General features: G+C 37.3%; 4 protein-coding genes across 8 annotated transcripts; 2 read left to right on the top strand and 2 right to left on the bottom strand.

The window, feature by feature from the left end:
- Positions 1-3,882: 3,882 nt before the first annotated feature.
- LOC135149751 (uncharacterized) lies at positions 3,883-6,249 on the top strand. The gene is made up of 3 exons (XM_064085589.1): positions 3,883-4,198; positions 4,277-5,264; positions 5,338-6,249. Exons 2-3 carry the CDS (start codon positions 4,853-4,855, stop codon positions 5,697-5,699), a joined length of 774 nt encoding a protein of 257 aa, XP_063941659.1. The 5' UTR covers positions 3,883-4,198; positions 4,277-4,852; the 3' UTR covers positions 5,700-6,249.
- Positions 6,250-7,420: 1,171 nt separating this feature from the next.
- Positions 7,421-7,843, bottom strand: LOC108201361 (uncharacterized). Its single transcript, XM_017369652.1, has 2 exons — positions 7,715-7,843; positions 7,421-7,633 (listed from the first exon to the last, which is right to left on the bottom strand). The coding sequence occupies exons 1-2, from the start codon at positions 7,841-7,843 to the stop codon at positions 7,421-7,423; spliced, it is 342 nt and encodes a 113-aa protein (XP_017225141.1).
- A 7,368-nt stretch (positions 7,844-15,211) lies between these two features.
- Positions 15,212-37,283, bottom strand: LOC108202457 (calpain-type cysteine protease DEK1). 5 transcript variants are annotated; one of them, XM_017370846.2, is made up of 32 exons: positions 37,003-37,281; positions 36,765-36,906; positions 33,524-33,774; positions 31,742-31,924; positions 31,413-31,548; positions 31,006-31,136; positions 30,807-30,921; positions 29,421-30,387; positions 29,205-29,315; positions 28,726-28,784; positions 28,300-28,459; positions 26,986-27,259; positions 26,684-26,834; positions 26,465-26,576; positions 26,197-26,362; positions 25,929-25,999; positions 25,676-25,767; positions 25,126-25,288; positions 24,967-25,038; positions 23,808-24,185; positions 23,580-23,695; positions 23,193-23,490; positions 21,816-22,135; positions 21,187-21,538; positions 20,427-20,747; positions 20,229-20,333; positions 19,973-20,101; positions 18,315-18,695; positions 18,092-18,229; positions 17,492-17,728; positions 16,944-17,387; positions 15,212-15,687 (listed from the first exon to the last, which is right to left on the bottom strand). In XM_017370846.2, exons 2-31 carry the CDS (start codon positions 36,890-36,892, stop codon positions 17,082-17,084), a joined length of 6,423 nt encoding a protein of 2,140 aa, XP_017226335.1. In that variant the 5' UTR covers positions 36,893-36,906; positions 37,003-37,281; the 3' UTR covers positions 15,212-15,687; positions 16,944-17,081. The 5 variants fall into 5 exon arrangements, with proteins under 5 accessions (XP_017226335.1, XP_017226334.1, XP_063940751.1 ...); XM_017370845.2 differs by having other exon boundaries at positions 36,765-36,903; XM_064084681.1 differs by having other exon boundaries at positions 36,765-36,903; positions 37,007-37,281.
- A 20,201-nt stretch (positions 37,284-57,484) lies between these two features.
- LOC108201359 (uncharacterized) lies at positions 57,485-59,120 on the top strand. The gene is made up of 3 exons (XM_017369651.2): positions 57,485-57,781; positions 57,921-58,553; positions 58,872-59,120. The coding sequence occupies exons 1-3, from the start codon at positions 57,485-57,487 to the stop codon at positions 59,118-59,120; spliced, it is 1,179 nt and encodes a 392-aa protein (XP_017225140.2).
- Positions 59,121-59,203: the final 83 nt, after the last annotated feature.

Here is a 59,203-nt window from a genome sequence, read left to right as displayed (position 1 = left end):
TTATGTAATGGTAATGGTGCTCACAGAAGTGTAGCATACTGAATTACAAAGCTTAAAATATGGTAAGAAGGGTGATCTTTTAACCAGGGAGCTTCACCTGAGCTTCTACTCTTTGGCTATGACAGAAATAACATCTGTACACTTCACAAGTCAAACTATTGTGTTTCACAATAACAAAAAATATGTATAAGAAACAAGGAACAAAACTAAAATAAAGCAACTTGATCAGTTCTTTCTTCATCATCTGTCATCTTTAAACAAGGGCTATGAAGACAAACTAATTTTGAGTAGGGTTTGAAGAGCTAGGCGGCCGCTTCCGTAAGCTGGCTTCTGCTGACGTCACAGTTTCCTTAAAACCAGCTCTCACCTTGTTGAGATCATTTACAGGAAATGAAGTTTCTGCAGCAAGTAATCTTCTTGATGGAGATGGGCTTCTTTTCAGCCGCCCAAGATCTTGTTGGAATGATATGGCAGAGCACATCACATACTCATGCAAGATTATTATGGTGAAGAAAACAAAGAGTGTTCTCATGCTGTTTCTCATTTGTGAATATCTGAAGCTGTGTGATGGACCTGGAGAGAAGTTGAGGGTTCTTTTCATGTGAGAATCTCTTATAAAGCAAATGCAAACATGGTTAGGAGTTGTAGCTAGTGCTTGAGCCTGACAAAACATGTGAAGATGTACACTTAATCAAATTCATGGAGTATTATACTAGGCAAAATAGTGGAAAGTTTAGTGTGTGATCCAGTCAACATTACCATATCTGTCTTTTCCTCTCTTTTTTTCCGCACTGAGTCAGAGTCGAACTCGAGTGTAAAAGGACAACAGACGATAAACTCATCACTTGAACTCGTGCTCACCACAACTGTAGGTTGATCACCTATTTTAAGATCTCTTATAAATATAATTTCATAATTTATTTTAATTATTTTTCTTTTAAATAAAAATATAATATTTAATTTTCTATTTAAAAATAAATTATAGAATTGTATTTCATAAAATTCATATAATACGTATCGAGTAATAAAAAAAACTGTATATAAATGAGTGTGACCCGACTAGTATATTTTTGTAAAAAGGTCCATGTGGCAGCCCAATTCAATGATGCAGCATATATATCTGCATATGTAACGCGTTTATTCACAATGAGATTTGTTCTCCTGAAAAATTTTGTTTAAATCTTGTTTGTAGCATGTTGGAACGAGGAAGAAGCTTATTATGTCATGTTAGCCAGATTGATTATAATACTTGTCTAACTTCGAAACAATCCTCAGAGATTAGCGAACGTGTCTCATGTGAGGTTATCACATGAAGCCACATAAGCCAGTCTTCTTTTGCGTCCTTTCCTGTATAATAAAACCTACTCCCTCCGTCCCTAAATACTTTTCCTGTTTCTCCTTTTCACGTTTGCCAACACACACTTTTGATCATTAATATCTTTAATTTTATATTAGTATTAAATATAAAAATTTCACTGTATTAAAGTACTCGTAAATACGAAACCAACAAGATCACTCATGACTATATTTAGTCTTATAGATTAGACGTAAATTAATCATTTATCTCATGTTATGAACAGTCCCGACATATCAAACGAGAAAAGCTTTTTGGGACGGAGGGAGTACCAAGTAGATTTATTATATTATATAGCATGCATGCATCTCTAATAAGTTGAACCAGCACAGCTTAACATAGCTGTGTACTCAGATTTGGTGATAGTGTAACAACTAATTCCTACCTTCTACAACACGGTGACAAAAAAGTAGTCTATGAGCGTGTTTGTATTCGAGAAGCAGGAGCTGATTCTGGCTTCTGTAAATAAATAGTAGAAGCATTTTTCAGAAGCTGAGAATGCTACTTCTCTCTTAGAGTTTCAGAGTTTATGCTTCTTTTTCAATTATTTTATTAATTTATTTACTTCTCACTACTAATCCACTTCTTTACTCTTTAAGCACGAAATCACTTTTTTTAAATTTGCCTAAACGGCCCCTATGTTTTTCCTGTGCAGCTTTTGGTTTTTCTTAATCAACTCCACGGCTGCTTAGTCAGCATCTTCTATATGCGATGTAAATCTTGCCGTGATTTAGATTTTTCAGAGTCCCAAGCAGGGGATCTAATAAGGGGCACAGGAGACCCCCTAATTTTAAAAAAAAATTACCGTCCTGATTTCCGAACAAAAATATAAGTAATTTGAAAATTTAGGGGTGTCAGTCCCGACACATGGTCTCTCAATTTACTAGCATTCATATGTCAGCATTTACAAAAAGCTTAAATACATTTTAACCATCAAGGTTTCGACTCGTGTACACCATAACCAGCCAACTATCAAAATATACGGTTCAGCCACTGCAGTTCAGATAAATGGACGCTTCGACCATTGGCTCGGTGGAGAACAGAGAACCGGGAAGCAGTGTATGTCACTCTCGTTTGTAGAGAGTGAAGGGTTGGTGTGGTGCTGAGCTACAGTCAACTAAAAGTAAACTTGTGTGTGCAAAGTGTACACTGGAAGCTAAAGTAGGAGTTACAAACTAAAGCTCAGTGTGTTTTCTCTCAACTGAGGCGATAGTTCTAGGGTTTGACGATCTGCTGCTTGAGTTCCGAAGATGATAGTGAGGCCTTCCATGACCATAAGACCAGCCGACGGTGAGCTCCTCTGTTCTGGATTACTACATTTGTTATGCTCATCTTGCTAGCTTCTTGTTAGGAGATTATCTAGAGAGGTGATTTGTGCAGGAGTTAGGCCATAAGTAATGTATTTAAGCCTCAAAACTATTATGCTTGTGTTTCCTATTATATTTATGTACATACTATGTTTACAGTGCATGTTTGATTATACAATGTCATTTACATGGAGTTTTAAAATTGGTATGCTTGTTTAGGGGATGATGAGGATATGCTGAGTGTAAGGCTGTATCATGGAGGGAAGCTGAGGTGGTTACCACGAGCAGAGTATGTGGGTGGTGAGTTGAGCATATACGATTTCCATGGAATTCAGAATTTAACATTTGAGGACATTGGAGACAAAGTGCATGCCCTGGGTTACAGTGGACTCAAGGATTTGTTTTTTAGAGTGCCCACAAAAAGTATGGACACTGGCTTGGTTCCCTTGAAAAATGCAGGAGATTTTAATTTGATGATGAGCTACTCTCAAGAAAACAATTACAGAGCTGACATTTATGTTAAACATTTCAATGACCAGGAAGACGATTATCGTGAACTCACCGACAAGGATTATGAGAATATATGCCCCGAGGATTATGAGAGGAGGGGCAGTAATCAGGTCTTTAATTTGGATGAAGAGGATGAGGAGTGGCCTGCTTGGTCAGACAGTGATTATGCCATGAGTGACGATAATGCTCTCTTTGATCAAAATGTGGATGAGGGTGCTAAATGGATTGGGAACATCAGACAAAATCTAGGTCTTAGTGATGGGGATGAAAGTGGAGAGGAAGAGGATGATGAGTGTGGTGACAATGGTGATGCATCTGACTGTGATTCTTTAGACTCATTGTTTGAAGACCTGTATGGGGAGAGTGTGCCTGGGCTGAGCAAAGTGAAATGGCCTATTTACAAAGAGTCTAATCCTTCAAAGCTGGAGGTTGGCATGATCTTTGTAAATCATGTGAACTTCAGGGATGCTATCACAAGACATAGCTATGAAGAGGGCAGGATGGTGAGCTTCTTTTTATCAGACAAGAAGAGTGAAGGCTGTATGCAAAGAGCCATGCAAATGGTTTGTTTATGCCTCTCTCAATTTCAACCAAAGTTTCCAGATTAAATTAATAGGACCAGGTATCCTTTACTGTGGACCCCATCTTATATCTCACTTACCTTTATTTGTTTGTTTAATTAAGTCACAACTGCACAATTCTAACCCTAGATCTAAAACATGCTCTGCAGACCACATATGTGTTAGAGAGCAAAGATGTCTTCCTCTAATCAACTCAGGGTATCTGTCAAGGAGGTATCTAAATGATTTCAGGATGAATCCAAGCTGGCCAATTGATGCTTTCCACAAGAAGGTGATGCAGGAGCTGCAGATTGATTTTAAGTCCCATGTGCTTAGGATAGCCAAAAGGAAGTGTTTGAAAGCCATCAATGGTTCTGATGCAGACCAATATGCTAAGTTATGGGACTACAAACAGGAATTGCTGTCTACGAATCCCAATTCAACTGTGGAGATGGAATTTGAAGAAGGTAAACTACTCTGTAAACTTCTTGATTTACAAGAATTGAATGGGTCAGAATGTATATGTCTTTAACTATTTTCTGTAGGCAAGCCAGGAGTGTTCAAGAGGATGTACATATGTTTTGGTGGCTTGAAACATGGTTTTAAGTTAGGGTGTAGAAAGGTGATAGGTCTTGATGGGACACACATAAAAAACAGCTATAAGGGGCAGATTCTAACAGCTGTTGGGGTCGATCCAAATAATTGCATGTATCCAGTTGCCTATGCTGTGGTTGAGGCAGAAAATCACAATTCTTGGCTCTGGTTTTTGAAGTTATTGGCAGATGATCTCTCTTTGGATTCAGGCATTGGTTGGACCCTTATCAGTGATAGACAAAAAGGTTTTCTTAATTTTGTGGCATCTCTGCTTCCTTGTGCAGAGCACAGATTCTGTGTGAGGCATATGCACAACAATTTCAAGCAAAAGTTCCCAGGAAACTCTTTGAAAGGTAAGCTTTGGGGGGCTGCGTGGTCAACCAATACAGAGTCATTTGGTGAGTACATGGAGTTAATCAAAAAATGAAAGTGTTGGAGCATATGATTGGTTGGCATCTATACCTCCACATCATTGGAGTAGAGCTCACTTTACAACAGAGAACAAGTGTGACATCTTGTTGAATAACATGTGTGAGTCTTTTAACAGGTGTATTATTTTTGCTAGACAACAAGGTATATTGGTAATGCTTGAGATGATTAGAGAGTACCTAATGAGAAGGTTACAGAGTAAGAGGGAGATTAGTAGTTCTTGGGAAGTTGTTATGACACCCAAGGCTGGTTGTTTGGTTGAGAAGTACAAAAAATGGAGTGGAGGTTGCTACTCAAGCTATGCTGGGTACAATCAGTTTGAGGTAAACACAGTCAGTGGCCACAAATTTGCTGTAGATTTGAACAAAATGACATGTGGCTGCAGAAGATGGGATTTGACTGGAATCCCATGTCACCATGCAATTCAAGCCATGAATAGGCTTCAACAAGATCCATACGACTTCGTCGATGCAGCATACTCTGTGAAGTCATATAGAGATGCATATTCTGGTATGAATTTACTTTTTGTTTTTTAGAGACCTAATTACAAAAATTGTTTATAATGCCATAATCTTTTTGTCAGGGATCATTTATCCAATGAATGGTGAGTCTCAATGGGTCAAGACAGGGAATATTGTGAAGCCACCAGCTATTCAAAAGCAGCCTGGAAGGCCAACAAAAAAGCGTAGGAAGGATGCGAATGATGAAAAAGATTGCACTGAAGGGAAGGTTGCAGGCTCAAACACCCTTAAGAAGGGCAAATTACAGACAGTTAGATGTTCTTCATGCAAGCAAAAGGGACACAACAAAAGGACTTGTAGAGATAGGCACTCATCAACAGAGGCACAGGTTGAGGGTCAAGACGTAGAACCTGCTAGTGGGGATCAAGTAAGCAGAATCGGTGAATTCTCAGTGGCCCATTCCACCTGCTGTGACAGTGACTGAGTGGCCTACTTGGCCTAGAGTTGAAAAAGTGGATGGGTTTTGTAGTGAAGTGATTACAAGTACAAGTGGTGGCAAGCCACAATGCAAAGGTGGTAAGGGTAAAGGGAAGAAATCAGCTATGCCACCACCACTTTACTCTGGTCCTAATGTGTATGGCCTTTCAAAGGAGGCCCCTATTAAGCAGTACACAACTGCAGTTGGTGGAGTGACTATAGAAAGTCCAAAGTTTGTGAAGAATGGCCAACTTGTGTTAACTTCGGGAGCACTACACAAAGCTATGGGTGATGCACGAATGAAGTTATGTGAGCAGCAATCAAAGGTGTGTGAGCAGCAATCAAAGGTTAAGCAAGTGTCAAACCCCAAGGACAATGCCAATGCCGCGGAGCAACCTCAAAAGAGTGGCTAGTTATGAAAATTAGGGAGTTATGGAACAAGTACTTTTGTGGTAATTAGGAATCTATGTCAGTATGTTTATTTAGTGACTTAAAACCGTGGCTAATCTACTTATGTAATGATCATAATTTTATTATATGGCATTACTACTACTCAAGCTATGTTCATAGTGAATAAGCATTAAGAACAGGAATATCATATCATAGTTTGGAAAATGAACCACACAGAACATAAACGAACAAAGTTCACAAGCGTCTTAAACCAAAATAACTGAAACACAATAACTGAAATCAATAACAAAGTGGCCAACATTCAACCTTAAACAGCTGCATTCAACAAAGTTTTTTAAGCATGATCGGCTTGGAGAACTGCTTGCATGAATCCAGGGCCAGATGCAAGCTCGTTGATCCCACCTTCGCCATAAAGCTGGGAGCTTGCAAGGGTCTGTGCAGCCCGGTTGGCACCCTCGTCACAGTGCTGAATAACACAGGATTCCCACGCCTCCCCCTTAATGGTCTTGATAATCTCAATCATTTCAGCAAACCAGAAGGAGGGATCTGGATTGTTGACTTCATTGACAGCCTCCACACACTCAGACTCAATCACCACACGCTTTACACCATACTCCCAGGCCAACTTCAGTCCGTAAAAGATCGACCACAGCTCTGCCCCTAAAGGCACAGACAACCCTATCATGCCTGCAACCCCCTTCATCCATCGCGCTCGATGGTTCCTCATCACACAACCAACAGATGCTTTCATCCTAGACTAATCAAACATGCCCTTGCAGTTAACTTTGACCACATTTATTGAGGGACTGCTCCATGTTGCCATTAGTAATCACACAAGTTTTTGTAACAAGTAAATTTGCAATGTGTAGTGTACTGCAAACAAAAGCTCCAGGTGTGTGATTTTATAGTGCAAGCCTATTAGTGCAAGGAAAGAGTCCCTCCTTACCATTGGCTGATTGAGTCAAGGCTTAACATTTCAAGACATTCAAAGTTGTTGTTACCAAAACAGTTACAAGGATTAAGCCAATAACAGATTTGCAGAGCCAACTACACTACTCATATCAATAAATTACAACTAGAAACGCCTGAATTCAATGCTTGACTGCAATTAGTGACAGTTGAGTCTCTACAACCACATTAAAAAGTTAGGCAGCCTTGCAAATTTAAACAACTTAAAGAATGTCAGCTAACTGGAAACAGGGCCAAACATTGATAAATTCAACTCTGGATTAATATGAAATATGTTGTACAATCCCTTTTCAAGGGGGCAAAATTACGACCTAGCACCTTCAAACATTAGCTCCATGGCTTAAATATTTAACGTAACAGGGCTAGTCCCAATATTAAAAGAACAACAGCAATCACAACCCTCAACCACATTGCATCTTTTTGCTCTTTCCTCTTCAGTTCTTTTATCTCTTCCTCAAGCATTTCAATCTTCCTGAGCAAATCCGGTATTATGTTCTTCGATCTCCCTTCAACTGGTGGATCATGCCAACGGTAATACCCACAGCCCTTACGCTTATTTCTCTGCAAGATTAAGAAGACGCACAAATTAGGTTGCAAACTCGGACATGATTCTCATCCATAAACAAGCAAATGACTACTTGCCAAGTACATTCGACAGCTCCAAAACCTCCTGCCGGGGTTATTGTCAGTCCAGGATGTCTTCAAAACTGGAACAAGGCCGCATTGACAGAGATCGGTATTTTGAACAGTAGAGCTGCTATAGGAAGACATTGGAGCGGAGTAGCAACTGCAGCTTCTAATGTTTGAAATTGGAAAAACATAAGGCTTAAATCCACTTTTTAAGCTTCATTTAAATACTGTAATAATTCACTAGCATTGAAAGAGACCAAAGCACAACACTGAGCCGAGAGTGACATACACTGCTCCACCGAGCCAAGGGTCGAAGCGTCCATTTATCTGAACTGCAGTGGCTGAACCGTATATTTTGATAGTTGGCTGGTTATGGTGTACACGAGTCGAAATCTTGATGGTTAAAATGTATTTAAGCCTTTATAAAAAAGTATATCAAACAATTACGCCGATGAGGTCTACATCACTCATGTGATATGCTCCGTGCGTCCCTTTATATTATTAACACTTTAATTTTATGCAAGGAAATTACACGGAGGTTCTCTGATCGCATCAAAAATTGCAAAATGGAGATTAGAAGGCTAAAGAAATGCAGGGATGCGAACTCAGTACAGAAGTACAGGGAGGCTAAGGAAAATATGGCAAAAATTCTGGAGCTAAAGGAAATTTTCTGGAGGCAGAGGTCAAAGCAACTGTGGCTTCATTCAGGGGATAAGAACAGTAGGTATTTGCATGCTTCTGCATCTGCGAGAAGGAGATCAAATCAGTTAGTCAAATTGCAAAATGGGGAGGGGAATTGGATAGATTGGGATGATGGATTGGCCGAGCATATAGTTGAGCATTTTAATCACTTGTTCACAGCAACACAAGTTAACTGGCATGAAGTTATAGACTGTGTTGACAGCAAGATTACAACTGAACAGAATGAGGAATTATTATGCTAGGTTACAGAGGAGGAAGTGAAGGCTGCTCTGTTTCAAATGGACCCTGACAAGTCGCCTGGCCCGGATGGCATGACTCCGGCGTTCTATCAATAACATTGGTCTATAGTTGGGAAAGATGTGGTCGAGTTAGTGGTGAGGTTCTTCCAAACTGGCAGCTTACCTGACGGTTTAAACGACACAAACATCATTCTTATTCCAAAAAAGAAGAGTCCAATCACGGTGGGAGATCTTAGGCCTATATCTTTATGTAATGTGTTGGTGAAAATAATTACCAAAGTTATGGCCAATCGAATGAAAAAGATGTTGGATAACGTTGTGTCGGAATGTCAAAGCGCGTTCATCCCAGGGAGGCTAATTACATATAATATTATAGTTGGATTCGAGATGGTTCATTACTTGAAACGAAAGCGAAGAGGTAGGTCAGGAGATATGGCTCTCAAAATAGACATGAGTAAGGCGTATGATAGAGTTGAGTGGGATTATCTTCGAGAATTATTATGCAAGTTGGGCTTTCATGATTGGTGGGTTCGCCTGATTCTTAGTACTGTGAGCTCAGTTAAATACAACATCACGCATGGGATAAGAGAAATGGGTCAAGTCATTCCTACTCGGGGCATCCGCCAAGGGGACCCCTTGTCGCCGTATCTTTTTATTCTTTGTGCTGAAGGTTTGTCGGCGCTACTTCAGAAATATGAGGCTCAACAGTTTCTGCATGGTATTCGAGTGTGCCGAGGGGCTCCCAGAATTAATCATTTGCTTTTTGCTGACGATAGTTACTTATTTTGCAAAGCGGATGAAGCTGAAGCTTTAAGAATGGTTGAGTTGTTGCAAGTGTTTGAGGAGGCTTCAGGACAGCAAGTTAATCTTTCAAAATCTTCTGTAATTTTTAGCTCGAATGTTGACAGGGGGAGTCGGGAGACTGTTTGCAATGTGCTGCATATGCAAGAAGCAGGTGATGATGTGACTTATCTAGGCTTGCCTAATATGATTGGGAGGAATAAATCAAAGGTTCTTGGGTTTTTGAAAGATCGAATGAATAATAAAATTCAATCTTGGAAAGAGAGTTGGATCTCCCAGGCAGGCAAAGAGATTTTGATTAAAAATGTTGCCCAAGCTGTTCTAACTACGCTATGAGTACGTTCTTGCTTCCGGTGGAAATCACAAGAAATTTTGAAAGGAGTCTGTCAAAATATTGGTGGGGAGCTAAGGATAATTCAAACTCTGGAATTAGTTGGATGAGTTGGGAGCGTCTGAGCAAGCATAAGATGAAGGGAGGAATGAGGTTCGGAAATTTTCGGGACTTCAATCTTGCTCTTCTGGGGAAACAAGGTTGGAGTTTCATAACTCGTCCGAACAGATTAGCTAGTAGATTGTTCAAAGCTTTGTATTTTCCACATTACGAGTTTTTAGATGCAAAGCTGGGCTATCATCCCAGCTATGTTTGGAGGAGTATCTGGGAAGCTAAAATGGTGATCAGTTCAGGGGCGAGATGGAAAGTAGGTCAGGGCAATAAGATCATAATCATAAATCAGCCATGGCTTAATGATGTTTCGAATCCTTTTGTTACTACTGAAATTCAGGGATTGGATAATGCTACTGTTGATCAACTAATGGTGACTGAAGGCGGCCAATGGGACAGTGATATTGTTGAGGATCTTTTTAATGCCAGAGATAAGCAGTGTATTCTGAATACTATGGTGGGGGGTGATCGAGAAGAGGATGTGTTGTATTGGAATGAGGATTTGGATGTGGATTATACGGTGAAGAGTGCGTATCAAATGCTCCAGCGGCAAAAAGGACTATGGAGTACAGCTGATAATAGTACTCTGTGGAAGGTGATTTGGGGTGTAAAAGCGCCACCGAAAATTTTGAATATGGTGTGGAGAGCTTTATCTAATAGCTTACCAACGAGAGAGGTGCTAGCAGCGAAACGAGTGCCAGTTACTTTGATCTGTCCTTTCTGTACTGGTAATGGGGAATCGATTTTTCATGTGTTAGTGCAGTGCCCTTTCGTGGATCAGTGCTGGAGGAAAAGAGGTCGAGGATATCAACCGCTGGCTGAGGTTAGTTTTGACAGGTGGCTTCAGAGAATGTTAGAGGTGCAGGGAAGGATGATCATGGAGATATTCTCACTCTTTGCTGGAGTATATGGCAGACCCGAAACAAGTTGGTGTGGAACCAAACTTCAATATCAGTAAATCAAGTGGTTTTTTCGGCGAGGCAATTTCTTGCAGAATGGAAAGGAGCTCAAGTAATGTCAACAAAAACTCTATACCGTGATGTCAACAGCAGGGATGGAGTGTGTTCTTGGGCAAAACCGAATCAGAATGAAGTCAAGATTTCAGTCGATGCTGCGTTGTTTGCTGAGTGTTCGAAATTTGGTATTGGTTTGTTAGCGAGAGATTCAGGTGGCAGAGTGGTTCAGGGGAGGTCTGAGATTTTTGATGGGCAGATGAGGCCGGAGCTTGCGGAGGCAGTGGCTGTGAAGGAAGCACTCAGTTGGGTGAAAGATAAGCAATGGTCAGAGGTAATAATTGAAACTGATTGTCTGGTGGTGGTTCAAGCCATTCGTAGTAAGGTCCCCATGACTTCTCCGTTTGGTTCCGTTATCATGGATTGTCGTAGTTTAGTTGGTGAGTTAAACACTGAGGTGTTATTTGTTTACCGATCTGCTAATATGGCTGCTCACTTCTTAGCTCGAGAGTCATGTTCTTTCCCAACCAAGTCGAGTTTTCGATAGGAGGTCTGTTCCTATCGGTCTAGAGTCCATTTTGGCTTCTGATTTATTTGAGTAATGAAATCTAGCCTTTTGTCAAAAAAAAATATTATTAACATTTTATAAGATGATTCAATACATATTTTAAGACTTTTAATATTTCATAAATTATTTTAAATATTTTTAAAAAAATTAATATTCAAAATTGTATTCATAATAAGAAAATCATAAAAATAAGTTATTGAATTATATTTTATGGATGTTTTAAATGCATGTCAAGCCATGGAGAAAAAAAATTGGAAGTAGTGAAATTCAATATCTAATACAGGCCTCATCACACATTAATTTTCATTTATGACATTGATTCAATTTAAACTGAGAGTTACGGAGTATTAGATATATAAATAGCTAAAACAGTAACAATTTTTTACTAGTAATCTTGATATGAAATTTTCTTTCATATTAAAGTTTTGGGAATATAGTAAGTCAATTGATTCAAAATCAGGTAAAAAATCTTAATTTATAAAAATAGGGACGCACAGGTTTAATATTCTATTAGCTCAAAGTAACTAAATAAAATTATAAGAGTATCTAAAACGCTAGTAAATTTTTAACAAAGAGTCACATGTCATGAACAAAAATATAAAAATAATATTCTAGGTGACATGTCATGAACAAAAGAATAACAATAATATATAAAAAATAGACAATCTAAAATTTAAAATAATAATGATTAAGATTTTTGAAAAATAACTAACTAATATAACCCATACTTTATAGTACAATGTCTCATAGGTTGGATGGAAATGCTCTTAAACAAGACTAGATATACTCTAAAACTTTTCTCTGCTACAATCTGCAAATGAAATTTTCTTCCGTATTAAGCTTTAATGAATTTAATAAGTAAATCCATTCGAAATCAGGCACAAAATCTTCATTTAAAAATTATTAAAATGAAATTGCGGGGGTCCCACAGACCGTAACGACATTTGTATGTGTATATATAGACGAGAAGCAGCTGACGTAGAATAACATAAGTCATCATAGTCTAATAATAATTCAAGTGCAAAATGGTGTCACAGAAGATGGTGTTCATTTTTGTCCTACTTATCACCACAGCAAATGCACTTGGAGGTAAATTTGTTTTTAATTTCAAGAGTTTTAATTTTTTGAAAATTTAGGATAGCTGTTAATTAGAAATATGAAATTCTTGATGCAGGTGAAAATAAATGTTTTCATCAGATATGTGACGGGTCTTTCAACGACAAGACTTGCTATGTGGCAATATGTTCGATTCAAGGATACAAGTTCGGAGAATGCCTGCCTATAATCCCTGGAAATTCACAGAAATTTTGTTGCTGCCATAATTAGTGGGATATTATTACTATTCTTACAATTTCAATAAGCTTTAAAATATTTATTAAATTTTTACACATCCGGTATCCCGATTTCATGAATATTTATATGATAAACATCTTAATTTTCAAATATATTCTTTTGTACATTTGCAACATATAAAATCCAATGTTCATTTTCGGTGTGTAGAATAATATTTGTTGATATCACTATTTATAATCCTTATAATATAATAATATTCTTGGATCTTATCATTCATTTTTCATTAATCTTGAGAGGAGATGTATACGATCTTCTAATCTCCAGCTCCGACATTAGAGGTAATAAATATTGCAGCAGTACATGTTGAGGAAGAAAGAAGATGAAGCGTTAAGAGATAATAGAATCAAATTAGACGTATTTAGTGGTATATTCAAAAAACATATGTTCAATGATTTCAATGCTATTCATATAAATTGAGCTAAAAGGAGAGGAGAACACTTCCGCTTGAAACGATTATCCCAAGTTGTTATGGCATTAGATCATATCCTTTAAATAAAATTTTTATTTTAGATTGTACTGATATCAACCAAATGAGATTTTAAAAAATCTATCATCAACATGAATAAGCTTAACGAGAGGAGCAATCAAATTGATGAATCCATCCTCCTTCAATTTTAAAACTATATGACTAGACTTAATCGTATAATTACCTTTAGAATTATAATATCACATAATCTCATCAGTAAGGCCGAAAGATATGGATACAATATCTAAAATAGCCTCATCACACATAGTCTCTACATGTACTAGCATTCCATATGTCGAGCATTTATAAAATTAGAGACAAATAAATTAAAATTAAATGAACCTTTTTCCATCTCGAACAAAAAAAAACGAATAGAATTTGAAATTCATTTGTCAGACTAAAAATTTCTATTTTCTTTATTATCAATTTGTCCCACATACCTGTAAAACATCTATATCCTTTAATAAATTATTCTAAAACCAGTTCTTGAACCTTTTTTAGCGTTCATAAAATTTTCTTGAGGAAAGTAGTGACCTAAAAAGTAAGATCTCAACAAATTCATTACTTAAAAGGGGAGGATCTCCTTTCGGTCCTTCCTATTTTGTAAATAATAATTAAATATTCACTTTACACATTTTTTACTATCTCATCCTTTTATAATCATACTAATATATTATAATAATAGAGAACAATAATAAGAATAGTTGTTAAAATTATCATACATCATAAATCTATAATATCCTGATTCACTAGAAACTAAATTATTTATTATATATTTTGAAAATCACTAGAATACTTTATACTCCAACGCCCTAAGATTAGGATGAGAATCACCAACTAACGTCATTTTTACGGCTCCCAATAATTAATGTCTCAGTTCAACTCACTGTCGGACCATTCTCAACTATTTCATACCCGAGCCATAGGCTGCATTGTAAACCTACATCACTAACAGTATGGATCTTAAAGTTGCGATCCAGAAAAAAGGCCCCGAGTGTCACTCCAAAACGCGGCGTTTAGTGCAAGACGCTATTTCGCTTGACGTTTTCGCGTTCCAGTGTGTTTATCATAAGACAAAATGTCACTTCAATTGGTGTTATAAATCCGAACGTGACTTCGTGCACGTTCTGGTGTTAATATTTGCATCTCGTCCTCCTGCCAATGCCATTGACCATACACGTTGTCCACCATCACATCAAATGCGTGTGGCGTTTGATTGAAAAATTATGAAACGCTACCTCAACTTGAGTTTTGAAGTGTCAGTAGGGCCACTTTTCTCTAGACAGTGTCATTTGGGATATTATATATTGAAATTGTTTGATTGAAAAATTATGAAACACTATTTCAACTTGAGTTCTGAAGTGTCGATGAGACTTTTCTCTAGACAGTGTCATTTAAGATATATGTATTGAAATTGTGACTATGAGGGCCTCTTCTCTTGTAACCCAAATAAGACTATATTTTTTCTTCAGATCCCCCTTCACGACACAAATAAGACTAGTCAAAAACACTATTTCCTCTCTCACAACCATTTCTTTACTCTTATTTTTTATGTTTCATCCATTTCTTTATATTTCAAAACTCAGGACATCTCCAATCACTATTTCGAACTTTAAATTTCTTCATTTTCAGTTTTATAAATTAAGTAATCACTCTCCAATCATCCATTACTTTATGTTTATATATATTATTCTGCTTTATATATGAAGTTATATTGTACATATAAAGAAGTTTGTACTGTAATCTATGTTTGAAGTAGTATTTAAAGTAGCATTTCAAATAATGGTTGGTTGGAGATGAAATCAAGACATAAAATCAAAAAGGTGAAAAATGAAGATAAAATTGCTTTATATAAAATTATGATTGGGGGTGTCTTACTTCTCTGCCTTCCAGATTTGGGTTAAATCAGATGAAATCGATCTAACATATGCTCTATAGTGTCGGAAGAACATTATTAAGGCCACTTGCAGGCAGGATAATATAACTAAATACAAAATACAAAATGAGGGGCTTACATTGCAGAAAGGAGTATTTCTACAAGTAATGTTGAAAATGTAGCACTTTCAGAATGCAGTTCAAAATTAAAAGGCTGCACTAACAACAGGGCCTCTATGATCCCCTCCCAAGCTATACCTACTTATTTTCCTATATCTCATTAACTTTTCCTTCTCATCTAATTTACATGACTACAACTTATATCCTTACAACATCTATGCATGTACAATATACCTCCAAAAGCCTCTTAGAAGCTGCCAGAAACAAAACGCCGAGAAGATCTCCCAAACAACCATTTCACATGACGGTTTCCATGGAAGAAAGAATCAACAATCCAGCATAAGCAGGAAACAACTCTGGCATGCCAAACCTCATGAAAGAATTCAATAACAGCATCAATTGAACTCACTAGTCATAACCAGCAAATAAGTTTACTTTCCATGTGAGACCAGAATCACATCATTACCTGTCGCAACAAAAAAAAAACAATTTTAGCATAAGTAGACATGATGCAACTCAAAGTAGACATGATGTATCAGCTTTTATCAGAAAGATTCCAACTATAACACAACAAAAATAGTGTACTACAAATGCAACTCAAAGCTTTGTGATACATGATGCAAAAATGAAGCATCGTTAACTCTTTAAAAGAGTAGATTGTACTAATCAATTTTCAGAGCATCTTCAACGGTCTCTTCAATCAAGCTCTTGACTTCAAATTTAAAGATAGTGAAAAATTAGTGCTCCTAGTGGCTCTTTAAAAAATTTAAGAGCCTCCTCTCTCTCCTCTTTTTCATAGAGTATCTAGGTGCTCTCAACTTATTATCATTGAATTTCACTTCCCTCCAGTTCTATTCACTTCTCTCCAATTCTATCTCCAACCTTTCCCTCAAACAATAATTAAATATAAATTGAGAGCAAGTTTAAAAAGTAGCATTAGAGTTGTCACGATATTCAACGTATCAACTTGCTAGGAGCCACATATTAACTTTTAAAGAATGATTTAGGAGGCCATTGGAGATTCTCTAATATTATATATCTATGTTCAGAAAGAAAAAAAAATGAGCATGCGTTGCAACAAGTTAAAACGCAAAACAGTGCAAATAAACTGTACCGACAGCAGTAAGAAAAACATATCAACAAAAATTGCCATTGCTGTTTCGGCAAAGTATATTTACAATAAAACACTGCAACTTATATGCAGGCCTAAGATTTAAAGACGAAAATATCTTTATAGGTATGATACATATGTCCATTCCGAAACAAAAATGAACATGGAAATTTCATCCAAGTTTTGTACTTTGGAGTCTCAGTTTATGACAGGAAGCTGGATAATTAAAATATAAAAAATAGGGATCTTCTGCAACAATTCAATGATAATTGGTTTGTATTGAGAAATACATGTACCAAACCCACGCAATCCTCACACCCCATTAAAAATAGGGAAAACCATGAAGGTTGTCTTAGGGATCTATAATTACTGACTAGATTCAAATGTCTGTATCTTCACTGGTAGATAAAGGCTAGTGATATATAACGACATATAATTCGGAAAGTAGATAACTTATTGTATCAGACTCTGCTTTTAGTTTATGAAATAAAAAATATATATGTTCAGTTCCATTAACACAGCACTATAAGCAAGGGAAGCATTAGAATACAATTAAAGCTACCGATAGATGTTCTAAACATGGAAACAAAAAGCAACTATCCAAAACTTACCAACTTTTCCAGGAACCGCTTTGACTCATTCAGCCGACTTGCAGAGAATCCATCATGCAAGCCAAGCAGTCCAAACATACACTGATGTGCTTCCAACCCAAAAATTTATGGAAACCAACTGATTGGCCACCATTGACTCTATAAAGCCTCAAGGATAATAGATGCTTTTGTGAATACAGAAAGAACAAAAGGTGCTTCTTCGCCTGGGTGGATGGTTGTTGGAACTATTGTATAACCTTTTGGATCAGGATCCAGAACCATTTCACATGATATTTCTCGTGAATTGACATAGTCTGTTCCACCAACTGACTCATGCAAATAAATGTTGTAGTTCGCTCGACGACCACGAGTCTTCAGAATCCTCATCCCAATGTAAAACATCAAAGAGTCATGACTGGACTGGTAGTTCCTGAAACCAGCTGTTGTTCTCGAGAAGCCAACGCCCTAAGAATTTTAACAACCAAGTGAGTAATAAGATGTGGGAAAAAAATAGTTAACCTCCAATAGTTGGTTTCAAAAATATACTGCTTAAAGATACAATGGAGTACCTGCGTCAAGGTAATGAACACATGAATTGGAAGTGATGCATCTGGGCCAGTGGCTCTCATTCGAAACTGTGGGTTCTGATGCCATGTATCATAATCTTGGCAGCCACCAGCACTGTAACCATGCCACTGGCCATGGACAGAATGACGCATCTCAGGAGGATATACACGGCAAACATATATTGACCGGAAATGTATTTGGAAATCTTGCCAAGACATCCAGAAGATACCATCTCTTGACTGTCCACAAAGGTAAATAAAAACTTTTACATACAAAGAATAAACAAAGCTGAATAAAATTATTCCCCCATCACAACAAAAAAAATAATGGAGTCTTTGAATAAATATTTCCAAAAATTGGCCAACTTTCCTTATTTCCAGTGAATGCCTTTTAATAAGAATATTTTCCTCCATAGAACTCTTTAAGAAATCTAAAGTTAACAAATGATTATAAATATAATTCCCTCCTTTTCTATCTTTGGTCCCCAAATAAACAGACTTTATTTCTCATAATGTGATGGGGAGAAATCCATTCTGACAATTACAATGTTTTAAGTTCTCAGGCGCCCATTTGAGTAACACTGTATATTTTATATCCAGTACCTGAGGAATATGCTTGAGCTTATGCTTCATTCTATCGGTCCATTCAGGTGATGAATCAGACCAAGGCCCATTCCACTCAACCTCATTTGCCCATGGATTTCGAATCTGAACAAGCTTGTGCCCATCTACTTCCCTGACCTAATATATTACTTTGGGTAATTAATTATCTTAAGATAGATGACATTTGTAATGAAAAAATCAAGATCATCACAAGAGAACAGACCTGCAACAATGAATATGCATGCCCTTGCACTATTCCACTAGAGGAGATATGCACATCAGAACCAGATGGGCTTCCAGCACCTAATAGGAATCCTTCTTGTTTGAAGCGTAACAACTGGGACCAGAGTCTTCCACTAGCAAGATCAATCTGGGCCTGGGCACTTCTCATGTCAATCTCTTCACCAGCACCACCAGTGAGGTCCACAAGAGCATCTTGAACAAGCCCACCTTCTAACGCCTCATAGGAACCATGAAGCTTTGCATAAGCCTTTTCCAATAAAGATACCCATAGCTCATTTCCCTTCCTACTTGTAGCGAAGGCAGGTTTACCATGTGATTCACAAGGTATCCAGTCGTCAACAACTACAGGAACCCATTCTCCCTAATCCAGAAAGTACTCGATAAATAAAAACCATATTACCAAATATGACACCAATTAATCATGTTATATTTGATGGGGAAAAAGCTATCACTAATAACAAGGTTGAAATAGTTAAACCTGAAAAAGACTTTGAGGTGTGAACTGTAAATCTCTTACCATCCACAAGGTGTTAACTCAAAGTTGTCACATACTAGAGAAAAGCTAATATCTTTTGAAATTATGGTTCAATCATCAGTGGGTTGATATTGATGAAAAACAGAATTCAAGCAGATTAGTTCTTAAACATCAAGTGCCGGTTATAATGGTTTTATGTGGATTAGTTAGGCAGTCAAAAGGCATCTCAAAGTACTCTAATATAGATGATTTTAAATTGCATATATTATATATTATTTGAGGATAAATAAATTAAAATTAATTTGGTATATGAGTTGTATTACGTAATTTGTTAAGTAGATGATCTTATATTCTAAATTATAGTGAATATAATAATAGAAGGATGATTCCAGATTTAACTTATTCTCTAAGTTTGTTTATTCACCAAGTTTTGGTATATCTACAAAAAGTTTTATAGCCATTATTATTGGAGATTATGAATATCACTTCTATACAGAAATATGTGACTTATACAAATACACCACCACACCACCATTTACCATTGTATACAATAATATCTGCTGTACATGCATAATGTGGAATCTTTCTATAATACAGTATTACATTTTAGAGAAATGGTTGTATGGCAGATGTAATATTATTTGTATATAGTATAAACTCCAAAGCTGCTCCGTAGCATTTTATACACTAATAATTATTTCCTGTTCCAAGCATCAATTCAAACAGCCTTCAGTCTTGTAGTCCAATTTTAATAACAGGATGGGCTATATTTATCAGTAGGAAGCTGCAACACCCAATCAGAATAAAATTGATATACATGTTGTCTAATAACATATAATATACAAACTAATTATATCCTTAAACAATAAATCATCATAATGACATCTGTTTTAAAAAATAATTTAAGTACGATATATGTGTGCATATATTTGAAAATGCTCAGCTGAATAGTAGGTGAACTACTCCGAACTCAAGTTCTTTGAACTTAGGAATTTGGTTCCTTCGTTAAAAAAGTTTTATCTAATGCACTATCATAATGAAAAGCGCAATAAAATGAAGAATAAATGCTTCTTTATCCCACATAAGTTCTGAGCCATATAGACAACATAAATCATTAACAATAACAATGTAACCTAAACCAAGTGTGTTTGAACTGTTATTACCTGAATGCAAAAGCGAACAGTGTAGATTCCTTCCTCATTGTATTCTGGTGTAATTATGACTTCCGATATTTGAGAAACCTCCGTCAGAACAGCGACGGCACTCAGAAACCAACAATCACCCAATCGACCCTGGTCAGAAGAGAAACTAGAAGTTAAAAACAGTTCCACGAGTCAGCTCAGTTTATAAAAAGTATAACAAATTGTGTCAGTATTAGTCAACTAGCGCACAAAGCATGAGAACACTGCTGATGCAAACCTGACAAACATCTGATGGATTAGTGGAACCAGAAAATAAGCAGGGATGAGAATCCTGATGGTTCTTCTTCACTATTTCAGTTGGCCTCATCCACTCAGAAACAACCTAGAATTAAATCCCAATAGTTTAGTTGATTCAAATATGTACTATTGTAAATTGATACACTTTCGCTAGAAAATGTAGACACTCATGTGTTACCTGCAATTTCGAAGGGGGGTTGTATGGATCAACAAACAAGGATTGATCATTCGGAGGGAACTCTTGATCAGTAAAATGTGGTTCCCCTCTTGCACAAAGAGCTTCCTTGACAGCCAATTCAACTGATAGCATCCGCTGATTAATTTCATCACATGTTTCCATCCTAGGCTTCCTCAACCTTCTGGTGAAAGAGTCCACATCCAATATCACACTTTCACGGTCTGACCTTCTTTTTCTACCACTTGAATATTGCCCATCCCAATCTACATCATCCCTATCATAAAGATCTACATCTGCCGGATCACTGTCCCATTCATCAACCTAAGTCACAAGAAAACAAACAAAGAAAAATAAAGATACTTAATATTACACAATTTACAATACAGATAACATATTACTGATCTAAGGGTATCATATAAGAGCAACTACTCCCGCTGTTTTTTTATATTGTCGTTTGACTTTGTGGCACACATATTGAGGAGCTTTGACCACATAGCTACTAATATTATTTTTGAAATTTTCTTTTTGAGAATAAAAGTATTAGTTTATATTTTTATTCACAAAAAAGAATTTCAAAAACAATTTTTTTAATGATGTGGTTAAAGCTCCTTAGTATGTGGGCCAAAAAGTCAAATGTCAAATATAAAAAAGTAGAGGGAGTAAGAAACAAAATGATTTTACTTTGACTTCACTACTGGCAGATGAAAAGATTAATATAACAATTATCAAATCATTAATACATATAAATATAGGCACAGACCCTGGAAGGAGAATCCGCCCATTTCCAGTTATCTGAGGGAAGATCAATCATATTGTAATCAACAGAACCTATCGAAGAAGGAAGAGTAGCTATCTCATCTTCCGTTAAGCACCTTCCCCACATGAAAAGATCCATTACATGCATCTTAGATTCTGCTCCGTCACTATCTGATCTCCCAAATGCATCCACATCAATAGGTGGTTTAACTCCAACCCAAATCTCTGTTCCTTGCTCCCAAATACCATTGTCATATCGTAATGGTAGGCCAGTCTGGTAGCCATCAAAACCACCATCTAAGTAGCAAGTTGCTTCACCTATATCAGCGTCAATGGTTACTGTAACCATATGCCACCTGCAGAAGTAGAAAGCTATATTAGCACAAGGAAATCAAGAAAGAGGAACCGGCAAAGATATAACTGCATGTACAAAAACACAATATAACTTATAAACCATGATGAACTTGCATGAACAAATTAAAAAGATACTAATATACTAAAAGGAAGAAAGTCACATAACAGAACAACTTTGAGGAAATAAAAAATTATACTTCAAAATAAATTTACAGTTAATATTTTTATAAGAATGATCAACCTGGAAAAGATAGTTAAAAAATTTCATGAGCTAGATACCTTCCATCTGCAATACTTGCTGCACCTACACTCCACTCCTTTGCAACTGTGGTTTGTCTGTCACCTTTGGTAATCATCCTAAGCCCGACTTGTCCAGCCTCAATTCCTTGTTCAGAACCGGCCACAAATATTTCCCAGCATACTCTTTTTTGGAATTCGGTACCCAAAAGATAGACTGGTCCAGACTCAGGCTGAATTAACACTGCTATGGAAAAGCTGACTTTTTGACTTTGGCATATGCTGGGATCAATTTGACCCAAATGTCTACCACTTGTTGTTGGTTCATCATCAAGAACACATACAGCACCAGAAATTCCAGTCTATAACAAAGATAAATAGCAATGTTTCAATATACATAACAACTGCATGCCTATTAGACCTGATCAATTAATTTCATAGGCATATTGACTCGCACTGATACAATATGATGACCATTGTTTACTACGGTGAAAAAGTGGCCGTGAAACTGTCCACTAAGCTTTGCAGGGACTGTTAATAGCATTATAATGATTGAAGGTGAAAAGAAGTATAATTGAGATCAGTGATACCAAAAGCTCATAAATAGAGAAGCGAAGATTTGTCTTCTAGACTGGACGAGCCAAGGGGAGTTTAAAGAAACTTTGTCGCTCAATCTGAAATATGCAGCTGTTTACCCTTCATATAGAAATATTTTTATTGTCTAGGACTTGTACAAAAATATAATATAAATCTTCTTTCTTTTCAGGAAAACTATTTTTCCTTATTCATTATTTTTCTATATAAAAGTATTTTTGTTATTATGAAAGAAATAATTTTCCTAAATTATACGTCAAAATTATCCTAATATTTTTTGCACATAGCATTTCCTCCTATATTTCATTTTTGTAGGCTATATTAATATAAATCTATAATAAATATTTTTAATCCAAATTATGTATATAGCTACATATATTATTGTATGGCAACGTCTCTCCTCTTGCCTATTGATTAATTAATAGAAAGCTCCTGTCGTGCTGCCTACCCTTTCATCTTAAATAACACTGGTCAAGATCTAGTTTAAGGCCATTTCTATTTCTACGAAATGATCTATCCAGCCAGCTATGAACTCAATTGAACCTGTGAAACATATACATGCAAAGCTCACTCAGAAGAATCTTCTAAAGTTATTTAACATTAATTAATTGAAATGAAATGTACATATAGCAGCAAACGTCAAGAAAAATGGTACATTTTTAGGGTCTTGAGCATTTTAATTCTGCATTACCCAGATAGAGTTTGTGTGTATTATATCTTGGTACTAGGATAATATACATAAAAATGACTGATGTAGAGCTTATAAATCCCATTAACAGAAAAGGAATAGATAGGTATTATCTGCATCATAAGAGAAGAAGCTACCTGGAGTGCACGCCGAGATAACTGAGATGCGCGAATGTGGCGTGCTATGCTTGAAACCCTTTCACGTGCAAAAGAATCATCAAGAACAGAATCACCACCTACTGCACGCACTGCAGCTGCCAGGGCAGCTGCCTCTCTATTGCCAGCATTTGGTATAGATGACATGAGTGAAGCCTCTATCTCTTTCCATTTGCGTTCTTCCTTCTCCAGAAGGGCCTTTCTTCGTTCTTTTCCTCTACCTTCCTCTTCACGCCTCTGCATAAAAATTTCCTCTTCCATCTCTTTCTCTCTTAAATAGCTATAGAACAGAAAGGGTATGTTACAGAGACTTGAAATACTTTAACTGAACAAACTGAGAGTACAGAAGTTCATCTGTTAACTCTATACCTATCCTGTATGATTTCGAACTGTCTGCGGTCTTCTGGCATCCACTTCTTTATCTTCTTTGCATTCAGATCTGAAAAACCTATGCTGTCGAGAAAGAGTCTCAAGCGAACCTCGTCCTAGCACAGCATGACATAGAAAAATATAATCACAACAAATACATACGCATAATAATTACATAAACAAAATTGACTTATCCATTAAAAACAGATTTGTTTTATTAAACATTACTTGCACACGCTCTGCCTTGGCGGTCAAACCCAGCAAAAGAAGTAAATAACCACCAAATTTATCCCACATATACACCCATTCAGTATCGATAGCCTCCTCCAAGGCCAAAATCCGTGCATGAGCACACATTTCTCTTCTGTAACCTACATCGCTAGTTGAATCATGCCGCAACATGGTTCCATTTCTTATTTTGAGGAAAATTGATCCAGCTGCCAGCTCTTCATTTCTTAACCTATCTCTTAATTTCATGACATCTGCTCTGGGGAGCACAAAATTTCCAGCCCTATCACGTGTAACAGTGGGGTCTCCAACCAAAAGGGCAGCAGAACTTGCAGATCTCTGAGGAGCGGAATATGTTCCAGATAATGCATTCCGTGTCTGGATGGTATATACAAGGAAGTGAATTAGAATAGCAATAAATTTAAAAAATAGAGGGACACTATGAGACCTGGTCCAATGGTTTATAATGCTCAAAAATCAGATATATTACCAAAAAAAGCACCAACAAAACAAAAAAAATTATAATATACAATTTGACTACATTAATCTCCAAAATTAATCTCCAGTTGTCAGGCAGTTAGCCTGCTTAAGAGCAACTAGCCATAAGAAATTGTGCTCCGCACTCTGCCAATCTATAGCCTATCGAGACACTGATTATAATCTGGTGGGGAAAACTAACAATCAGCAGTAGTTTGTCAACTTGTCATGTGATGGCTGGGTATGGACTTTTCATGTTGCCCTAAAGTCTCTTTATTTGACTTCCACCAGTCAGAAAAGGGTAAGAATTCCATAAAAAAAAATGGGGGTGATGAGTACTGGTGTCAACCCATGTGTACATCCAAATAGACATTTTCAAGTCAATGTAAACCTATTAAAGGTAACTTTATCTTCTTATTTATTCTCATGATCTGCGTGATTTTCCATAATGTACCCCAAGCTCAACTGTGACACAAAGACTTTGTGCACTTGCTTTAGACCACAACTTGCTTAATACAATTGGTAATATTAAAAATATGCACCAAAATTTGTGTTCCCTATATTACTTAAAAGATTAACATCACGAGCTCCTAATTCCTATCATATATGTTAGTTCTAAGATGCAGAAAAAATTAAGAAACTAAGGGATAAAACAATTATGGTCTATAACAAAGAATCATACCTTTGTGGCAGATCGAGCGATTGCCTGGACCACAGTTTCCTTACTTAGAAAGTGAACAGAGTCTTCCATCATCTGCTCATTTACATAGATCACGTTAAGGCTGTGAATACTGATCTAAGTGTCTTAGTTACTGTCTAGATCATTCAACTTTTGGCAAACCTTTAATGTCAAACAAGGTCGGGAGACAGCAAAGCCAAAAGCTACAACAAGTGTAACTGCTGATACAGCAGATCCAGCGAATGGTGGATATATTTTCAAGCTTGCAACAACACCCCAGCCTTCAATTGCCAGTGCAATACCATAAAGCATAATGAATGCAGCACTGAGACATTATGTGTGTATTTGTAAGGAATTACTATACTACAAACTTGGGTTCAAAATGCTAAAAAAGATACTCCCTCCGTTTCAAATTACATGTCCACTTTTAAAAAATCACATAGTTTAAGAAAAGTGGATTTTTAGGAAAAAGAGGTGTATTAAGTCATTAATTGAACCTAACATGTGGTGTATGGTTGATCTTGGAAATATAAATTTGAAATATGTGAAGGAGAGTTGATTTTAAAAATATATATTTACATTGAAAGTTGAAGTGGACAAGTATTTTAAATCAAATTTTTTTTTCTAAAATGGATATTTTGAAACGGAGGGAGTACTAAGTTGTGACAGATACTCGACAACAAACATGATTAAGCAGATATGTAATGCATACCTGACATTTTGTCCACAATCTGCATGGGAATCATAAACATATACAGGGAGCACACGAGGAGAATAAACAACAATAGGAGGTGAAAGAAGCACCTGTAGAAGAAAAAAGCTAGCCCATAACTTACATACTAAGACAGTAATTTGATGCAAAAACATTTTAAACCAAATATGATAATCTTACGTGGTAAAGTAAGTATATAACTACAAAACTTTAAAAAAAAATATCACTTCAAAATGATGGACACTTCACCCACCGTCAATGCTCTTCCAGCTAAGAGAAATAAAAATGAGAAGTAACCAACTGAGGCTCCCAAAAATGGTTTATCTGAAACATGAAAATAAGTCATTTGTACATTGCAGAAGATAAGAGAGACAAATAATTACAGAAATATGGTCCTCTTTTTCTCTCAGATACGGAGGGACAGAAAGTGCATGCATAGCTCTCAAAAGACTGTAGATTTGTCCGTCCAACTTTTCTAGAATGAGGTCATGTGTGAAAAAAATATAAATAAAATCACTTACCTTGAAACCAACCAACAAAAAACGCTGCCAAAGCCAGCAAAAATGCAAGAAAACAAACAAAGAACATCTGTTTCCTGGTCAAGTAGAAGTTATTTGAAGCCCAGTAGTGAATGACACCAATAGCCAGAACAATAAGAAGAAGAACTAGAAGAAACGCTGCCCCAATCTGTTAAAAAATCATATGAAGGTTAGGCTAAAAAAATCTGCTACATGCCTATACTGAAAAGTTTACATGACACCGGCAATATAAAGTACAAAGTACACTCACTGTCCAAGGCGTAATTATTACTGTAACAGCTGATATTCCACCGAGTAGTAGAAGAAGACCAATGACCACAAATACAAAAACCCCTCGAGATAGTTTCCAATCGTCATCTTTCCTGAATAGTGAAATGGTTGATTAGCATACAATCAAGAAAAGAGCGCCCTCTTCCATTAATGCTAGAATGGCATTTACTGTTTTGGGACCAAGGGGAAGGTCACTTACCATTTGACTAAACCAGAACAAAGTGAAAGCAATGCTGGGATGCACATTAAAGGAAGTAATGCTGCAAGGAAATCTGCCTTCCTCGGAACCTGTTCATCTCTATTATTAACGACTTCCAGATAGGATGCACCACAAAATGCCACCAGAACAACTGGATATAGTAGGACAATGTAGGAGATGGTTACCAACTTAGAGCAAAGGATAGAAAATTGATAAATTTGTGACGGGTGGGAAATGATTTAAATGTCAAGATATATTTGAAAGAGGATAACTTTTCAAGGCTAGAAAACATTAAATGTAACCTGTAAATATTCCAACGCATATAGCTGAAGAGATGGAGAAACGGTATGTAGCAAACCAAGATATGATTGGCAGCACGCCAGTAACTATAAGAGCAACCAAAGAGGCCATTGCCCAGCCAAGATACACAGATGATGCATAAGGAGATGAACCACCATTCTGGCTACCGTTCCATCCTTTGTAGCCTAATTCATCCAAAGGCTTTGCAGATACGATTGCACCCAATGCTAGTACAGATCCAGTAAATAATGAAACGCAGATAAAAAGTACAACACCCTGAAATTGTATCAAGGAAAGGCATCAAAAACAAAATAGATGAATGACATGGATAATGATCAAGGAAAAAAGTTCAATCAGAAGATCAGTTATATATATGATAATTTATCATAAAAGGAGCATATAATTGAAATTCAGTAAACACCATCTATGGTGTGATTTTGATGAAAATATATTTACATGGATATAGACCATATAATTTTTAAAGGCAGATTGAATCATTAAAATATATTATGAGCTTTCTAAAGAAAATTTGCTGTGAGGTGCACTGTGGCTGGTATGCTTGACCATATTAATACTTTCTCAGATTACACGGGATTAGCCAACCTATTTTGGTGGTATGTCTATTTTTCAAAATTTTTATCAGTTAAATAGCATAACCAGTTCCTCATCTACAGTTGGAATTTTATTATGAACATAATCTTTTCCGATAAGTGGCTTTTACTCAAGTTAAAACTAAAACAATATCTCCCTGCTCTGTCCACGAAAACTGATCAAATTTTCATGCAAATATTATTAGTGGAATTGCTTCACTTGTTCCATCCAGACCAACCCAAAACTAGTTATTATCAAGGCTCAGTAGAGTTACAAACCCCAAAGTATATTATAAATACATGGGATTCTCATGAGAGTTCGGCAAAAGAAGTGAACGCTCTGGGAGCAACAATAACTGAGAAGCATCACCTTCTATTTGGCATCAAAAGCATGTTAAAATCAATTTCTTATATGTTAATTAACAGAGAAAGAACTCAAACAACATTAACATTAGCATTATCAGTGAATAAAAAGAGTAAACATTAGCATTCTGCCGCTTTACTAGAATGTATATGAGTGAGTTAGATGTGCTCCTTTGTGACACTAATTTGAAGAGATGAATAATATGGAGAATTGCATATATCGCTACTTTTAGCATAGGGCAGGAAGCATAATAATAAGCAAAATCAAATATCACAATTCAGATAAAACCACGTTACAGATTTTAAAGTGAATTAAAGTAATGAGAGGGACAAGGACATCAAAAAGGGAAAAAAAGAACAAACCTCTTTAAACCACAATGTTCGATGACTTCCAGTGTGATCTGAACCACGTCTTGATACCCAAAACTGGTACCCATTACGAATCCATATAGGGATGGCAATAGACAAGCATGCCACTATAAGAGGGATGGTCAAAGACAAACCTAGAAGAACTGATGACTTGCTGCAGAAGAATAAAATTAATGTTTATCATATATACACAACACACTGGAGCTTCAAAGAACAGGAATGGCAATATAAAGTACAAAAAAGGGTAATGCTACGAAATACAAGCATGCTAAAAAGCCTTCTTCAAAGTTCAAACACATCTACTGTACTTCAAAATATCTAAGCTATGTCCTAGTTTCCACAAATTAATGTCACACAACTGGTACTTGAACTACATAATAAATTTAAAATCAATATGTTCGAACATACAAAAAGTCGTACCTCAAAAATGAAAGGAGCAGACCGACCGAAGTGCTAAGCAACCAAGCAATAAAACCATACTGGAAGATACAATGAATAATAAGCATCTCAGCAAAGAAATTTTAAAGATATAAAAAGAAAACATCCTGAATTCACAGTGAAAGATGCAACCTGATACTATGCAAACAAAATGCATCCCCAAAGTTCAACTATATAGCTTTAGATATATCAAACCAATAGAACAGATAAAATATCACTTCATGAGAAACTGTCTGTTTCAAGAATCAAGCCCGTATATACATGCCTAATGTTAGTATCCATTCGCCAAAAACAGCAATATTCTTAGTATGAAAAAAGAGGAATGATTGCTATTACATAGGTTATTAAACTCCTCTCATCATTAATTTAAATAAGTAATTACAAGTATTGTTGTTCAAGGCAGTAACAATAGATGCGCAAAGTTGGAAAATACAAGAGCTGCACATCCATATAATCTGTACCTTCCGCGGCTTTGAAGTCATGGCCATGTCTTCAGCTTGAAGAGATCTTAGGAAAGCCATAATAGAACAAACGACAGGTGATAAAAGTAACACTGCAAAGCCAAACTCAAACTGCAAACATGTTTTAAAAACTTTAACATGAGAATGTCATGTATATCATACTTAGTTAGCTAAAAAAACAAAATCATAAAGCAATTGACAGAAAACCCTACAAACCTGCTGATGGGTGGAATTTATAACTTTGATTATCTTAGGTCGGAATACAGCTACAATCACGGTTTCAATTATAAAGATAAAACTGAAGAGAACCCATGCTCGTTCTGGGGTACCGACTATATGATGCAGTACCAATCTGCAAAACTGAAGCCACTTTCCTAGTCCTTGAAGTCTAAGTTCTTCTGACAATGAAATTTGATTCGGCAGAATGTTATCACTGCTGTTTGATTCAGTGACTACTATATTAGAGTTATCGCAATGATCTCTATCTGCATCCAAACTACTTCTCTGCAGCAGTGCAAGGATCTTTGGGTCCAAACCATTCTCCTTCAACATCATAGCAAAGTTAGGATCTAAGCCTTTATCCTGCAGCAAAGCAGTCAAATCATGATCTCCTTGCCGTGCTCTCTTTTTTAATATGGATGTAATCCTTGGGTCGCTCATCAACTTTTCTTGGAACATCAGTGCTAAGTTTAAGTCTAATGCTTGTTGATTAGCTGAAGTTGATTCACTAGACTCGCAACCTTGACTTTCAAGGCCACTACTGGAACATACTACCAAAGAACAGTTATCAGCATATGATGTCCCAACCTCTGGCTCTTGAACTACTGAGCGGCAAGAACTGCTTCGTATGGCTAAACTTGGACTTCCGCTATCTAAGCTCTTCTCACTATTAACTGCCTCAATGATATTCCACGTTGTAGCATCACTTGTGACATGTGCAGGATTACCAAGCTGTCCTGTCACAGCACCACTACTACGCTTCACACTTGAGCCACACGCTTCAGAGGAGATAGATGAACTGTTCTGTTCTTTCCTGCGAAAACCTTCCCTCAGGCGTATCACCGTACTCTGCAGCGCATCTCTCCTTGCAGTTATAGGGTTTGTAACCGACAAATGACGGGAAACAGCAGCACCTAGTAGTACAGATGCTACAACTGCATAACTAACACAATGCCCCAAATACCTGTTGAAGAAAATAAAGGACGTACGTGAAAATTTCAATCACTAACAAACACAACAATATGATATAACTAAGTTCATATTAAAGGTATACAGTATGATATATTTAGTGGTTACTCTCAGCACTATGAGAGTCCATGGAAAGTTGGTCAACTAGCATAGCATCATCTAACATCCGACAACATTTAAAGTGAAAGGTCTCAAGTTCGATTCCAGAACCCCTAAATATCTAGAATTTAATTTAAATTCTTACCTTTGGTACTGCCAAATGACGGGCTCCTAGTGGTCTATTGTTCAATCCCATTATAGATTTTATGTTTATGTGAATGACAAAGACGTACAAATCATTTAGTGGCATCTCCAGAACCTTCAGGTTTAGAGAGTGTAGTTCAAAACTTCAAAGAACTTAGAATTTAGACTAACCAGTAATGAACTCCAAAGCAAATAAGGAAGACACGAGATGCACCAGCGACAAAAAGGGCAGCGACACGACTTTGAAGAAGCTGAAATCCATACAAGCATGCCCCCATGTTCCAATCTAAAAGTGAAGAAGAATAAAGAATGATTCAGTTGTTTAAATGAAGGACAAATGGGAGTTGGAAGCGATCTATGAAGTGGATACCAAGAATAATAACAGCTGCTGACGTAATAGCCCCTAGCCACTGAGACTTTTTCGCTGTCAAACCATATAAGATGGAATATACAACTAGTACCAACAATGAGCCGCAATATAAGAGACCAAGATGTAAAGCCCTGCGAAACACAAAACAAATAAGTAAGCGAGAAGCAACAATAACATTTCCGAATAAACAGCAAAACACATGGGCCTATCAAATGTAAAGTTGCACTAATTTAACGAACTAATGCATAAAACTAAAGTCAATGGACTTGATATCAGTTTATATTCGGAAATGAGACAAACTGATATAATATTTTGGGGCACTGTATTACAAAGATAATAAACTTCTTCAAATACAGGCATATATATGGTACAACCACTGTAAGCATGAAAAAAGTTGCTGTACTTGCCTTCTTGATTGTCGTGGATACAACTCATTGGGATCTGGTGGTTCAGGTAAGCTCGCAACAGGACCCATTTCAATACAATCAGAATAAGCAAATTTATATGACCTTCGAACATATTCATCCACATCTAAACCATTCCCTATTATAACAAATGAAAAAAGTAGCACATTAGGGATTAATAATATAAGAACTGCATCCAAATCAAAAGAGAGAGCAGCAACTATTTACTTGTCATCTGCTAGAATACCAGGAAGATGGATAAATTATTAAAATTAAGCTGTCACACCAAAAAAGAGGGTAGAGAAGCAAAGCAGACCAAGTACATGTCATACCATTAAAGACCATTCTGCATATGAACAGCATGTTAATAGCTAGAGCAATCGCAGACACACCAAAGAAGAAGCCTGAAGGTGAATACCGCTCAGATGCACTACTGCCTGCAGTTACATATACAGCACATATTTCATATGCACAAAGAAGGGCAACGGCTAAAAGAAGAAGAACAGCAACAGCCCCTGCACATTAAACATGTGGTAAGTGACCAGAAACAGTTGAAAATGTCAGTCAAGTTGCAGAGAGGAAAAAAACACCAAGTTAAAACACAACTTTGGTAATGGAACCTTCCCTACATCTCTCTACCTATAGCTACAATGAATTTGGCAGAGGAAAAGGAGGAATTCCCAAGATGTTGTACATCCATCTTTAAGGCAGTGAAGCTTACACTTGTTCACTAATACGGAAGATCTAACTAAGTGCACAAGGCACTGGTCCCATAGCAAACAACAGATAAAAAGAACTTTTACCATCATCCCCACTTAAGTAAACAGAAATCAACAAATAAGCATAAAGATATTACCCGGACTTAGCTGTAAGTGTCCTACATGGATATGTGACCAAGTATCGTTGAAGATTTTACATATTTTTAGCCTAAAATAAGTGTCTGAGTGTCCACACCCATGTCCGAGTGTCGGAAACGGGCACTCAAGGCAAAATGAAGAGTCGGGGTAACCTACGCATAAAGCTTACTGAATCAGATACTCATCTCCGTTCTTACTGAATACTATAAGTTTCAAAAACAGAATACTTGGGTTCACAAGCATACTCAGATTTTTTTAATTGAAGAACTAATTAAAGTGACTATGACCTACATTATATGCTATTTTCAGCAATCAGTATGATTAATCTACTAAAACACACAAGATTAATCTACTGTAAAGTATCTCCCAGAGGCTATATCGCCATTTCTCCATTCACTTGAATCACTAATTCTTGCCATCAGCAGCTTTTTCGTCATAAACATGTCTGAGTAGATAATTAATTACTTTTTCACAAGTCAAAGTAACTTGAGATACGGGAGAAACTTGAAATGCATACATTATCGCCTATGCAACGCTAGTAAGCTTATATTACATGCAGAAACCGAAAGATGGGAAAAAATGAAATAAGGTAAGCACATGAAACTGGAGATGAACATACATATAATAGCTAAGAATGATACAGAATTACAGATCATAGTCTCGTAGCTAGTCCCCTTTTCTCTTGGTAACAAGAGGTTGGGGGCTAAGTCTACAAGGCATGTGCAAGTGAATGATACTCGTTTTCTCTTGGTAACAAGAAGTTTGGGGATTGAGTCTGTAAGAGCATGTCCGAAGCATAGCTATAACTGGATATATCATGTCTATCTATAATGAACTAAATTTGAATCACCACTCCAATGCATATCTATACTTAGTCCTATAAATGCATAACTGGATAGTTGGTCCTATATTTAGGACTAAATATAGTTATAGTCATCCTTGCCACATCATCCAACCAACAAGAATAAGAACTGAACGTGAATCCTATTCATCATTAAAAAATGTTATAATAAACTGCACTGAATCAGAATGTAGTTGGTTGTATTTTAGAACTACGCATTGGAGCACTAATTGTATTTTAAGACCAAAGACTACTTTTAATTATAGCAATGGCTGTAACTTTAGCATTGGGCTTGCTTTGAAGCATGTATGAGAAAGTATGAGAGCACGGGTTCTGCCACCCTGCTACCCTCAAAACAAATAGTGCCAACAGATATATTAAAACAGAGTTCGAGGACAGTTCAGAAGAAAGCATACTTGAGCTTTGCCATTGTGTTCTCCACCACAGCATTATTGAATAGAACGCCAAAAGAAGAGCTATCCCAGCCATGATAACTGCCAAACCAATTATATCTCGACCCAATATCACAATTAACCAGCAACCCCATACGATGAGAACCAGAACTGGAGATATGACAAGAATCCAAGCCAACAAACACAAGAAACCACATAATATTCCCAGCTGCGGCCCTTGTAAGAACTTGTGCCATTTTCTAGCAAATATCCAGCTAATTGAGATTCAAACAAAGATGGATTAGTACAACAGTGAGAAGATTAAAAGGTGAAACATCTTTTAAGTGCAGTCTGCAGAAGCTGGTAATAATTCTTGACACGCAAAAAAATTTTAAAGATTTAATGGATCTAGTACATTCCCAAAACTATATAAATCTGCATAGTAATGTTGAACGAACAATCTCAGGTAAAAAGAGCAACACATAAAATCAGATAAAGCTGGAATATGGAAGAAAAACAAATTACTTTCCCGTCAATATATATATATATATATATATATATATAAAGACAAGAGAAAGTAAATGTCAGAAAACAACAAAAAAACAAATTACACATGATCAAAACACAACATAGAAAAGCAAATTTAAGTATAAGAAACAAAATACATAGCAGCACAGTATTCCAAGGCTACAATCATGCAATCTAATTTGTATAGATTCTCTATGAGAAAAATAACATAGCCATTGGACAATTTTAAGAACAAAAGAGATGAACAAACATTGGCACCAAAGACGTGATACTACAAAAGCAATGTACCTTTCTGAATAACTGAATTACGAGTGCTTGGACGCTATCTTCCAGATGTTTATAAACAAATTTTAATATATTATTAAAATAGAGGAAGTTTAGTAAGATAATAAATACACAACATAGACATACAGGGAACAAGATTAAAATAATAGGACATCAAGCTCTCAAAAATTAAATAAACCAGATTAACAATGTGAGCTACGGTATTCAAATAAATCTAACAGATGATACCAAAACTAACAAATCAGAATCATTTTATCCAATGTTACTTCCAACGAAAAGAATTCAGAATATGTATCTTGAAAGAGTCCTATAGAGATCAACATCAGAATACACTATGGCATCTAAAATGCTGCACTTCTAGGTTTAGCAGAATCTGGTATAATCAAGGAGGAAGAAATATATAACCTGCGCGGATTGTGAAACTTAAAGAAGACGGAAGTTAAACTTAAAGAAGACAGAAGTTACCGGAGACTAGATAAATTAGGGAAAAGATCTACAGAAAGAATATTCAGGATGAGAAAGGATCCTTTGCACTTTCTGGAGCTGTACCCACCTTCCTAAATTATTTTGTCATCATAGACATGAATGCTCGTCCTTTGGTGTTGCCTTTTTGTTATATTACTCACGGTTGTGGCTTCAACAACCACCCATATCATAATACTGTAGGCTCGTGAGGACATCCTAATCGTTGATTTCGAATCCACAAAAGAGCATCCCTCAGTCCTTGATCAATATGACCGAAAGGAATCCTTATGGTATAGCTATCAACTCATGACTCATAAGTAGAAGACCTTATAGTATAACTATCAACTCATGACTCATAAGTAGAAGACTGATGCCACATCAGACAGAACTTATAGCATGGAAGTCTTAAACTTTTACTTTAAAGTAGCGTGCTTGTCCTTTACTTTCAAAATAGTGTGGCAGCAAAGCGTTGTAAGCTTATAATCTCTTACTGCAACCAAGTTTACCCTTCTGGAATCTAATGCATCTACTAATGGTTTCTAAAACAAGCTGACCCTAATAGGTAAATTAGGTCACATATTTTATCATATCATGTTGAGCATGTTTTAATCGGTTAAAGAAACCCCTAGGGCATTTATGGTACTTCGGTGGTGGGTTGTTTGTATCACTTGGGCAAGTGGGTTTTGTACATTTAATCCATTGAATATAAACTTTTTATTGGTCCCATTCGTTTGTCCTCCATCAATAACTCTAATTACTTAAGAGAAGCAAAACTACCAACAATAATACAACCGTAGTTTGATATAATAAAATTGTCAAAACGTCGCAAAGCAACCAAACCAGATATTATTTAGTTTGTCATAACATATCCGATGAAAGATAAGTATTTATAGTAGCTCGTACTTAATATTTTCACAACATTCACACGTATTAATCTAATTAAGTTCCCTTGCATATATAATGTACGCCAATGGTAAAACAAATTGCTAGAGATTAAGGTGCTGGTGATTATTCGAGTGGGCAGGGATCTAAGAAGCATGAGTGCAGGGATCTAGGAAGCATGAGTGCTGGTGGGTGGTGGGCGGGGATCTTAAAAGCATGAGAGCGGTAGGCATGCATAGATATGTAGATTCACAAAATTCAAAAACATGTTATTCAAATTTATTAATGAAAAAGATATTTATTTAAATTAATGTCTTTCTAATATGTATTAGTAATTACTTTTGATGAATCATATTTTTCATATCGAACAAATGAAATGGAAGAGTAAGCCTTTTTGAAATTTCTAATCAAACAAACATGCACATACTATCATTTATTTTTCTTCACGAATCACGCCTATATGGCACTAGAAGGCAGATGCGAAGGGCTTTAACTAGGAATCAGAAATTAGGGCATGAACCTGCTGTTATAAGTTTATACATATCTAAAAATGTTTTTCCTCTTCTTTTGATTTGTGCAAAGAAGATATTCTTCTTATTCTTTATAAGGTATACATTTTACTTACATACTCCGACTTTGAAACCACAATTGCCCCTTTTTCTCTCTAGTCTGACAACGCCATTGATCAAGTCGACCACCTTTCATCCGTCGAATTTGACCAATTTTTCTCCTCAAGAGTATAGGAACGCAATGAACTTCTTCATGATAGATAGATCATAGTGTAATGCTTGAACTCGTATACTTAGAGTGACCCCTCTATGGTAATGACCGTTATCGAACTAATAATATATAATATATAATATATTCATAAATAGTATACACGATGCCAATTCCACTCCATTATAACTACCATCCATTAATTGTCTAATAAACTACTGCAATTATTAAGACGGAAAATTCCAATTAGCTAGTGCAGAAAAAGGAAAACAATTAGCGGACCAACTCGAGGGTCACCTATGCACCAACTGAAATTTTACTTGTTCGGGACATCATACAGTTTCCAAACTAGAAGATTCAAGTACAAGTGGGAGCAGAAAAAATGTACCTATAAATGCGCCAAGGCCTCCAATTGACAGCCCAAAGAATCGCGAAAGAAGCCGAAGCTAAAACAGCGAAAAGGGTCCCCGAAACAATACAAGCCAACACAATATCTCGCTCATCCCCGCCTTCCATCTCACTTTCACCTGCTATTCACACACATAACTTCCCCAACTCAAATCCCCAAAACAATGCAATTATCAACACACACAAAAATGCAAGTAAAGCGAAGAAACAAAGCATACCCACTTAAGAGATTCAGACCATATCCACCAGTAACAACACCATGCCCTTTCAATTAGGGTTTTGCTTCTGTTCACTACAAAGTACAAACCCAGATAAGAGATGTAATTTTGATTATATAACTACAACTATTATTACAATTATTGTTAATATTTATTACTCTCTTTTTGGGATTCTTGAGAAATAAAACCCTACTAGTGAGGAGGAAACGAGTATAAACATAGAGAGATGTTTTGTGAAAGTGCTAGTGGTGGTAATAAAATAACAGGCTGTATCCTCTGTCTTTTGTTTCATCCTTTTTCTGCGCGTCGGTCTCCGTTTTAACTACCGCTTTGACTCCAACGATACCACACTGGGACCTCGCCATTCGGATTTTCAAATTACTCTTTATATGAAAAAAAGCCTCTCGAATAACCACATTTTAAAGATTAGTGCCCATAATAACAATATTTCATAAAATGACCCATAATAATCATTAGAAACGCAGTTCCATTAGCGTTTTACATATAAAGACTAAGAAGACGCTACGTCGAGTAGCGTTTTACTCTTTTTTAATAAAGAGCAAAACGCTACACGACATAGCGTCTTGTATTTATATATATACTCCCTTTTAAACATAACGGCACCATCGACTATATGCAATATCCAGTGAGTATTAGAGAGCTGCTGTTAGATAACCCACTGCTACAATTCACCTACTTCTGTTGATTCAACGATTTGAAGGAACTAATCATAGATTTTCAAGTATGTGTAACTATATTACGACAGCTTTTATGTGTTTTTTGTTTCGAATTGCATATTTTCCTATATAGCTGCTATGTGTTTGATGAATTGTCTGTGTTAATTTATGCCATTATATGGACTGAATTTGGGCGAATATTTGCAGAGTCTGTGTTTTGATATGATTGTACAGTAGAATTTATGTTATGATATGTAATTTATAATATGTAATTTGGGCGAATTTGCTTTAGTTTAGTTGGATTCTCGATGACTGCTTGAGTTTAGTTTAGCTGATATTTTCTAAATGAGTTATATGCTAATGTAATTATATGACTTTCAGCTCACATAGCCTAGATTAATTGTTTATGGATGTGTATTTTTAAGGTTTTATATGATTGCCAGTTCCATTTCCCTGGTTTAACTTAAATCCTAGAGACAAGAGCTTATATGAAATAGCAGTAGCCCATTCGGGCGAACCAGAAGCCGATGTAGCTTATATTAAATAGCAGTAGCTGATTGTAGAGTCAGTAGTCTTGTTGTGTGGTAGTGTCGTCAGTTAGCAATGCGGGGAAGTAGCTTATATTCAAAAGAGCTGATTGCAGAGTTGTATAGAGTGAACCAGAAGACGAAGTAGCGTAGAACAATATAGAAGATAGAAGTAGCTGATTGCTGTTGTAGTTGTGATGCTGAGGTTGGCGACAAGATAGAAGTTGCTGTTGTAGTTGTTATTATTTTGATGAATAGAGAAGACAATTTATGTGCATTTTACATTGTGTTTTTCATTTGCTCCTGCCATGACCACTTTAGTTGTGCCTTTGGCTAATTAAATAGACAATTAACTAGTTGCTTTAGTAATTAAATAGCTAATGACACATTTGGGAGCATGTTGCTTTTGGCTTGAGTTAGTGCCCTACAGTTTCAGATTATCACATATAGTCCTGCACTAGACCACCGTTTGACAGGGTATCCCACTGTACATACACGGCAAGTCAGGAATTCCACTTGCTTATAACGCCTTGCTGCTTCAATCATTAATGTCATTGATGGATATTTCAATTTTATGCAGTAGTCAATGCTTATAATAAAACTGATCATATGTCATAAAAACTGATCATATGTGTGCATTTTACATTGTGTTGTGTTACTCATCGAGCTTTAGTTGCTTTTGGTTGCGCCTTTTAAATCGTACTAAGCACCTTTTAAATCGTACTAAGCAAAAATTAAGTAATTTAGACACCCATGCTTTATAGCAAACAAACTGTAGTAGCTTTCAGCTTTGTAGCAAACAAACTGTAGTAATTCGCGTTTATTATAAGTTACCATCATTTTGTAAAGTATTTGCTTTAGTTGCTAATGAGCTTTCAGCTTTAGTTGCTTTAGTTGTGCTTTAAATAGTTGTTTTAGTAATATTCAAACACAAACACACACCCAACCAAATTATAGTTCCCATTTCAAGATTAACTAGTTGCTTAGCTGTTTTAATATTAAGTGTTTTAATTAGTTTCTCGCTAAAGTTAGTATGATGCGTTGACTTTGTATATTCATTCATTTTGTTCACAGGCTATTATTAGAGACCAAGGACCTCGTGATCCTAGCCTTCTTCACCTACATGCCACTCATAGGTCTTGTTCTGTCTGGAGAACTGGTGCTGCGCCCTTGCAGTATTTCAGGCATCGTGACGCCAACCAATCTGATTTGAACATTGATATTCGATTGATCCCCATTCTGCAGGCAGCCGGTTTTTATGGGGCAGCTCGGGTATCCACTCTTCAGCTTGATTGGAGTTTGCTTGGTGCTCTGGTGGAGAGATGGCGACCAGAGATACATTCATGCCGCCTGCCGATGAGAGAGTGTACTATTACACTGCAGGATGTTGGTGTCTTGCTCGGGTTACCCATTAACGGAGAGCCCGTGATGTGTCCTGTAGGCCATCCACCTGGACAGAGCTGGGCGACCATCATTGGTGAGATATTTGGACAGATTCCTCCACCCGAGGCTTTCAATAACTCGAGGCTATGGCTCACATGGGTAGAGAATCTCACTCTAGCTAGATTACATGATGATGCAGGGGTTGAGGAGATCAGGCTTCACGCCAAGTGTTACTTGCTACAGTTGTTTGGGGGGTCACTGTTCACCGACCATTCTGGTGGACTTATACACTCCTCGTGGGTTCATTTTGTTCGTGACCTAGAGGCGCTCGGAGGTTATGCATGGGGTCCAGCTGTTCTAGCCCGTCTATACAGGGAGCTTTGAAATGGTTGCAAAGCGAGTATTAAGGAGGTAGCTGGATGCCTTCTTTTACTGCAGCTATGGGCATGGGAGAGGTTGCCCACTCTTGCCCTTGTTCGGACCACTGTTCCATTAGAGGATGTTGCTTTTTGGGAGCATCAGCTTCCAGGACCACATAGAGCCAGGTACATAGTAGCTGTGTTTTTACTGGTTTGTACATTTCAAGTTGTGAATTGTCTTTTTAAATTGACTGATATGTTTTTTTGTATTCCTATTATGTCTATAGGTGGCTTGTTGGACATTCATTCGTTGAAAGTGATGGAAGCACTGTGACTACGTCTCGGGCGGCATTGGATGCGCTCGTTCCAGATGAGTTTATTTGGGAGCCTTATGCTGGGATTCTTGATACACTGCCAGACTATTATTTAGTCGGCCGTCCTCTCTGGCGCTTTCGCGGCCCCATGATATGTGTTTACATAGTCGAGCCACATCAGCTGGACAGAGTTGCTAGACAGTTTGGCATGATACAGCGTATTCCGGATCAGCCACACTACTCCCACGAGCATCACGTTATGACGCTGAGGGGCCAGAAGGTCTTGGATTATGTAGTCGTACATCAACCGAGTATGACACACTGGCAGCATCGTTTGGAGCATATTTGGACTGATGACCTGATTGATGGTCATGCTACAGTCCCAGAGTACATGGATTGGTACTTTTCTCGGACTGTGAGGTTCATTAGTTAGTTGGGTGCCCTGCATACCCACCTGGTAAGTATTTTTTGACTATTATATCTGCACTTTCTGTGATATGTGTCATGTGTTTTCCTTATCTGTATTTGGGGTATTAGTTGTATTAGTCGTCATGCTTTATTTGATGGGTTCTAGTAGTTGATATTGCATTTGTATTCGTTGTATTTCACGGAGTTGTGCTAGAGACTATAGCAGCCAGGACAGCAGACGTCCTCCCGGGTATGTCCCAACTTGTTAGGTCCAGATACGATTGTAGATAGAGGGGTTGAATCGTCACAAAATAATCGCGGCGGAATAATCTGATTGGAGTATAACTTGTTAATCAAATTTAAATTAATTAATATAACAATTTTTAAGTCGTTATATAATTAATATGGTTCGTTTTAAAGTCCACTAGTTCGTAGAATAAATTTGACAGGAAGTATTCTAACTTAGCGGATTAAAACAACCGAGTGATCAAAGCACTAAAAACTGTGGATATAACAATAGCAAGTTTAGCACAACTTGAAAGCTTTACAATGCAATGAACAACCATACAAATGTAGAGGTGAAGGCCTATTTATAGGAAAACACCTTGAACTAGTATGACAAAGGTAGGCATGACAATCCTAGGTTGTGCTATGACAATCTAAACAAGTGCTATGACAATTACATGGATCAGTATGACAAACTAAGCTATTGTCATGCAACAAATGGGTCGGTATGACAATCTAAAGAATTGTCAGTTTGGTATGACAAACTGATATGACAATCTGCCTTGGAGCCTAAGTGTTGAAACGGTATGACAATCTTTAGGATTGTCATACCACTTGATTTCGGTATGACAATCTAAGGGATTGTCATGCCTTCTTCAATTGGTATGACAAACCAAGACATTGTCATGCCTTCTGTCATAAGCGCACAACAGGGTGCGGTATGACAATCTCATTGATTGTCATGCCGTGCCCAAAAACAATAAAACAATAGTTTTTCCTTATATAATTAATTCAATAATTATTCACTTAATTATATTAATTATATAAATTCATAAATTAAATTAATTCAAATGTGAATCAGTTTAATAAATAAATTATATAACTCATATAATTATTTTGAGATGTGAAATAATTAATTAAATAATTATATAGTGCATTTCCTTCAGCAGCAGGTCTTCTGACTTCCTTTAAAAGATCTGATTCTTTGTCTTGATTGAACGACCACCTATTGTTGATGCTGAATATTTAATCTGAGTAGCTGACACACAAATGTACTGTCTGGTTCATCTGTATCTAGCTGAATCAAATATTCTTTATCAATTAAACATTTGAGAAGTGGCTTGTTCGTCGAGTCTTTGTCTTTGTAGTTCTTCTTCATAAGTAGAAATAGTTTGGAATCTTCTGAATAAATAAAGTATTAAAACTTTATACCTTCTGGACTTCTGGACGTGCTATAAAATATTATTTGTACACTGAGGCTTGAACATATTAATGAACTTCTTTCAGTGGTGTGCAGCAGCATCCTGAAATTCTTCAGACATATGATTTTAATAAATCACTTGACGTTCTTCGTACGGATTCCTTCAGTAGTGCTTGCTATTTACTTTCTTTCTTATCAGAGTTGAGTTTATACTCTTAAATACAAATAGGCTTAACATATGCCTTTCAATCTCCCCCTATTTGTTTGTTAACATAACATGCAAATTATCGAGTGGATAACTCAACTAACTGATAAGACAAAGGATTAAACATGAAATGTAGGTAGCAAAAAGTTTCTGGTATTTCATTAAACATTGACCAGAATTCAAACAAGTACATTAGATTACATAAGGATGTTCTTACTGAACATATATTACAAATTCCTTACCAAATCTAAAGATCAACTTCTCCTTCTTCGATATCAGAATCGTGAAGATTAGGAGTTGACGGTTCTTCTCTGGTTGGCACTTCTGATGTAGTGGATTCACCACGCTTCTTACGTTCCCTTGCCAGAGCCAGTTGATGTAACACTTCCATCTCCACAGGGTCTTCCTGGAAGTCTGATGGCTGAGCTTTTGTAACATTCTTCATCCTCCGAAAATATTGAGAAATATTCCTTCGGGTGCAGTAAGACAAGATCACATCATCAGCATCAGACTTGGCTTTAGAAGCGAAGCCCTTTGTTCGAAGTAGAGTGGATGCTAGAGCTAGTTGCTTAGCAGGATACTTTGGTAGAGCTTCTTCATTTAGATAGACAGTACTTAAAAGCTCCTTGTGAACGAACTTTACACAATATGGATTTTTGACAACCTGTGGACTGTTGAAGACAGCACAATCCAACAGTTTGTCACAAAGGAGTTCGTTCTGGTTGGAGCATCGTTTTACCTTATTGCGAAGTACCCAGAGCTCAGATACAGAGAATGATTTAAGAAATTCAACAGATAACCTGAATGAACCATTTCTCTGTGTATATATAATCAGCTCCCACTGTTCTAGCAAGTTATTGACTCCTACAATCAAGTAATCAATTTCTAAAGCAAAGGCATGCATAAAGATATCCTCGTCAAGGTTTACCTCTCGAAGATCGTAGATCAGAGATAAGAACTTTCTGTCATTGAAAGGCTCCCTTTGAGGTCCATTGAAAATCCTCTTTGCAATGTCCCAACTTTTTCCAACTTTCCTTTTGATATCAAGATTCTTCTGCTTGCACGCAGCATCATAGATTTTATGCTTCTCTTTCTTGATTTGCTCTTCTGTTATCAACTTGTCCTCTAGAAGTTTCTGGTACACGAAGCTTACGCTTCCTAGCTTCATTCTCAGCTTTAAACTTCCGGACATTCTCTTCATGTTCAGGATCAACAGGTTCTTCATCTTGGAATAAGTAGCTCTCCTCAAATTTGCCTTCTTCCTCTGCTTGACGGTATGTAGCATCGAAGACGTCATCATCATCCATGTCTTGCGGATAATCATCATAATTGTCAGAATTGAAGACATTATCAGACTGATGTAACGGCTCTTTGCCTTTTGACTTTCCAGAATTGTCAGGAGCAGATTCAGAAGTGTTGCCTTTATTACTTTGATTTGAACTATTCCCCATGTCATCCCTGTCACCTTTGTCTCCATCTCCTCTATCTCCTCTATTCTCCCCCTTAGTTGAGGGATCCTCTCTGGAGGTATCAGCATTTGACTTTGAGTTCTTTAGGATTTGATCCAGTTTACTGTCGATATCATCAAATTTTGCCATATACAGTGCATGATTAGATCTCATCTCGACAGTCAACTCATGAATTTCTTCCTTAAGCTCATCCCTGGAAGAATTGGATGGCCTTTCATCTGTTTTCTTTTCTAGGGTCACCAACTGTGCACCCTTTAGCCTCTCATTTTCAGCTATCATCCGGGCTAATTCAGCTCGCAACTTAGCCATTTGTTCCTCAAACAGAGCTGGGTTAGTGTGTGCACTCACCTCACGTACACTCAGAGCTGTTTCACTAGCCTCACGTGCATGTGTATCGCTCGGTGTTTGCCTTTCTTCACTCATTGTATTCACTCTTCCAGCTGTACCTGTATAAACTACCAATGTCCCCTGAGATGGGTTCAAAGGTAGTGGAGGAACAAATTGTCTTCCGGATGCCTGTGAGGGCAGATTTACTTGCACGCTGCCAAGTACCTCCTGATCATAAAAGAAAGTGTGATCAACATATTTTTCATACATATTAACTTGGTTTTGAAAAACTGTGCAATCAGTAAACATAGTAAGCTGTGTATCTGTTTGGTCTTGCACTAGCGTGAATGCTAGCGCAGTGCTTGACTCTGTACAGGGTACCGTGGCAGGGCGGTCAACTTCAATGGCATCATTCTGTTGAGAGAATGAGTCCAGAGACTGTTTCATTGCCTGTTCCATGTCCAAGCCTTTTTGGGAAGGCAAGGATGAGGCTGCAGTTGTCTCTAGGGCTTCCAACCTTGGCTTCTTAATGGAAGACAGAGCTGCGGGTTGACTCGTCAAACTGCTTGTACTCCTTTTTCTAGCAATCTTACGAATGGGTTGATTAGTAGTGTTGATTGTTGTGTTTGCAGAAGAAGGAGTTGGTTGAATAAGGTCATCAGCTTGGTTATGAACCTGTGTGTTGTCAGGTTCATTGCTGGTAGTCTGGAAAACAAAATCAAGGTCACAATCATAATCAGACATATCAATATCAAAATTAGATGAGAGGTTAGAAAGTACCTGAGCTACCTGTAGGTCCTGTCGAAAGGACTGCAACTCTGGATTGGAGGTTGAGTCAGCAGGTAGTGGTTGAGAGGTTGATTGTGTGTATGGTATATATTGGGTGTGTTGTTGTTGTGGTAGTGGTTCAGATGAAGACGGTTGAGCTTCGAAGAAGTTGTATTCCTGAGGTTCGTCTTCAAATGAATGTGTTTGATGTAGAGGGGAATGATGTGGTGATTGGTATGGTGATTGGTGTGGTGATTGGTGTTGTTCTGGTTGTTGAGCTTGTAGTGGTTCAGGTTGTGGTTGAGGTTGTTGCTGTTGATCTTGTTGCAGTTGTTGCTGAGGCTGAGCTTATGCCACTTGAAACTGGTGCAGTTGAGGCTGAGCATTGAACTGCTCCAACAAGTATGGAGTCACGACAAGTGGAATATTTTCATATTTTCTCTTGTTGGTCAGTGCCTTCATCAACTTCGTACAGACACGCGGAGTAGGTGCAATTGGAGAGTTGAAGTATGAATTCTTCTCAGCGTCTGTCATCTTATCATTCAAAAAGAGCATTAAGAACCGAGGGTAAAAATAGACAACCCTGGCATTCTGTGCAACAGATCGACTGCTGAGTGGTCCCAACTTCTTTAGAATCGACTGAAGAAGCAACTTGCCAAAGTTGATTGGTCGATTGTGAACAATGCAGAATCCAATGATTTGAAGAAGGGAGGATATTATGTTGTAGTTGCTTCGAGTGGTAGGTGAAAAGACTTTCGCCAGAGTATCGAAGAACAAGTCCCACTCAGGTTTAAGATTCCCTTTCAGCATTCTTGGCAGATGAATCTCTCCTTGATAGAGAATTGTCTGAAAGAACTGGACTATTTCATCATCTGTAGGAATCTCAGCAAAATTGTTACGTGGAAAGCCAAGAATCCTATTAACATCATCAACTGACACAGTGATGCTTCGTCTCCTGCAATGTTTCCAGAGACCCTGTAGCTATCCAGCAGAGTAGTGTTGATGGCAGAGGAGTAGAAGTCTTGGAGTGGTCTAATCTGCAAGTCAGCAGTTGCAGTGATCGTCGTACTTAATAAACTCTGACTATTCGGAAACCTTACCCAAGGTTTGAATATCTCCAGGTTGGAATCAGGATCCAAATAACCATTATAGTTCGTCTCACCGATAACAAACTGGCCAGCCATTTTTATAATTAAGAATTGAATTAAACGAGAATTTTTTAAATAAAATGTTAATTCTCAAATTTCTCGCAAATTTCAATTAATAATTAATTAACAATTAACCAATTAATTAATAATTCGAATTAATTGATTAAACTCGAATTAAAAATTAATTAAATTGTAAATGACCAATTTGAATTCCACAAAAATCCACTAAGTCCCAATAATCTCCAAGAATCCAAACAAGTCCCAAAATCCACCAAAAACCCCTCAAAATTCGAACTTCAATTCGAATAAATTTGAAAAACCCCAAACTTCCAAATCATGCAAAAGCTTCGAAATGTGATTGGGAACCCATGGAGAAGATCACAACAGTGAATTATCGTTCAAAATCGAGCAAAAAACGTGCAAAAACAGTCCACAAAGTCGCGAATGAGGGTTTGAAAAACTCGAAAATCGGGCGGAGTAACGGCTTGATTTCTTGAAAATAACAGTAACCAGCAAGCGATTAAAGCTTGTAGAGAGTAACCAGCAAGTTTTTACACAAAAAACTTGAAAAAAATCGATGAAGAAACAATAGAGTTCGTGTGTGTATATCGGCAGTGTATATATATGTGAATGAGGCGAGTATGACAATGAAAAGGATTGTCATAGGGGTTGTTATGACTTCGGTATGACAATCTAAGTAATTGTCATACCGAGGTTTTGAATCGGCGCGGTAGGTGAGTATATAACTCGGTATGACAATTGTTTCAATTGTCATGCCGAGTTTAATCAAAGCTTGTATGACAAACTATCGATTGTCATACCGAAGAAACTTAAACCAGGTATACAGACTCAGTATGACAATCTTTTAGATTGTCATGCCGAGTTAAATAGAATTAAAAACAGAATTATATATACAAATAATATGATTTTTGATTTTCTTTAAAAATAAAATTTTTTACACTCAAAATCAAAAATCTAATACAAATATTATATAATAAATTACAAAAATATTTTGTAAAATTCAACTTTAATTAAATATAAATATTTATGAATTTAACTTTAATTCATTAAAATGAATTAACTTAAAAACTAATATTTATGCTTAATTAGTTTTGAAAAGTACAAAATAGACACAAATAATTATCTAAATGCTTGAAAATAATACAGGGGAGTGTACAGCACTTAGAAAATTACAAAGATAAATATGAACATGCATAATTACACAGAAAATTCACAAAAATATATAATAATATATAAAACAAATATATAATATATACTAAGAGAATCATGGCATATTTAACATCCCTAGCTCACAAACCAACTTAGAGAAAGTGGATTCATCACGTGGTTTGGTGAAGATGTCTGCAATTTGATCAGCCGTGGGTACAAAATGTAACACCACAGTACCATTCATGACATGTTCTCGAATAAAATGATACCTGATATCTATGTGCTTGGTCCGGGAGTGTTGCACTGGATTGTTTGAAATGGCTATGGCACTGGTGTTGTCACAAAATATTGGAATTTTGTTAACATCTATACCATAATCATTTAATTGATTCTTGATCCAGAGAATCTGAGCACAGCAACTACCAGCAGCAATGTACTCAGCTTCGGCAGTAGAAGTAGACACTGAGTGTTGATTCTTGCTGTACTAGGAAACCAACCGACGTCCTAGAAATTGACAGCTTCCAGACGTACTCTTTCTATCAATCCTGCAACCTGCATAATCAGAATCTGTATAGCCGGTTAAGTCAAAACTAGTATTCTTAGGGTACGAAATACCTAAACCAGGTGTACCCTTAAGATATCTAAAGATTCTTTTGACGGCTATAAGATGTGATTCTTTAGGATCAGCCTGAAACCTAGCACATAAACATGTTGCAAACATGATATCTGGTCTACTTGCAGTGAGATAGAGTAATGAGCCAATCATACCTCGATAGTTTGTGATATCAACTTTCTTACCAGATTTATCCTGGTCAAGCTTTGTGGCAGTGGCCATGGGTGTCTTTCCCGGAGAAGAGTCTTCTAGATTGTACTTTCGAAGAATATCTCTAACATACTTGGATTGGCAAATGAATATTCCATCTTCCTTTTGGCTTACTTGAAGGCCAAGGAAGTAGGACAGCTCACCCATCATACTCATCTCATAATTGCTCTGCATTAACTTAGCAAACCTCTTGCACAAGTTATCGTCAGTAGAACCAAATATGATATCATCAACATATATTTGAACAAATATCATATTATTATTATGCAATTTGTAAAAGAGAGTTTTGTCTATGACACCTCTAGTGAAATTGTTTTCAATTAAAAACTCAGAGAGGGTGTCATACCATGTCCTTGGTGACTGCTTGAGCCCATAGACAGCTTTGAATAGGAAGTACACAAAATCAGCAAACTCTGGATTTTCAAAGCCAGGAGGCTGTTCCAGATATACTTCTTCTTCTAGCTTTTCATTCAGAAATGCACTTTTCACATCCATCTGATAAACCTTGAAGTTGGAGTGTGCAGTAAATGCAAGAAATATTCTGATGGCTTCAAGACGAGCAACTAGAGCATAGGTTTCATCGTAATCAATTCCTTCTTCCTGAGAATAGCCTTTTGCAACCAGTCTGGCTTTGTTTCTTACAACAATGCCATCACCATCTAACTTGTTACGGAAGACCCATCTAGTTCCAATTGTAGACTTTCCCTTTGGTCTTGGAACAAGGGCCCAGACTTCTTGTCTCTTAAATTGATTGAGTTCTTCTTGCATGGCAAGAACCCAATCAGGATCAGCAAGTGCTTCATCCACTTTCTTTGGTTCTAATTGTGATAGAAAACCAGAAAATAGACATTCATTTGTCGTAGCACTTCTAGTCCTTACACCAGCATCAGGATCACCAATTATAAGATCAAAGGGATGATCTCTGCTCCAAATCCTTTCCCTTGGAAGTTGTGTCCTTGATGATTTAGCTGTATTGTCAGTAAGCTGATGTGTATGACTAGTTGATCCACCAGCTCCCCCTAAGTTGTTGCCAGGTTGACTTGATGATCCACCACTAGCATCAGTGGAATCTCTAGCATTATTGCCATTTCCTCCACTATTGCCTGGATCATTATCATTGTTGTCATCACCTGTTGCAACCTCAGGTGGCAAATCATCATCTGAATCAGAATCTGGATAGTTGTCAAACTTCAGAGATTCAGATGGATCAGCAGATTGTAAACTTGGTAGTTTAGTGTCATCAAATGTAACATTGACACTAACTTTCACTGACAGAGTATCAATTACAAAAACTCTATAAGCATTAATTGTATAACCAACAAAAATTGCTTCAGATTCCTTTGGCTCAAACTTGTTCAAGTTCTCTTCACCATCCTTGAGAACATAGCACTTAGCTCCAAAGACATAAAGATGTTTGACATATGGTTTCTTGTTGTTATACATATGAAATGGAGTTTTCATATGATCCTTGTTGATCAAAGTTCTATTCTGGGTATAGCAGGCAGTAGACACAGCTTCAGCCCAAAAGTACAGTGGAAGCTTTGCTTCAGCAATCATAGTCCTTGCAGCTTCAATCAGTGTACGATTCTTTCTTTCGACGACTCCATTCTGCTGAGGAGTCCTTGGTGCTGAATACTGCCTTCTAATTCCCTTTTCAGAGTAAAAGTTGATTAGAGTTTGATTCTTGAATTCCGTGCCATTGTCTAACCTTACAGCTTTCACTGGCACACCTTTATCCAATTCAACTAACTTTATATGATCAATCACTGTCATCGGGGTTTCATCCTTAGAAGCCAGGAAGTAAACCCAAGTAAATTTCGAGAAGTCATCCACAATGACTAAGGCATATCTTCCTCCATCAATTGATGCAACATTCACGGGGCCAAACAAATCCATATGCAGTAAATGAAGTGGATTTGTAATGGTATTGATGGTCTTGCCTTTGTGAGATGCTCTATTCGCTTTTCCTTTCTAACAAGCTTCACAGAGATCATCAGTTGAGAATTCCAGGGAAGGCAAACCTCTCACTAGATCTCTCTTGACTAGAGAGTTCATGGTTTTGAAATTGAGGTGCGAGAGTTTCTTATGCCATAACCAACTATCTTCAGCAGACGCCTTTGCGTAGAAACAGTGAACTTCGTTTCCTGGTCCTGAAGATAAATCAGCTACAAATATATTGCCTTTCCTTATGCCACATAGTGAAGGACGCTTATCCTTGATATGTTTAATGATGCATAACTCCTTTTCAAAATGAACATAATATCCTTTGTCACAAAACTGACTGACACTCAGGAGATTATGTTGAAGTCCTTCAACTATAGCAATATCTTCTATGATGATCCTTCCAATTTTGTACTTGCCATATCCCACCGTACGACCTTTGTTATTATCAGCAAAACTGACTGTTGGGCCAGCTCCTTCTCTTATGTCTTCCAGCAGGGATCTATTGTCAGTCATGTGCATTGACGCTCCACTGTCAAGCACCCAAGTAACTCGAACAACTCCACTGGCACCCTGCAAAAGACATCTTAATCATTAAACCTTCTTTGGGACCCACACTTGATTGGGTCCAGCAAACTTAAAGAATTGATTTCTATCAGGTAATACAACAGAGCCTTTTGGACTAATACTTGCTAGTCCTCCTAACACGAGGAGGACTAGCAGTCTTTGATCTAGCATGCTTATTGTTTGTGTGTTGTCTAGGTGATGTGTTTTCATTTTTAGCATGCAAATTTCTAAAATAAGCAGACAGAGTATTGAAAGCATAAAGCATACAGTTATCAACACCACAACATTTATGACATGCATCAAAAACAGGAACAACAGGCATATCAGTCATAGTAGTAGGAACATCAATAGATTCTACTCTAACATTGTTAACAGATTTAAAGTTCTCAGTAGAATGACATCTATTATCTCTGTTCTTACTGTTCACAAAACTATTAGGCTTGTTGAAATTAGTTCTCTCAGAGTTGACACCTAAACCAGCTTTAGGCAACCTAACATTGCCTTTCACTTTGATTGGTTTCAGTGATGTCAGGATCTCATCTATCTTCTCATTACTCTCTTTCATTTTAAGATCTTCCTGTTTGAGTTCATATCTAATGACAACAGGAGTTTCTAACAGAGGTTCAACTTCTAAGGATTTAAACCATGGTTGAGGGGAATCTTTCAAAACAAAAGGAATCCCTCTCTCCTCAGCACTCTTCTTAAAGGGAGTAATGTTACTAGCCTTACCTACAGATTTGTTATAGTCAAAACCAATTCCAACAGTTCTCTTGATCTCTTGTTTATCATTAAGCTCTTTGACTATAGTGGAGGCATCCTTAAAGGCTTTACACCTAACTTTCTCTTCGTCCAGCTGAAGTCTTAAAGCAATCTCACCTTTCTCTAGAACTCTAACTTTAGCACATTGTAATCCTAAATCCATAGTCAGTTGTTCAATTTTAGGTTTTAATACTTTCATCTCATTCATCTTATAAGCATGAATATCTAAGACTAAAGTATCAATCTTAAGAGTGGCAGCTTTCAACTTTTTAATAACATCATCTTTTTCTAGTCCTAATTGCATAAAAAGTTTAGGGCATGTAGGATCTACCTGAAAGCTTCCAGCAGGAGGAGGTGAAGATGATCCAGCATTAGCCATGAGAGCAACATTCCCTATCTGCTCTTCTTCATCACTGTCTGTATCATCCCAGCTTTTCCCTTCTGCCAGATAAGACTTGCTTTTAAAACTTTGTCCTCCAGAAGTACCTTGATGCTTTCTTACTAAGGCATCATACTTCTTTTCAGCTCGTCGTACGAATCCTTTCTCTTTCCTTGAACCTTGGGCTGCTTGCATTCAGTTGCAAAGTGTCCCGGTTCACCACAGTTGAAACATTTGAACTTGCTTCGATCCACCATCCCAGTCTTGTATCCTCCTTTGCTTGTAGAAGATGAATAACCTCCCTTCTGAAACTTACTAACAGTAGGTTTGTATTTGTAGGAAGGGTTTTTCTTGAATCTCATGTTTCCAAATTTCTTGGCAAACAGTGATAGAGATTGATCTTCTAACTGTTCAAGCTCTTCCATTGTATAGAACTCTTCATCACCACTAGAAGACGCAGTCTGACCCATCTCAGGTACAACAAATTCCTGAATGGCCTTAGAAGGAACAACAACATCCTTCTTTTCTCCCGGTATAGGTGATTCAACAACTAGAGCTTTTGAATGGTTTAGTGTTTTACCCCAGCCATATCTCTGCTTACTTTGAACTTGCTCGAGTTCATAAGTTTTCAAAACTCCGTAGAGTTTCTCCAGAGAAATCTCATTCAGATCTCTACTTTCCCTGATAGCAGTGATTCGGTGTTCCAGATGTTCAGGAAGGGTTAAGAGAAATTTCATGTTGACCTCTTTCTTGTCGTAGTATTTCCCATTCAGATTTAAATTATTTATCAAATTATTAAGTCTGATAAACACCTCTGAAATCCCTTCTCCGGGATTGGAACCAAACTGTTCATACTGAGCCATCAGTATCTCTTTCTTGTTCTTTCTTACTTCTTCTGAGCCTTCGTTGAAAATCTCTAACGTATCCCAGATTTGTTTCGCGTTCGTACAATTAACAACAGCATTGTACATAACAGGATCTGGGGATTCAACTAAGATCAGTTGAAGAGTATCATCTAAGGTCATCTGTTCATTCTCTTCATCTGTATACTCAGAAGGTTCTTTTGGAAAGGTCTGATGAGGTATTAACACACCATCTTCTTCGTGTGCTAATATGACATTCATCAGAGTAGAAACACCTTTGTTCGGAATCCCGATGTATGTTCTGTTCGCAGTGCGGAGGAATAGTAACATGTGCCTCTTCCATAGGCCAAAGTGTTCTTTGTTGAACGGTGGGATTTTAATGCTACTGATCTTTTGCGTACTCATTTTTAAGGATTTAAAGTGAATAGTGTTTGGATGAGAAATGGATTTTTGAAAGAAAAATATTTTAAATCAAAATTAATTTTTTTTTAAAAAAATTAATTCGAATTAAAAAATATTTGAATTTGAAGTGAATAGTGTTTGGATGAGATTTGGATTTTTGAAAGAAAAATATTTTAAATCAAAATTAATTTTTGGAATAAAATTAATTCGAATAAAAAATATTTGGACGTTACAGAGTGTGTATAGGATCTGATACGGAAAATGGTATCAACCTCGCTCTGATACCAATTGTTAGGTCCAGATACGATTGTAGAAGGGGGGGGTTGAATACAATCGTCACAAAATAATCGCGGCGGAATAATCTGATTGGAGTATAACTTGTTAATCAGATTTAAATAAATTAATATAACAATTTTTAAGTCGTTATATAATTAATATGGTTCGTTTTAAAGTCCACTAGTTCGTAGAATAAATTTGACATGAAGTATTCTAACTTAGCGGATTAAAACAACCGAGTGATCAAAGCACTAAAAACTGTGGATATAACAATAGCAAGTTTAGCACAACTTGAAAGCTTTACAATGCAATGAACAACCATACAAATGAAGAGGTGAAGGCCTATCTATAGGAAAACACCTTGAACTAGTATGACAAAGGTAGGCATGACAATCCTAGGAAGTGCTATGACAATCTAAACAAGTGCTATGACAAATACATGGATCAGTATGACAAACTAAGCTATTGTCATGCAACAAATGGGTCGGTATGACAATCTAAAGAATTGTCATACAGAACAAACTTCGGTATGACAAACTGATATGACAATCTGCCTTGGAGCCTAAGTGTTGAAACGGTATGACAATCTTTAGGATTGTCATACGACTTGATTTCGGTATGACAATCTAAGGGATTGTCATGCCTTCTTCAATTGGTATGACAAACCAAGACATTGTCATGCCTTCTGTCATAAGCGCACAACAGGGTGCGGTATGACAATCTCATTGATTGTCATGCCGTGCCCAAAAACAATAAAACAATAGTTTTTCCTTATATAATTAATTCAATAATTATTCACTTAATTATATAAATTCATAAATTAAATTAATTCAAATGTGAATCAATTTAATAAATAAATTATATAACTCATATAATAATTTTGAGATGTGAAATAATTAATTAAATAATTATATAGTGCATTTCCTTCAGCAGCAGATCTTCTGACTTCCTTTAAAAGATATGATTCTTTGTCTTGATTGAACGACCACCTATTGTTGATGCAGAATATTTAATCTGAGTAGCTGACACACAAATGTACTGTCTCGTTCATCTGTATCTAACTGAATCAAATATTCTTTATCAATTAAACATTTGAGAAGTGGCTTGTTCGTCGAGTCTTTGTCTTTGTAGTTCTTCTCATAAGTAGAAATAGTTTGGAATCTTCTGAATAAATAAAGTATTAAAACTTTATACCTTCTGGACTTCTGGACGTGCTACAAAATATTATTTGTACACTGAGGCTTGAACATATTAGAACTTCTTTCAGTGGTGTGCAGCAGCATCCTGAAATTCTTCAGACATATGATTTTAATAAATCACTTGACGTTCTTCGTACGGATTCCTTCAGTAGTGCTTGCTATGTACTTTCTTTCTTATCAGAGTTGAGTTTATGCTCTTAAATACAAATAGGCTTAACATATGCCTTTCACAACTAGCCACTCAGAGTCTGCACCATCTCCGAGATCGGAATGCATACATGTTTGATCCACTTCAAGTTGAGGAGCAGGATGCTAGACAGGACGGGGGAGGGTAGGATGCAGGTGATAGAGGAGGCAGTGGTGGTGGCAGGAGAGGCCGTGGTGGTGGCAGGAGAGGCTGTGCTCGTGGCAGAGGAGGCCGTGCTCGTGGCAGTGGAGGCCGAGGCGGTGGACGATTAGTTGATGAGCTGGATGATGATGCTGATCATGCTGATGAACAGGATCATTTAGGTACAGGCGAGGATCGAGGACCAGAGTCTTCTACTGCTACTGTTGGTGATGCTTCTGCTGCAGCCGCCACTGCTACTACTACTATTACTGTAGCCGAGCCTTCTACTCCCGCTTCTGCTGCTGCTACTGGTGCTGGTGACTGGTGGCCTAGTTTTTCTCTAGGCCTGAGCTTGCCTTCATAGCCAGTACCTGAGCAGCAGACTTCTCACATGCAAGATACCTGTACAGAGCAGCCTCCTCCTGTTGTACAGCGTCAGCACAGGATTCGACCTTGGCATGGTACACCACAGGTACCCCCTTTTGACTTGGGCAGCTCTTCACAGTCTACACAGTCTACGCAGCCTAGTCAGCCTGGTACGCAGAGGGGTTCAGTTAGAGTTGATAGGGCTGATCTTGAGGCCGTTTATGTTCGCCGGTCAAAGAGAGATAGGAAGGCTCCTGATTGTGGTACTGGTTCACATAGGGGATGATGATATTTGTAGGTTTTTGATGACATTTCTAGTTATAGGATGCTGAACTTGTGATATATGATAACACAGATCTTGTAAATATTTTAATTTCATGTCTTATGTTTCTGTTTTAGTACAGCGTTACTGTTTTAATTATTAAATTCGCCGATGGTTAGGGTTTAGGATTGAGGGTGTAGGCCCGGTAGGCCCCACTCCCTCGAGCCTAAACCCTAATTAAGCGAGGCTGAAGGGCCGAAGGCCCTGAAGCCGAGACACTGGCGGAATAAATAAATTTACAACCATTAACATTTAGGGTTTAGGTTTGGGTTGCAGAATGATTAATTTCGTACTGTATATTAAATTGGCCGACAGTTAGGGTTTAGGATCGAGGGTGGAGGGCCCGTAGGCCCTGCTCCCTCGAGCCTAAACCTAATTAAGCGAGGCTGAAGGGCCGAAGGCCCTGAAGCCGAGACACCGGCGGAATAAATAAATTTACAACCGTTAACATTTAGGGTTTAGGTTTGGGTTGCAGAATGATTAATTTCGTACTGTATATTAAACTGGCCGACGGTTAGGGTTTAGGATTGAGGGTGTAGGGCCGGTAGGCCCTACTCCCTCGAGCCTAAACCCTAATTAAGCGAGGCTAAAGGGCCGAAGGCCCTGAAGCCGAGACGCCGGTGGAATAAATTAATTTACAACCGTTAACATTTAGGGTTTAGGTTTGGCTTGCAGAGCCGAGACGCCGGCGGAATAAATTAATTTACAACTGTTAACATTTAGGGTTTAGGTTTGGCTTGCAGAATGATTAATTCATACTGTATATTAAATTAAATTAATGCGAGGCTTTAATTTATTTTAAACCATTTCATTTTTAATTCGAACAAATTAAAACAAAATACATTAGTGTTTTAATTCATTTAAAATTAGTGTTTTAATTTTATACTTCAGTTTAAATTAAATTAATGCGAGGCTTTAATTCATTTTAGACCATTTCATTTTTCATTCAAAGAAATTTAAAAAAAAACAAAATTAGGGTTTTAAGGCAAAACGCTTCTGGGAATAGCGTTTTGTTTTTGTATTTTTCATTCAAACAAATTAAAAAAAACAAAATTAGAGTTTTAAATCAAAACGCTTCTGGAAATAGCGTTTCATGTTTATTATTATAGGTTAGGACGCTAGTGCGCCTAGCGTTTTCCCTATATTTATAAGGTAAAACGCTAGTGCGTCTAGCGTTTTGCTATTTTATACATACAGTCTTCCAGCAGAACATAGCCCAGCAAAATAACAAAACACCCCAGCAAAATAAAAAAACACACTGCCCTAACCCATTTTCCTACCCAAGCTATACACACATCTGCCATATCTCTAAACAAATTGATATTTCAAACATTCCATAGATACAATCATGGCTTCGGGTTCGGGTTCGAACGTTGGAAGTACGGTTCTTGGATGGATATACATTGACGGTAATATAATACAATCTCAATTAGAAGGTTTCGTTTATGATAAACCTGTTTCGAAGCATGTTAGGCTAGATTTGTCTATGAATTTCGATAATTTATGTGCTTTATTGCATTCCAAGTTGAAGATTGATAGTAGTAGTAGGTTGAGGCTATTTTATAGGTGTAAAAATCCCGATGATTTGAAATTCGGGATTGTACCAATTGAAGATGATGATGATGTACAATGTGTTTTGGTGTCAAAAGGGATGCCATTTTTTGTTGAATTTATGTAAAGAAATTGTCTTGTGATGGGAATTTGTTAAGGAGTAGTTCGAGTGTGGGGGAGAAGAGTAGTGGGCGTGATTCGGGTGGTAGTCGTTTTAGACATGACCATGATGTGGTTGATAACTTCATGTCGGTAGATACTTCCCATTTAGAGAGGATGACCTCATTCGACGATGTCGAGGTTGCAAATAATGAGGTCCTGTTGGAGTTGAAGGAGGGGAGGTTATTTGACACGAAAGAGGATTTGATGCATGTGGTGAAATAATACCACATTCAGAATCATTTAGAGATTGGAGTGATACGATCAGATCCGAGTAGTTGGTATGTAGCGTGCAAGTATAGAAGTGATGGTTGCATATGGAAGTTGAAAGCTAGAAAGAGAAGTTCACATGGTAAATTTCAAATCATGGAGAGTGTAGGACCACATAGTTGCTTGAGCACTACCATCACACGAGACCATCCCAACTTGACATCCTCGGAGATTGCTGGAGTGATTAAATCTCAAATTGTTGCTGATCCGACAATTAAGGAGAAGGTGTTGCTAGCCACTGCTAAAGATAAGTTTGGGTATGAGCCGGGACGAAAGAAGATTAGGAATGCAAAGAAGATTGCAATGGAGGATATTCATGGCTCGTGGGAAGGATCATACGAGGACTTGCCACATTTGATGGAAGCTCTTCAGTCCTTCAATGTGGCCACGAAGGTGGATTGGTGATTTAGGGAGGATGATGCAGACCAACTAGAGGTATGTTCTATCACTGTGTAATTTAATTCAATTTTATTAAGTATCCGGACGCCGTTATTGATTTTCTAATGTAATGTTTGTTATATATTTGGAACAGGAAGTGACATTTAGGAGATTGTTCTGGGCTTTTAAGCCCTGCATTGATGGCTTCGAGTATTGCAGACCCGTCATACTGATAGACGGGACTCATTTGTATGGACCATATCCGGGTGTTCTTCTAAGTGCAACAGCTGTAGATGGGTTTAGTCACATTCTACCATTGGCGTTTGCTATAGTGGAGTCGGAGAACAACTCTAGCTGGGATTGGTTCATGGATAGGTTGAGGAGCTTGGTGGTTGGTCGGAGGCATGGGATATGTGTCATTTCTGATAAACATTTAGGGATCATGGCAGCTATGCAGAAGGAGGGATGGTGTGAGCCACTTAATCATCATCGGTACTGTGTGAGACATTTTGCCACAAACTTTTCCACCAAATTCAAGAAAGCTGGATTGAAGGATAGATTGGTTGAGTTGGCATATCAGGTCCAGCCTAAGAAATTTGAACTACTATGGGGGGAGTTGTTGGCACTAGAGCCCCGAGCACTTACATGGTTTGAGGACAAACCAGTAAGGAACTGGTCACTGACACATGACCATGAGCATCATCGTTTTGGCATCATGACTACCAACCACGCTGAGAGTTGGAACAAAGCAATTGTCGACGCTCGGAGGCTCCCGCTTACTTCATTGGTGTGAGTACTATTCCATAAGACGGTTGAGTACTTTGATCAACGTTGTCTTGAGATTGCATCACAAGTATCAAAAGGTCAGATTTTCACCAAATATGCATCCCATTTCTTGAACCGTGCTGTAAGACATTCCACGGGACATAGTGTGAAGATATTTGATCGGGGGACTTGGTTATTCCAAGTAGTTACAAGGAGGGATGGGTTGAAAGGAGGAAACACACACACGGTTCGTCTTATGGAGTCTAGTTGTACTTGTGGAAAATTTCAAACTTATAGAATCCCTTGCTCCCATGTAATTGCATGTTGTTCACATGTGAAGATGAACTTCCATGCGTTTGTTGGAGATTGGTACAAGTTAGAGAACCAGTCAAAGATTTATAATGGTATCTTTGAGCCAATTCCAAACAAGGGTGATCCTCGATATCCTACAGAGCTTGCTTTCCCAAGAGTTGTGCATGACCCCGATATGGAGAAGAAGAAGGGGCGAAGAAAAGCAACGAGATACAGGAACGAGATAGATTTCCAGAGCCGGGGAAAGCATGGAGGGACTTCATCGAGAGACAGTTGATTCTGTATTTGTTATTATTGTTGTAGTACTATTGTTCAAGTACAATTTGATATGGTTGTTTGAATTTGGCGAAAATTGTATGA

The sequence above is a fragment of the Daucus carota genome, chromosome 9 (assembly GCF_001625215.2).
Source record: "Daucus carota subsp. sativus chromosome 9, DH1 v3.0, whole genome shotgun sequence".
In the NCBI taxonomy this organism is placed as follows: domain Eukaryota; kingdom Viridiplantae; phylum Streptophyta; class Magnoliopsida; order Apiales; family Apiaceae; genus Daucus; species Daucus carota.
This window is presented reverse-complemented; position numbering and strand designations above follow the sequence as displayed.

Coding starts and splice junctions, on each gene's coding strand:
- LOC108202457 (XM_017370846.2), bottom strand. CDS start 36,892: ATGGAAGGCGGGGATGAGCGAGATATTGTGTTGGCTTGTATTGTTTCG. Junction 33,775..36,764: donor AGGCCTTGGCGCATTTATAG/GTACATTTTTTC, acceptor AATCTCAATTAG/CTGGATATTTGCTAGAAAAT. Junction 28,460..28,725: donor CTGCTCCTTTCATTTTTGAG/GTACGACTTTTT, acceptor ATTCTTCTGCAG/CAAGTCATCAGTTCTTCTAG.
- LOC108201359 (XM_017369651.2), top strand. CDS start 57,485: ATGGAGAGTGTAGGACCACATAGTTGCTTGAGCACTACCATCACACGA. Junction 57,782..57,920: donor CCTTCAATGTGGCCACGAAG/GTGGATTGGTGA, acceptor TATTTGGAACAG/GAAGTGACATTTAGGAGATT. Junction 58,554..58,871: donor GGCTCCCGCTTACTTCATTG/GTGTGAGTACTA, acceptor TCACATGTGAAG/ATGAACTTCCATGCGTTTGT.
- LOC108201361 (XM_017369652.1), bottom strand. CDS start 7,843: ATGTCTTCCTATAGCAGCTCTACTGTTCAAAATACCGATCTCTGTCAA. Junction 7,634..7,714: donor GGAGCTGTCGAATGTACTTG/GCAAGTAGTCAT, acceptor TTAATCTTGCAG/AGAAATAAGCGTAAGGGCTG.
- LOC135149751 (XM_064085589.1), top strand. CDS start 4,853: ATGTGTGAGTCTTTTAACAGGTGTATTATTTTTGCTAGACAACAAGGT. Junction 5,265..5,337: donor ATATAGAGATGCATATTCTG/GTATGAATTTAC, acceptor TCTTTTTGTCAG/GGATCATTTATCCAATGAAT.